The sequence below is a fragment of the Budorcas taxicolor genome, chromosome 11, assembly GCF_023091745.1.
Source record: "Budorcas taxicolor isolate Tak-1 chromosome 11, Takin1.1, whole genome shotgun sequence".
Lineage (NCBI taxonomy): Eukaryota > Metazoa > Chordata > Mammalia > Artiodactyla > Bovidae > Budorcas > Budorcas taxicolor.
The window spans coordinates 105,806,420-105,877,825 of NC_068920.1; the positions used below are offsets into that span (position 1 = coordinate 105,806,420).

At 44.7% G+C, this 71,406-nt stretch overlaps 1 protein-coding gene and 1 non-coding gene across 3 annotated transcripts; one reads left to right on the plus strand and one right to left on the minus strand.

Annotated features, from left to right (window-relative positions):
- Positions 1–20,073: 20,073 nt before the first annotated feature.
- SLC20A1 (solute carrier family 20 member 1) lies at positions 20,074–50,601 on the plus strand. 2 transcript variants are annotated; one of them, XM_052647712.1, is made up of 12 exons: positions 20,074–20,265; positions 20,761–21,376; positions 21,559–21,699; positions 21,890–21,975; positions 26,930–27,026; positions 29,532–29,651; positions 31,333–31,602; positions 31,725–32,283; positions 32,818–33,003; positions 33,384–33,468; positions 34,492–34,574; positions 50,471–50,601. In XM_052647712.1, exons 2-12 carry the CDS (start codon positions 21,031–21,033, stop codon positions 50,550–50,552), a joined length of 2,055 nt encoding a protein of 684 aa, XP_052503672.1. In that variant the 5' UTR covers positions 20,074–20,265; positions 20,761–21,030; the 3' UTR covers positions 50,553–50,601. The 2 variants fall into 2 exon arrangements, with proteins under 2 accessions (XP_052503672.1, XP_052503673.1); XM_052647713.1 differs by lacking the exon at positions 50,471–50,601 and having other exon boundaries at positions 34,492–35,439.
- A 14,440-nt stretch (positions 50,602–65,041) lies between these two features.
- LOC128057009 (U6 spliceosomal RNA) lies at positions 65,042–65,146 on the minus strand. The gene has a single exon (XR_008200207.1). It is a non-coding gene; the product is annotated as a U6 spliceosomal RNA (small nuclear RNA).
- Positions 65,147–71,406: the final 6,260 nt, after the last annotated feature.

Genomic DNA, 71,406 nt, shown 5'->3' on the forward strand with positions numbered 1-71,406 from the left:
CAGTTAGTGCTGGGTTTCCACCTCCCACTCCAAGGTACCAATATTCCCGGTAGAAAATGTTTTGGCAACTGTCGGAAATGACAGAGATCCTGAAACATAAATAGTACATAAATCACATGATGTCGGAAAATGTAAGTCATGGTTCTGCTGGTTCAGTGTTCCAGGTAACCACACAGCTTCCATGAAGACAGAAACCACAAACACAGAGCTCCACTACACAGAGGGTCTTCCACCTCCGAAAGGAAACTGGATCAAAACATTCCAGAACATTCCAGCAGGCCACTGCCTTCATCTGGGCTCCACTTGCTTTGTGTCTTTTGCTCTTTCAATGTCTTTCAGGGGGAGCAGCATCATGCAGCCTGTGATGCCAGGGTGGGGGGTGGGGTGGGGAGGAGTTCAATTTATTTTAAATGAATTTCAGCAACAAGATAGATTATAAGCAAACACAAAACTAATGAATGTTCCTCTTAACTGTCTACCTGGCTCTGCCCTCTAGTTGTTGTTGCATTATTTGTCACATGAAAAAGGGAACCTGCACCTCGTTCTCCAGGAGCTCATGGTGCTCATTTAAGGCAGGTCTGAGTGGGCAGGCCTCCAGGAAGGAGCATAGGAGGGTTAGCTGCTCATAAGCCCTGTAGTCTCAGGAATGGACTGCCACCTTCTGAACTCCAGTTTCTTCTTATTCGTGGGTTTAGAATTACTCCACTGTGCTCTTGGGCTTCCCAGGTGGCACTAGTGGTAAAGAACCTGCCTGCCAGTGCAGGTTGATGTAAGAGATGCAGGTTTGATCCCTGTGTTGGGACGATCCCCTGGAGGAGGGCATGGCAACCCACTCCAGTATTCTTGCCTGGAGAAACCCATGGACAGTAAACTACAGCCCATAGGGTTGCAAAGAGTTGGACATAACTGAAGCGACTTAGCATGCACGCACTACTGCACCGGGTAAAGAATTCGCCTGCCAATTCAGGAGACGAGGGTTCATGGGGTCAAAAAGAGTCAGATACGACAGAGTGACTGAACACACATGCTCAGGCACACATACATACATTACTGCACCCAGGCCTTCTGGGAAGAGGGAACTGATGGGATGTAGGTGGCAGCTAACATTTGTGAGGAAGTCAGTAACTTTCTCAAGTGACCTTTGAGGCTGCTGCCTTCAGAGCAGGGAAAGGAGGTGGTGGGAAACAGCCAGACTGGGCCGACTAGATTTTTCCCATGGTGACTCAATGGACGAGAAAGCAGGATGGACAGAGGAGAGTGCCAGGCAGCCAGAACCTTCTGGATTGTGCCCTACTGTAGGCAGCAGTCACTGAGGGAGTCTTCATGAAAGTCATGGTCTAGCTGATGACTCTGGGCACCTGTATAGCTTGGTTGGAAGAGGGGTGAGGCTAGGAGCTGGGGGTGAGTGGCTAGACTTAGGGAGGAGGGAGTGAGAAAGGAGTGGGTGTGACAGAGTGGCCACAGGAGGAGTCAAAATTGGGTGTCAGGACTTCCCTGGTCATCCAGTGGCTAAGACTGAGTTCCCAATGCAGGGTGCCAGGTTCAATCCCTGGTTGGGGAACTGAATCCCAGATGCCACAACTAAATACCCCGTGCGCCGCAACTCTAAGACCTGGTGCAGCCAAAGAAAAAAAAGTATTTTAGTTGGGTTTCTACACGTGCTTTGCCAAGCCCCCACCCTCACTGTGGCCCCTCCCACCCCATCTCCCACCACCTGTCTTCTTTCTGCCTTTGCCTTTCCCCTCCAGTCCTTCTGTCTCCACCCCACCCCCTCTCCCCACACCAGTCCTATATGTCCTGCCTCCTAAGTTGGGGCAGATAGGAGGCTCAGCCAAGGCTTCAGAGGATGTTCATGCCGCCTGGTAGGTGCTCCCAGGGTGCACTTGGTCAGGCTGGCTCTGATTGGGTCATGAGCAGCGGGAGGGGCAGGCGGCTCTTTCTTTAGTCTGTGAGTGAGAAAAGCTTCTGCTGCTTAGACCTCACAGGAAGCCGGAGCCAAGGGGTAGCACCTGACATCGGGTGCGGCACTATGGGCTGGGTGAGAAAGGGAGGTGACACCTCTGAGCTTTTGAGGCCGGCTGCGCCTTCTATGCCAGGCCAAGGAAATCAGGTCACCCTTCCCCTCTCTTTGCTAGATGCTGCTTCAGAGAAATAAAAGAAATATTCATAGGCTAGCTAGCTCAGGCAAGGCATCTAGGTGAGGGTCTCAAACCAGTGGCCCACAGGGCCATCCCCCTGCAGATGGGCTTTGCTTGGTCCACACTGGTGGTTTAGTCGCTAAGCTGTGTCCAGCTTTTGCGATGCCATGGATGGTAGCCTGCCAGGCTCCTCTGTCTATGGGATTCTCCAGGCAAGAATCCTGGAGTGAGTTGCCATTTCCTCCTTCAGGAGGTCTTTTTGACCCAGGGGTTGAACCCAGGTCTCCTGCATTGCAGGCAGAATCTTTACCGACTGAGCTAAGAGGGTCCACAGGCATCCTCCTAATCTTTTACACATGTCCTTCGTTCCCTTTCTGCCTTCTTTATTTGTCTTCCTTGTCTTGCTCCTGAGTTTATGAATTTACTGGCCTCATCCTAAGTAACACGAAGATGCTCCAGGAACTTCTGACATGGCTGGGAAAACAAGACTAACACACAGGCCAAGAGGGCTGAGTGTGCCAGATCCAGATATATGGGAGTTTAGATGAGCGATCTCCCATGGAGATCACCATAGAGGAATGTGTAGGGGAGAGTTGCATACTGAGCCTCGATGGAAGAGGAATGTCAGGATGGAGGGCAGGGAGGAATGTCCCAGGATTGGGAAAGACAGGAGGGGCAGCCTGGAGAAGTTTCGCTGGGTTGGGCTTCATTCCACACACAGCAGGGGGCACCTCTGACATGTTAGCATAAGGGATTGATGATGGAGGCACAGAAGAATCCAGGAAATGTGGGTGGGGCGGGGAGCTGAAAAGAGGTACCAATTTGTGAGAAAGTCTGAAGGAGGTAAAGACTGGGTGTTGTGGAAGCTGAAGGAGGATCCAAGAATACTAAGCTTGAGGCTTCAGAGCATCTCAGAAACAGCTGCATACTAAGTCGCTTCAGTTGTACCTGACTGTTGGCAACCCCATGGGCTGTAGCTCGCCAGGCTTCTCTGTCCCTGAGATTCTCCAGGCAAGAATACTGGTGTGGGTTGTCATTGCCTTCAGGAAATCTTGCCCACCCGGGATCGAACCCCAGTCTCTGTGTCTCCTGCATTGGCAGACAGGTTCTTTACCAGTGCCACCTGAGAAAGCTATTGAGTCATGAAGTCGTCAGAAGGCGGCTGCTTGGGATAGGGGTGAGAAGTTGAGAAATTGTAGTTGAAATTCATTTGATCGATGAAATGGGCAGCTGGCATTTAGATCTGTGGACCTGGAGATGGAGGTGGTGATTTAGGGGCTACACTGAGATTTTGAAGGGAGATGTTGGGAGAGAGAAGGGGGTGTGCAGAAAAGAGAGAGGCCCTGGAGAACAAGACCAATGTGGAATTGGAGAAGGAGAGGGCACACTGATGTCAGCGGAGAGGACAATCAAAGGAAAGAGGTCCACTGACATCATCAAGTACAGAGGATTCAGGGAGAGCAGAGCAGAGCAAAGGCTGGGGTTTTAGAGCTAGGGCATGGCAGAAATTTTGGCAGGCGTGGAGAAGATGACCGCATATTTCACAATCAAACAGACAGCATGGTGGAGAAGAGGCTCTTTATCTCTAGGAGCGCGTGGTAGATAGAAGTGATGTCACCGATCTGCTCGCCCACAGCACAGCAAAGCCAATTTACCCAGACACAGAGTTGTGATGAAGGAAGGTACAGCATTCATTTGCAGGGCCCCAGGTTCAGTGGGTAAAGAATCTGCCTGCCATGCAGGAGATGTAGGAGACACATGGGTTCAATCCATGGTTTAGGAAGATTCCCTAGAGGAGGGCATGGCAACCCACTCCCATATTCTTGGGAGAATCTCATGGACATAAGGACCTGGCAGACTACAGTCCATAGGAAGATTCAGACCTGACTGAAGTGACTGAGCACGCGCGCACACACACACACAGTAAGACCTGAACCCCACATGCCACTCTACCCCATACCTGTGAATTTCAGGGAAGGATTCTCAAAGGCAACATTTGGGGTGAGGGCTGCAGGGGACATGACTTTCTTCTGATTGGTTTGTGATGAAGTAACCAGGTGATGTTTCGGGAATCTTAGTCATCTACCTTCTGGTTCCAACCGGATCTGGGGATCTAGTGCCTACCCTCAGCTCAGCCTGTAGCTGTCATCCTCCACTTGGGTCGGGGGTGGGGGGCAGGGTCTTAGTTTCGGCAGAAAACTAAGATAGTGTCAGATTGTAATGCATATCCCTTGAGGAGGAACTAGGACCCTGTTCTTATCACTGAGCTATTGTTGTTACTTTTCTCCTCTAACTGCTTCTCCTTTGTTTCTGCATTTCCTCACTTCCCTGCTAAGTAATGACTTGTTCCTGTTCTGGAACTCAGGGATGTTCTAGTAGACTAAAACGTTTTTTCCTACAAACAAGAGAAAGAGGAGGAGATTTTGTACCCAGGAGGGCCCTGCAGGTCCTGCTTGGTGTCAGTGACAGTAAGAGCAAAAGGAGATTTACGGAAGTTTGAAGGCAGAGGGAGATGTGGTGAGAAAAGCACTGAATCTACTAAGGAGAGAGGATGAAATGAAGGAAGGACTCAGATGCGGTGGAGGGGGTGGAGATACCAAGCTTGGATTTCACAATAGGCTGCATTCCCCCATCCCTCATCTTGGGCCCTGTCCTGGGTCCCCTCCACTGTCCATGGTTCTCACTCTTGGGCTTAGGCAGCAGAGGGAAGTCAGGCGGCTGGTCAGGTGATGTTGCAAGTCCAGGCTCGCTCTGCTTGCTTCACAATAGGTCAATAAATCGGAAGGTGTTGAGGCAAGGAATAACAACTTTATTCAGAAAGTTGACAGACCGAGAAGATGGTGGACTAGGGTTCCCCAAGGGTCTCCCAAGGGCTTCCCTGGTGGCTCAGACTGTAAAGAATCTGCCTGCAATGCAGGAGAACCGTGTTCGATCCCTGGGCCGGGAAGATCCCCTGGAGAAGGAAATGGCAATCTACTCCAGTATTCTTGCCTGGAGAATCCCATGGACAGAGGAGCCTGGCTGACTACAGCCCATGGGGTCACGAAGAGTCGTACACAACTGAGCAACTAACACAAACAGGATCCCCCAAAACCATCTTATGATGTCTGAATGCCAGTTTCTTTTCTAGAACAGAGAAGGGGAGGAGGTGAGGAAGTAGAGTAAAAAGTAAAAAGGAAGTAGAGTAAAAGTCTTGCAAAATACCTCTTGGAATGGCTAGCCTCGGGGTAGGGATGTGTTCAATTCTTTTCTGCAGCCATTCACAGGTAGGCAGGGTCAGATTGCCTCTCTGTGAGCCGAACAAAGGCATTTTAATATTCAGGCAGAGGAACAGAGTTCCCTGTCACAGGCCATTCTATTTGCTTACAGGTAGTGATGATCAGAACAAAAGCATTTAGAAGCAAAGGTTAAAGTGAAAGAAACATATTCAACTTGGAGTCCGAATTTGTTCTTCCCTGTCACAGTGAGGCACTCTTGGGGATAGCAGTGTGTGTCAGTCGCTCAGCCATGTCCGATTCTTTGCGACCCCGTGGGCTGTAGCCCACCAGGCTCCTCTGTCCATGGGATGTCCCAGGAAAGACTACTAGAGTGGATTGCCATTTCCTCCTGCAGGGTACCTTTCCCACCCAGGGATCAAACACCCGTCTCCTGCATCACAGGCAGATTCTTCACCGTCTGAGCCACTAGGATAAGGGAGGGTGTTCTTAGTTCAGGACTGGGACCCAGAGCAGACCAGCAATGATTCCTTTTCCATCTTGCCCTGGATTCCTCCCTCCTTTCTCAGAAGCTCCCATCAAAAACAGTGCCTAGATATTGTCCAAAGGTTTGAAAACATCAGTAAAGCCCTCTGATTGGCCCCTGTTTTAGGCGCCCCAGGCGCAGACAAACAGGAAGTAAAAGTGGGTAACCGCGAGGAAGGTGGGGGCGAGGCCTGGGTTAATCATCAGAGTTCTTGGCAGCAAGTTCTCAGCCAGCCTGGGCTGAGGCAGCAAGTAGCTACAGTTCTAAAGTTTTCAGTGGCAGAATCTGTCTTTTCAGAGCCTGGTTACCCATACTGACCCCATAACAAGCACCATGCCAACAGGCCCCACAGTCATAGGAACATCAACAAGCAAGGCGGTGACTGCGAGGATGACCTCACTGGAAAAGCAAACACACATACCCTGAGGGGAAGGAGAAGTGTGTTCACAGCTGGGCTGGGCTGGGGATGCTGTTCTGGAGAGTGCAGGGAGGGAAGGAAGGACGGACAGATGGATGGAGAGTGGACTTGGTCTATATTGGAAGGGACAGTGTGAAGGAAAAGACAGATTTGTGCAGGAATTACAAGAGCCAGAAGGGGAAAAAAAATTTAACTGCTGAGGATGACAGTGCAGAGGTTTCATTCTTACTGCGAGTTCAGAGATGCTGAAGAGGGAGGTCGATATTGATGAAGGAGATGGAGATGGGCTATTAGGCCGCTGACCGCATGTAACCCGAAGGAGACCTGAAACATCCTGAACCTTGAAACTGGCATTTTCTCTTACAGGCTCACAGGTGGGTGTCTAAATGGTACAGTTTGGCAATACCATATAAATGAGAACATTCACATAGCCTATGACCCAGCTACTCCACCTGTGCTAGAATACACACACACACACACACACACACACACACATTATGATCAATTGTTCCTCAGCTTTTAAAAGAATCAAGGAGTTCCATATCTAGGTGGTGCTAGTAGTAAAGAACTCACCTGCCAAAGCAGGAGATGCAAGAAACACGGGTTCAATCCCTGGATCAGGAATATTCCCTGCAGTAGGAAATGGCAACCCACTCCAGTATTTCTGCCTGGAAAATCCCATGGACAGAGGAGCCTGGTGGGCTACAGTTCATAGGGTTGCAAAGAGTCGGACACATGTAGCTAAACATGTTAAGTGAAAAGAACCAATTGTGTAACTGTGTGTGGTAGGATTTCATTTGATGAAAAAGGGGAAAATGGGGGAATTCCCCAGCAGTTTAGTGGTTAGGACTCTGCATTTTCACTGTTTAGGGCCTGGGATCAAACCCTTGGTTGGAGAACTAAGATCCCACATGCTGCATGGAAAAAAAAAGAAAAGAAAAAGGTATATATTTTATATCACAGAAAAACACAAATACTTTCTGTGTTTGTATTACAAGGAATTTTTTAAGAAACCATCTGTTTGAGGTATGATTGACTTCCCTAGTGGTCCAGTGGCTAAGATGCCACCCTCCCAATGCAGGGGGCCCAGGTTCAATCCCTGGTCAGGGAACTAGATCCCATGTGCTACAACTAAGAGTTCAAATGACACAACTGAAGATTCCTCACGTTGCAACAAAGACCCTGGTACAGCCAGGTAAATAAATAGGTTTTTTTTTTTAGGCTGTACATATTTAATTATATTAAATAATGTCATGAGTTCACAAGGAACTCAATAGTAGTTACTTTGGGGGTTAGATTAGAAAACTGAGGTTTCAAGCAGAAGCACTTTTTAACTCAAAACTCTTCTGTAGGGTGTAGTGTTTTTAATTTAATTTTTAAATTTCATGTTGGAGTATAGTTGACTAACAATATTTTAGTACAGCAAAGTGATTGATTTACACATATAAATGTATCTATTCTTTTTCAAATTCTTTTCCTATTCAAGTTATTATAGAGTATTGAGCAGAGTTCCTTTTGCTATACAGTAGGTCCTTGTTGATTTTCCTTATAAAATAAAGCAGTGTGTACACGTCCATCCCAAACTCTGTAACTATCCTCCCTCTCTACCCTCCTCCTCCCACCATAAGTTCCTTCTCTAAGTCTGTGGGTCTGTTTCTATCATGTAAATAACTTCATTTGTATCATTGTTTTTAAGATTCCGCACATGAATGTCATATGATATTTGTCTTTCTCTGTGTGACTTCCTTCACTTGGTAGGATAATCTGCAGGTCCATCCACATTGCTGCAGATGGTCTTAGTTCATTCTTTCCAACGGCCGAGTAATATTCCATTGTATATATGCACCACATCTTCTTCATCCATCCCTCTGTTGATGGACATTAAGGTTGATTTCATGTCTTGGCTACTGTAAACAGTGATGCAATGAACATTGGGGTGCAGGTATCTTTTTGAGCTATGGTTTTCTTTGTATATATACCCAGGAGTGGAACTGCAGGGTCACATGGTAGCTCTATTTTTAGTTTTTTAAGGAATATCCATATTGTTCTCCATAGCAACTGTACCAATTTACATTCCCACCATGTACGGTATAGTTTTTAACATGTGTATGTATTATTTAGCCTGATCATTTCAGTGACCACAGTTTGATAATGAAAATCTGATAAACATGAATTCTCATGGGTACAGTGGAGAAGGAAATGGCAACCCATTCCAGTATTCTTGCCTGGAGAGAATCCCCATGGACAGAAGAGCCTGCTGGGCTGGAATACAGTCCATATAGTAGCAAAGAGTTAGATGACTGAAGCGATTTAGCATGCAAATGGGAACAATGGAACAGAGTATTTCCAACTGAGGTCTCTCTTTTTGGTCTCTGTCTATTGTCTGGCCTGAAAGCTGTACCCCTAAAAGTCACTCCTCTGGTTTACATTGGAGGCAAGCCTAAGTGGTGGGAAGAACACTGGGTCTGGAGTCATTCATTCATTCCCAGCCTGCCAGGGCTTCCTGTGCCAGCCAGCATTCCAGGTTCTGCTCTCCTACTCACTGTGTGGTCATGGGCTCTCAGGTTCTCATTTCCTTGTACAGTAAGGTATTAATACTGATTCTCAGGACTTCTCTGGTGGCCAAGTAGTTAAGAATCCTCCTTCCAATGCAGGGGACTCGGGCTTGATCCCTGGTCCAGGAACAAAAATATCACATACCGAGGGGCAATTAAGCTCTTACTCCGGAGCTTGAGAGCCGGTGCGCTGTAACTACTGAGCCAGCATTCCAGAGTATGTGAGCTGCAACTACTGAGCCCACACACCGAAACTTCTGAAGCCTGTGTGCCTAGGGCCCCAACTCTGCAACAAGGGAAGCCATGGGAATAAGAAGCCCGTGCACTGCAACTAGAGAGTAGTCCCGACTCACCACAACTAGGGAAACATCGCTGGCAGCAAGGAAGACCCAGAAAAACCAGAAATAAATCCAAAAGAAAGAAAGGCAGAAACAAAGTTTCTGAAGGTACCTGGAACCAGGAGGGTAAGAGCCCTATATACATATTCAGCTCAGTTCAGTTCAGTTCAGTCGCTGAGTCGTGTCCGACTCTTTGCGACCCCATGAACCGTAGGCCTCCCTGTCCACCAGCTTCTGGAGTTTACAGAAACTCATGTCCATTGAGTTGGAGATGCCATCCAACCATCTCATCCTCTGTCATCCCCTTCTCCTCCTGCCCTCAATCTTTCCCAGCATCAGGGTCTTTTCAAGTTAGTCAGCTCTTCGCGTCAGGTGGCCAAAGTATTGTAGTTTCAGCTTCAGCATCAGTCCTTCCAATGAACACCCAGGACTGATCTCCTTTAGGGTGGACTGGTTGGATCTCCTTACAGTCCAAGGGACTCTCAAGAGTCTTCTCCAACACCACAGTTCAAAAGCATCAGTTCTTCAGTGCTCACCTTTCTTTGTAGTCCAACTCTCACATCCATACATGACCACTGGAAAAATCATAGCCTTGACTAGACGGACCTTTGTTGACAAAGTAATGTCTCTGTTTTTGATATGCTGTCTAGGTTATTCATAACTTTCCTTCCAAGCAGTAAACGTCTTTTAATTTCATGGCTGCAATCACCATCTGCAGTGATTTTGGAGCCCCGAAAAGTAAAGTCAGCTACTGTTTCCACTGTTCTCCCATCTATTTGACATGAAGTGATGGGACCAGATGCCATGATCTTAGTTTTCTGAATGTTGAGCTTTAAGTCAACTTTTTCACTCTCCACTTTCACTTTCATCAAGAGGCTCTTTAGTTCTTCTTTACTTTCTGCCATAAGGGTGGTGTCATCTGCATATCTGAGGTTATTGATATTTCTCCTGGCAATCTTGATACCAGCTTGTGTTTCTTCCAGTCCAGCATTTCTCATGATGTATTCTGCATAGAAGTTAAATAAGCAGGGTGACATTATACAGCCTTGACGTACTCCTTTTCCTATTTGGAACCAGTCTGTTGTTCCATGTTCAGTTCTAACTGTGGCTGACCTGCATACAGGTTTCTCAAGAGGCAGGTGAGGTGGTCTGATATTCCCATCTCTTTCAGAATTTTCCACAGTTTGTTGTGATCCACACAGTCAAAGGCTTTGGCATAGTCAATAAAGCAGAAATAGATGGTTTTCTGAAACTCTCTTGCTTTTTCCATGATCCAGCAGATGTTGGCAATTTGATCTCTGGTTGCTCTGCTTTTTGTAGATCCAGCTTGAACATCTGGAAGTTCACGGTTCATGTATTGCTGAAGCCTGGCTTGGAGAATCTTGAGCATTACTTTACTAGCATGTGAGATGAGTGAAATTGTGCAGTAGTTTGAGCATTCTTTGGCACTGCCTTTCTTTGGGACTGGAATGAAAACTGACCTTTTCCAGTCCTGTGGCCACTGTTGAATTTTCCAAATTTGCTGACGTATTGAGTACAGCACTTTCACAACATGATCTTTTAGGATTTGAAAGAACTCAACTGGAATTCCATCATCTCCACTAGCTTTGTTCGTAGTGATACTTCCTAAGGCCCACTTGACTTCACATTCCAGGATGTCTGGCTCTAGGTGAGTGATCACACCATCGTGATTATCTGAGTCGTAAAGATATTTTTTGTATAGTATTTTCTGTGTATTCTTGCCACCTCTTCTTAATATCTTCTGCTTCAGTTAGGTCCATACCATTTCTGTCCTTTATTGAACTCATCTTTGCATGAAATGGTCCTTTGGTATCTCTAATTTTCTTGAAGAGATCTCTAGTCTTTCTCATTCTATTGTTTTCCTCTATTTCTTTGCACTCATCACTGAGGAAGGCTTTCTTATCTCTCCTTGCTATTCTTTGGAACTCTGCATTCAAATGGGTATATCTTTCCTTTTCTCCTTTGCTTTTGGCTTCTCTTCTTTTCACAGCTATTTGTAAGGCCTCCTCAGACAGCCACTTTGCTTTTTTGCATTTCTTTTTCTTGGGGATGGTCTTAATCCCTGTCTCCTATACAATGTCACGAACCTCCATCCATAGTTCATTAGGCACTCTATCAGATCTAGTCCCTTAAATCTATTTCTCACTTCCACTGTATAATCATAAGGGATTTGATTTAGGTCATACCTGAATGGTCTAGTGGTTTTCCCCACTTTCTTCAATTTAAGTCTGAGTTTGTCAATAAGGAGTTCATGATCTGAGACACAGTCAGCTCCTGGTCTTGGTTTTGCTGACTGTGTAGAGCTTCTCCATCTTTGGCTGCAAAGAACATAATCACTCTGATTTCGGTGTTGACCATCTGGTGATGTCCATGTGTAGAGTCTTCTCTTGTGTTGTTGGAAGAGGGTGTTTGCTATGACCAGTGCGTTCTCTTGGCAAAACTCTATTAGCCTTTGCCCTGCTTCATTCCATATTCCAAGGCCAAATTTGCCTGTTACTCCAGGTGTTTCTTGACTTCCTACTTTTGCATTCCAGTCCCCTATAATGAAAAGGACATCTTTTGGGGGTGTTAGTTCTAAAAGATCTTGTAGGTCTTCAACTTCAGCTTTTTCATACACATATTCAAAGTATTCATAAATTATCATCAGAGTCATTATCCAAAGTCACAGCAGAAAAGTTCAATTCCCTGCAGATCGTAGGGATGGAATAAATGAAATGGATAGTCCTGAAATGAATATATTTGGGGGAGGGGTACCAGTAGGTTGCCTCCAGAAATAAAGTCACTTATAGAAAACTGCGAAGCATCTTTGCATAATGGATGAGACCACCAAGTCCAGAAGCATTTCATCCTAACAGATGGTAAGTGGAGTGTATAGAAAACTGGGGGACACCCAAATCCAATTAGTATCCACGCATATTTCATGCTCGCTAAATGGCAGGTACACGCCGAGCACTTTATTTATTTAATCCTCTGTGTGTGTGTGTGTGTTTAGTTGCTAAATGGTATCTGAATTTTTTGTGACCCCATGGAGTGCAGTCTGCCATGGGATTCTCCAGGCAAGAATACTGGAGTAGGTTATAATTTTCTTCTCCAGGTGATCTTCCGGACGAAGGGATCGAGCCCGTGTCTTCTTCACTGTCAGGTAGATTCTTTACCACTGAGCCAGAATGGAAGCTCATTTAATCCTGAGAACAACTCTATTATCTCCACTGTAGAGAAAAGAAATGTGAGGCAGTGAGAAGTAAGGGAATTTGCCAAAGTTCACAGCATGAAAATGGTACAGTGGGATGCTCATTCCATATAGTGTGACCCCAGAGACTATGAAGTCCTCCTTAGCTAAAATGGTCTGAGTGCTTGCTGAGGAAAATCAGGCTTATGAAACAGTGGTGGCTTTTCAACATCTGACTGAAGAAGGTACTACCATATTGTTTCCTAAACTTTCCAGATAACAAGTCATTATTCTTGTTGTAAATGCTTCTTAAAATGTAACGTGCCTATGAGTCCCACAGGGACCTTGTTAAAATGCAGATTCTACATAGAGAACAGATTTGTGGTTGCCAAGGGGGGGGTGTGGGTGAGGGAAGGAATGGGAGTTTGGAATTAACAGATGCATACTATTATATATAGAATGGATAAATAAGAAGGTTCTACTGTATAGCACAGGGAACTATATTCAATAACCTGTGGTAAACCATTATAGAAAATAATATGAAACATACACACATATATAACTGAATCACTTTGCTATACAGCAGAAATCAACATATTGTAAATCAACTATTCTTTCATAAATTTCTTTTTAATATTTATTTATTTGGCTGTACCAGGTCTTAGTTGTGGCATGTGGATCTAGTTCCCTGATCAGGGATTGAACAGGCCCCCTGAATTGGGAGCATGACGTCTGGATGAGTAGACCACCAGGGGATAAAATTAAAAAAAAAAAAAAAAGCAGATTATGATTCTACAGGTCTGGGAGGGTCTGAGATTCTGCCAGCTCCCTTGTTACTGGTCTGAGGACCACACTTTGAGGAGCAAGGCTCTAGCCAGAGGCCAAGAGAAATGGATTTCCCCATTGAAAAATGAACAAACTGGACTCTGTTAGAACTTCAGTCTCCTACGAAGCCGTTCCCAACCGCTGAAGCCCCTTGGAGCCCCCAGACACAGGCCCAGGCTCTTGGTTGCTCTTCCAACAGACAGCTTTTTCTCCAGCTTCACCCATGGAGCCCTGGGAGTAGAGGGGAGGGTGGGGCGGTGCTCTTCCTGGAGCAGTTTCTCTTGCTGAGCGGATCAGGTGAGTGAGGGTCCCTGAGTCGGTTTAGGGGGCACCCATGGAGGGCAGGGGACAGCCTCCTGTGCCCTGTAAATGTTTGCTTTCGAGCAGAATGATGAATGAGAGTGACCTGGATGATGAACTAACTGTGTGGGTCAGTACAGCCGCTGAGGTGGGTGGAAGGTCGACTTTGACTGTCGTTTTCAGGGCCGGTCCTCAGTATAAAATTCTGGGTGTGAGAAGCAGTTTGTGTTTTGTGAGGGCGAAAGCTCTAGTCAGTCTTGTTGCTCTGCCAGACCCTCGCTAGACTATTTGTTGCCTGAGTGAAGCGATGAAAAGCTGGGGGAGCAACGGAGCGACTGAGACCATTACCAGCTACCCGGTCTGTGGCATGGCACTGCCCTGTGGATGACTCACATCCTGCTGCCCACTCACCCTCTCAGACTGAAGGCACATCTGTCTGGCAGCGGTGGCGAGGGGCTGACCCCTTTCCCCTTCTGCCATGTGAGCATCATTACACACAGTTCCTGAGTTTCCAGCAAGTTGCCTTTCTTCCCTGCTTTCCTGGCAAGAGCTGAGAAAGTTGGGTCTTGGGGAAAACGGAGTCCTGGTTGCGGTCTCCAGACAGGCCTTGCTGAAGAAGTGTGCAGGCACACCTGGCTATCCAGAAGTTTGTTTCGGGACCATTTCAAGCTTTGAGAACTGTGTTTTTCTGCCCTCTCTGTCTGGGTTGTATGCTGCATCTTGCCCAAGTGCAAAGATCTTCCCTTTCAAAACCAAAGGGAAGAGACCAGGGGTGGGAGCAGTCAGGAAGGAGACATATAAAAATCTAGAGTGGGTGGACCAGTCCCCCACCCCTTGTGTTGGCAGAGGAACAGACTGACCTGTTTTCCCAACACGACCAAAATCCAGCTCTTTATTGCTGTGAGTTGCTGGTTTGAGGCCACTCTCAACCAATGAGTCTCCACATCAGAGCCTGGCTGTGCGGGTGCTTGAAAGCACTCTTCCCCTACCTCCCCTTTCTGTCTGGAAGTTTCCCTGGAACTTGTCAGGGCAGAGCCGAGGATACTGGGTGGTCAGTGCTGTTGGGTGGGGAATGAGGAAATGTTTGAAGACAGAGGCCAGCCACACGCAGAGCAGGTGGGAGAGTAGTGGTGAGGATGGTGATGTGTGGTCTGTACTTGAATTGTTGTTTTGAACCTATTTCTGGAGGAAGTGACTAGGTCCACAGCAGTGAAAGCCTGGAATCCTAACAACTAGGCCATCAGGGAACTGCCTGGTTTTCTTTCTTGAGAAGTCTGAAGAGAACAGGGTTTTCAGTAACTCTAAGATAAGGTCAGGCCACTGTATCAACTTTATTTCTGGGAAGAACATGTGCTCTGATTTCCTGCCTCTTCTTACTCTGGGGAAAGGGCGGGGCCAATCTTTTTTCAAAATTTATTTTATTTTTAAATTTATTTTTTAATTGGAGTATAATTACTTTACAATGTTGTGTTGGTTTCAGCTGTACAGCAATGTGACTCAGCGATAAGTATACATATATCCTCTCTCTCTTGAGCCCCCCTCCCACCACCCCCATCCCACCCCTTTAGGTCATCACAGAGCATGGAGCTGAGCTCCCTGTACTATACAGGAGCTTCCTACTAAAGGGGAGCAATCTTGAAGTCAGGTCTCCTAAAAGTGCCTTGTTCTCTTCTAACAGGGTTAGAAGAGGCTTAAAATACAGGCTGTAAAAGCAACAGACTTAATGAAAAGAAAAGGGAAGTAGATACATTAACTTAAGTGCAAAGAAGAGTTACCACATCAGGGTATCCTATTTGCCTCTGCACTTACTGACAGCCAGGGAAAACGCACTTAGACTCCAAGTTTGTGGAGTTCTTCTGGTTTAACTGTTGCTTCATTCTCTGTGCCTCAGATTCTTTGTAAAATAAAGTAAAAGGGGGCTTCCCTGTTGGTCCAGTGCCTAAGACTCTGTCCTCCCAGTGCAGGGGGCCCAGGGTTCCATCCTTGGTCAGGGAACTAGATCCCACATGCTGCAACTAAGAGGTTCGAATGCCACAACCAAGATCTGATGCAGCCAAATAAATAAATAAAAATAAGTATTACCAAAAAAAGGATAAGAGTGATCAAGATGGTGGAGTAGTAGGAGGTGAAGATTCCTCTCTCAAAAATGAAAGAAGTTTAAAAAAAAGAGAAATTAAGGTAAAAGTACATCAAGAGAGGTTTACTGGAGCGTCATATGAGATAATGCATGCAGAGCTCTCGATAGGGTGCCTGGCTTTGAGTAAACAGGGTAGGTACTACAACTTCACTCATCTGTGACTGCAGCCAAGCCCAGGGGAGTGGTGGGTAGGGAGGGGGTGGTTTTCCTTTACCCTAAGGCTCCCACCTTCTCTTTCCTGGATATCTCCCCCCTACCCCCCTGCCCATGTCCCATCCAAGTCCGAATGAATGGAATGAATGGTCTCTGAAACTTCCTTGGACTGGGGCCTGGCTCCACAGTGCTCCCATCCTCCACTACAGATCCCCCCTCCTCTGAGCAGATCATTTCCTAGATGCTTCCTTCCTGCCCAGAGAATGGTGACCTCAGACTGCAAGTCTCTCTGAGCTCAGAGAGTACACAAGGGGCCTTGCCTCTTCCTTTTGTCTGTCCCTCTGCACATCTGGTGAGGCTGGTGAGTCAGATTTCCCAGCTCTCAACAGTTCAGCTCCACTCATGTGGAGTCAGTGAGAGAGGGAATCATCTCCAAGAAAACTCCTAGCCCACAGTGCCCAGGCTGGTGTTCATTGGCACTCGGCAGGCTGCCTTATGCAATTCTTTTGGAAGTGAGGGTGAGTGATGGATCCTTAGCTCCTGGGCGATGTGGCAGGGATTCACCAGAGATCCCGGGGGTGGTCAGAGCCTGGGCCAGGCCTAGGCTTCTTATTCCTAAGCCAGCAAGCCCATTCACCTGCCCTGAGCCACATACCATACCCCATCTTGCCGTCCCTAGGTTCCTGGCAGTGGGCCCGTTTCTTATGGGTCCCATTTTTTTTTTACCTTTAAGTTCTTTTAATCTCTTTAAAAAATTATTTATCTTTAATTGGAAGATAGTCAAAGTGTTAGTCGATCAGTCGTGTTCGACTCTTTGCAACCCCATGGACTGTAGCCCATCACGCTCCTATCCATGGAATTCTCCAGGCAAGAATACTGGAGTGGGTTGCCATGCCCTCCTCTGGGGATCTTCTGGACCCAGGGATTGAACCTGTATCTCCTACATTGCAGGCAAATTCTTTACCATCTGAGCCACCAGGGAAGCCCAATCTGAGGAAAACTGCTCCACAATATTGTGCCGGTTTCTGCCATATATCAACAGAAATCAATCATAGGTATACGTGTCTCCTTCTTCTTGAAGCTCCCTCCATCTCACCCTCCAGGTTGTCATAGAACACTCGGTTTGTGCCCCTGCGTCATACAGCAAATTCCCACTGGCTATCTATTTTAAAGATGGCAATGTATATGTTTCCATGCTACTCTCTCAATTCATCCCACCCTCTCCTTCCCCTACTGTGTCCACAAGACTGTTTCCCTTCCACCCCCATTCTTTATCAGCAGCGGGAGAAGTCTGAAAGAGCTTGGCTTGGATGGCAGCTCTGACACATGACACACACATCTCTTTAAATATGAGCTCTGCACAGTAGGCCTTCAGCTAGTTGTTGAATTTTTTAAATATTTACTTTTATTTATTTATTTGGTTGCTCCAAGTCTTAGTTATAGCACTCAGGATTTTCTAGTTGTGGCGTGTAGGATCTAGTTCTCTGATCATGGATTGAACCCAGGCCCCCTGCCTTGGGAGTGCAGAGACTTAGCTACTGGACCATCAGGGAAATCCCTATTTGTTATATTAAGAGTTCGGAGATTGAACCAGCCATGGATTAGACATCCTTTCTAAGGACTTTACATACGTTGATTGAGTCCTCACAACAACCCTACAAAGTAGCAACTCTCAAACTCTCCACTGTGCAACCCTATGGACGGTAGCCCGTCAGGCTCCTCTCTCCATGGGATTCTTCAAGCAACAATTCTGGAGTGAGTTGCCATGCCCTCTTCCAGAGGATCTTCCCAAACCAGGGACTGAAGCCACATCTCTTATGTCTCCTGCATTAGTAGGCAGTTTCTTTACCACTAGTGCCACCTGGAAGCCCTAAACAGATAAGGAAACAGAGATGGAGAAGGTGCTTGTCCCTGGTCAAGTGAGCAGCAGAGCAGGTAGCTCGGGTTAACTGTCTACACATTTAACCACTAGACCAAATGGCCTTGCTAGGGTTCAAGAGAGCATGTCCAACACCTTGATTCTAACAGAAACATTATCCTTGGGATCTCTGCCCTCTTTCCTGTGTTCAGCCATAAGGTCAGAACCAGTGCCATTTGTTTGTGAACTGGTGATGCTCACACCTCCTCTATTTTTCCATTTCAAGGCCCTGAAACTCTTCTCCACAGAACCCTACCTCTCCTCCCCATGAGAGGATGAGGCGTTCCAGCCAAGAGAAGTCCAAGCCTCTAAGGGCCACACCCTACTGATCCTCCCCCCAGATGAGATGGCCAGGACCCACCCCAACCCTCGCCTCTCCTGACAGCCCCATTGGCGGAGGCGCTACGAATATTGTCCTGAGGAGGAAGGGTATAGCCCTTCTACAGCCTGAAGATGCTCAGAATTCACATGTATCGCAAGGGGAATTGCCTGAATCTTTGCCCCAGCACTCTCCTCAAATCCCACCAAGGGGCTTGGCCTGTGCTCTCAGCTTGCTGGATATTCACCATGGCTGCCCCGCCACCTTCAACAGGGGTTGTCCAGCAAGTGTTTGCCAACTTAAAGGGCTAGTAGCACAGACTGGGTACTAGCAGTCCATGGGCAGAATGAAAAAACAAACAAACACAAACCAGGGAAAGTTCTAGGTAATTGCCTTAATAACTTGCTTTGGAAATTATTGTTTTAAAATGGCAGAACAGTAAAGACCTGTAACATGTCAGTCCTTTATTTTTTCATAGCCTTGCAACGGAGTAAAGGCGGAGGGAGGTGTACAATTTAAGGGGCCAGAATTACATCAGATTTGCACTCCAGGGTCAGTGTTCCTGGACATTGCCCACTTCCTTTTTTTGGCCACGACCTTGGGACTCAGAACTTTGTAAGTTACTCATATAACTCCACCAGATTTTCTAGGTAGGTCAGAGGAAACTCAGGTGGAGTTTTAAGCCTCCATAGATGAGCCAGACTTAGCAATGATTTACGTCTTTGTTCCTGCTATTCAGTGCCCAGCTGCTAGAGATGGCTAAAGGCCAGGAGGGCTCCAGAACATTCTAAGCCTGGTAAATATTTTTGTTGGGAATTCTTTAATCTCACTACAAACCCCGACAAGAGACCACGACCATAATCTCCCCCTGCATGAGTGATTAGTCTTGATCTTAGGCCGAATAATGAAATGCCCCCAAATGTGCAAGGCAAATCTTATTATAATGTCAACACTACATTATATATGCCACGTAGGGGCACCAGAAATCAATTTACCTAAAAATAGGAAAGTTTCCGGGGGTCCGAAGAGAACACCACAGACACCCTTTTCTACATCAGAAAACAGGAATATTCACGGAAACCACAAAACGGAAATTAGCATTCACTGAACATCTACTGAGTTCTAGTTCCATTCACACTCGTTAACTCGTTTAATTCCCGCCACTAGGTAGGTATAATTGTTAACAATTTACATTCCCGATTACGCAAGAGCTCTGAAAGTCGCTCAAGGTGACACACTGCAGCAAGCAAGAATCAGTATTTGAATCCGGAGGAGTCCTTCCCCAGGCACCTCAGCCCCGGCGCAGAAAACGGTCTGCCGCGGGAAATTAATGACCCACAGCCACCCTGTGGCTCTGCGCCATAACTGGGAGACAACCTGGTTCTCGTGACTCCGCAGCAGTACTGTTTTCACCCAAGTGCATGACTGCGGGAGTAAAGCGGCCACGTGAGCCCTCTCCCTCCCCGGGCGAGGGACAGTGCTTGTCTGGCCAAGGGCAAGTCACAGGTGCGACAACGTGCCGGGACCGGATCCGGAGCCCCAAGGCGCGAGCTCCCCTGCAGCGTCACCGGGATGACGGGAGGGAGGGAACCTGGCCAGGTGTGGCCTCCCGATGCAGCAAGTCACAAGTGCGCTGAAGTGCGGCTCGAGGCTCGGACAGCTCCGTAATACTGCGATCGCGAGGGAGGAACTATGACCTTGGTCGTGGCCTCCAATAACCCCCGCTTGATGACCTCCAGGGACCGGGTGAGGGTCCCCAGCGGCCTCCTCCGCTGACTCCAGGCAGTGCCAAGACGCAGAGGCAAGGCCGCAGGGAAGGGGCTGGCCCTCCCCACGTGGACAAGCTCCCCTCTGGGGGCGTGACCACAGTGCGGGGCGGGCCAATGAGCGCCGCTGTCTGGCTCATCCGGCCGAGCTGGCGGGGTCTGCGTCATCCCGGGGGTGGGACTCCTTGGCCGGCGCGAGGCGCGGCGGGTCACGCGGGGCGCGGCGCCGGCTATAAGTAGGGGCCGGCGGCGTGCGCTGCCAGAGTGATGGCTGCCGGCGCGCGCTGCGTGCTTTCTCTTCGCTGTTGAGGCGTCAGCGGCTGCTTCCAGGTTCTGTCGTCAGCCCAGCGGAGCCATCCCCAGAGCCTCCGCCCCAGGTCGTGTGGTCTTCGATAAAAGGTGCGTGCGTCCGTGGTTCTAGCCCGCCGCCTGGACCTCGCCTCCCGTTCAGCTCCTCGTTTTCTTTGGTGAGTGGAGGCGCCACCTTGGAAAGGCTCTTTCTTCTCCCCGGGGCCCAGTGTGGGCGCGGCGGCGCTGGGGATGGCCGGCTGGGCAGTGGGGTTCTGCTTTCGTCGCTGCCCGCCTCCCTACCCCGCCCCACCCCACCCCGCCCGCCCGCCCGTCCGTCCGTCCGTCCGTCCGTTCGTTCGCCCGCCCGCGGGCCTTTTTGGCGGTCCGCTGGTGGCGCGCGCGCGGGAACGGCCCTTTTCCGGTTTTCGCGGGGAGGGCGCGCGGGGGCCGGCTGCTCCGGGGCCCGCTGCTCTGGGGCCGGGCCGGGCTGGGCGCGCGCGGGCGGAGGTGGTCCCCGGCGCCACGTGCCCGGCGCGTTCTCTCCGGGTCGGGGGACTGCGGATCGCGGATGGCGGGCCCGGCAGGGGCCCCCGGTCCCAGTGGTTCGGCGCGGAGTGCGGGACCGGCCCCCAAGGGCGCACTACTATTGTTACTCCTCTCCCTTCTTCCAGGATGAACTTGCGTCCTTTCTCTTCTCCGCCATGGAATTCTGCTCCGTGTTGCTAGCCCTCCAGAGCCAAAGAAACCCCAGACAACAGATGCCCATACGCAGCGTATAGCAGTAACTCCCCAGCTCGGTTTCTGTGCCGTAGTTTACAGTATTTAATTTTATATAATATATATTATTTATTATAGCATTTTTGATACCTCATATTCTGTTTACACATCTTGAACGCCGCTCAGTAATTCTCTGATTCATTCAAGAACCACTACTCTAGAGAATGGCAACGACCGTGGCACCGCTCATTACCACTGCTATTGCTGCTACTGCCGCTTCTGGTCCGTTGGTGGACTACCTATGGATGCTCATCCTGGGTTTTATTATTGCGTTCGTCCTGGCATTCTCCGTGGGAGCCAATGATGTAGCAAATTCGTTTGGTACAGCCGTGGGATCAGGTGTAGTGACCCTCAAGCAAGCCTGCATCTTAGCTAGTATCTTTGAAACAGTGGGCTCTGTCCTCCTGGGGGCCAAAGTGAGCGAGACGATCAGGAAGGGCTTGATTGACGTGGAGATGTACAACTCGACCCAAAAGCTGTTGATGGCCGGCTCCGTCAGTGCGATGTTTGGTGAGTTCTCCACCACCACCGCCCCCGCCCTGATTGTCCTCTTGGAGGGTTAGTGAATTCCTGTCATGGGTAGTTCCATTCTTGTGTTCCGAAGCTTTTCAGATGGTTACCGTCAGTAATATGCGCTGCGTACATTACTGGAATTCTGCCTTTTGTCTTAATCGAACTTGACGTGTTTTCAGGTTCTGCGGTGTGGCAACTAGTGGCTTCCTTCTTGAAGCTGCCCATTTCTGGAACCCATTGTATCGTCGGTGCAACCATTGGTTTCTCCTTGGTGGCAAAGGGGCAGGAAGGTGTCAAGTGGTCTGAACTGATAAAAATCGGTACGTTTCATTCTAAATGTCTTTTTATTGTCGTGTTACCACAAGGAGGAGGCATTGTGTGTGGGAGTAAGTAGATGGTGTCAAGTTGGAGGGATGGATTAAAGTTTTGAAAAGGGAGGACTGAGAGGGAGGAGCATTTGGGTTTCTGATTTTCATTAGTTGACGTTTCTTTTAATGTGTTTTATTCCAGTGTTGTCTTGGTTCGTCTCTCCTCTGCTTTCTGGTATTATGTCTGGGATTTTATTCTTCCTGGTTCGTGCATTCATCCTCCGTAAGGTAATCTTTCTTCCCCCACCTCCACCCCTCACATGACCTGGAGTAGGTCACATTCAGTGGTATTCAAACCGATAGCGTTTTTACAAGTGTGATGGGTGTGTAGGAGTGTGACCTTGGAGAGTTAGAAACATTGTTTTGTACCTAACTTCTTGGAAAGAAGAAAGTTCTCAATACCCAAGAAGGCATTTGGAAAGGAGAAATTAAATGAACAGTAAGGGGTGCCAAGAAATTGAAGAGATTGAAAGCAGGAAAAAATTAATGTATTTGGCATGACTTTGTGTAGTTGTATGCAGGTTAAAACCGCCATCATAGGGAGACCCACCCTTTTTTTTAAATTGGAGTATAATTGCTTTACAATATTATGTTGGTTTCAGCTGTACAACAACTTGAATCAGCCATAAGTTGTTACTTATGTCTCTTCCTTAAGCCTGAATCGCACCTCCCCACCCCCAGGTCATCACAAAGCCCTGGCCTAGGGCTATTCAGCAGCATCCCACTAGCTATTTTATACATGGTAGTTTATATATGTCAATGCTACTTTCTCAATTAGTCCCAACTTCCCATTTTCCCCCTGCTGTGTCCACAAGTCCATCTGCTTCTCTATCTCAGGCCAGTTTGAATTGTAAGCTTGAGTGCCCTGGATGGCTTTTTCTTAACTGCCAGTTAAAATGGAATAGTTTGGGTCCTTACCTAATTATCTGTGTAGTGTTGATTATTGAAACCAGTTGATGAACATCATGGTGAGGACTCATACCTCTCACAATGACTTGACTTTAATATCTCAGAATAGGTAAAAAGGAACCAGTGAAGGTAAAAATCACAAAAGTCTGTTTAGTTTTTCTTGGCAGAAAAATTCCAGATAGCCATTTAATTTCCTGTCCCTTTGAAAATCCCTTTTGAGGGACCCGATAGCATTTCTTTTATCATGAAGTCTGATGCTGCCTCCAGAATAAATGTAGACAACAAGGGATGTTGTTGGACTGAGTTACAGTAAAAATAAATGCATTTTTTTCTCCGTAAACAAAGTTGTCCTTTTCTTGAGGTGAATGACTCTTTCAACAGTCCATTGTAAGTGCTTAAATTCTTCTAAACTGAAGAAATCTGAGTGAAGGGAGACAGGTAGTTTAATCTCCAGTGGTAAGAATGTACTGAGCCATTTGTTTGGTCTAGTTCTAAGCTTCTCTTGGGAGGATTTGTACTTTCTATAGAAATTCTATGATTGGTATAAAGTGACTCACTAATCTGTTTACCATGGCCTGAGTCTGGCAAAAGATAGCAATGTAGTACTTTGAAAACTTGAAACCTCTATAGCTTAGTATAATTTGAGAGTAAAAATTGTCTTATTAAAGAAGCAGGTAATGATTTGCACCTACCCCTCCCACTCCCCACTGCTGTAGAATATAATAGGATGCTTCAGTTTGAGGGCAACTTAGCCAGGGATCAGAATGCAGAATTCATAGAACCCCGTTAGGAATTCTTGCACATAAAAGTTTTTTTTCCATAATTTTATTTATCTTTGGCTGTGCAGGGTTTTGCAGGTGCGAGAGCCTTTCTCCAGTTGGAGTGTGAGGGCCCCTCTTTTCTGCCATTGGGGCTCCTGGGCTCTAGAGCACAAGCTGTTGTGGTGCTCAGGCCCAGTTGCTCCTTCTGGCATGTGGGATCTTCCCAGACCAGGGATTGAACCTGTGTCTCCTGCATTGGCATACCACTGAGCCACCAGGGAAGGCTTTGCGCATAAAGGTTTTACACAGGGGTCTGATTCTTTTGATTCTGCAGAGGCTTTGTATGTCTCAAACCAAAATAGACTTCTTTTCTGGAGGGGGAATGGTCATGCTCTCAGGTACAGAGTGAGATTTTCAGCTGCTCAGACCTCTCATTTGGGTAACACATGCCAGGTATTTTTACCCTAAGTTCCTGAGAGCTTAAGTTAGCTATATTAACTTCTATATATTCCTCATGGGGTATGAGGATGTACATGATCAAGAATGACTGGAATTGTGTTTAAAACTATTCAAGGTGAACTTGGAGAATTGCCACTGGCCCTCCCTCCCCCTCCCAGGGGCAGGCGCATGCCCTTGTTTCTAATCTACCAATGAGTTTTTAGGTGATGAGACTGAATATTTCTGGTTACTGTTAGACTTTAACATCTCTGAATGATAACCTTTGGTGGTCCTGGCTGTTAAAATCTAAATATTTGACCATTAAGATACTTTTCAACTAAAAATTCTGTTTTGGAAATTAATAACATTACAAGGGCTTTTAGACGTTTTCAGTCTTCTGAATGTTCCAAGGGTATTGGTTAGGGTGTTGGTAGGGAAGAGCAGAGCAAAAGTTAAGGACTGGGACAGTAAACAAGGGATGGGGCAAAGAAGCTTTCCTAATGAGTGTTTGAATTCCAGTCAAAGAAGATGGGTCTTTCAGTATTCCTCCCTTCTGTCAGAAATCATGTTAAATCTATCTAGGGCATCTTTTCAGACATGTCCAGTGTATAAAAAAAGAACTGTCCTGGTTGAAAATGAGTTAGGAAGACGCTCCCCTTTCCCATCCCATATAGCGAGGTGATGAGATGTTTACTTCGAGGTAAAGTTTTAGGTGTGTGTTTAAATGAGTCAAATGTTGGTAAACATTCTCATAAAACAGCCCTGGTTACCTCGGGGGAGTGGTTGAGTGGAGTTGGGAGGTAACAGAAGGGAGGGAGGAAGAGAAGCCTCTACATAATTTCTGGAACCCTCATGGATTTTGATGTGGGTGTGGAGCAGGGGGAATCTTAAGTTCCTTGAAGAATTTCTTAAAACCACAGATTATTCTTAGAAGAAAAAGGTATATACAGCTCAGGTTCATAACCTTACTACCCTTGGGGTGGGGCCCACATCATTGAATGGCTCAGGGATGCTTAGGTTTTACTGGCTCATGTTTTGTCAGGTCCCTTATCTGTAGCATTCTTGCAGGCTGCAGACTGGGGAAGACTGGGGAGCTGATGTTCAGGTGGTTTTCATCCAGGGCCCATCATCTCTGCTGATTGGGAATGGCACCTCTGCTTTCTGGTTACTTAATCTTAAGCCATTAACTCAGTCTTCCCATTAATTATTGATGAGTCTTTACCTTGTCACTACCTCTCCAAGATTTTCCATTGGCTCTAAGATAGCATTAAACCTTTAGGCTGACAACATCTTTGAGGTTTAGCCTTCCCATGTGTTAAGATCTGTGCCCCCTTTTTTTTTCCCTTAGAATTTATTTTTGGCTGTGCTGGGTCTTTGTTGCTGTGCGTGGACCTCTCATTGGGGGTGACTTCTCACGGCAGAGCACACAGGGTCTAGGCACTCGGGCTTCAGTAGTTGTGGCACATGGGCTCGGTAGTTGTTGCTCCCAGGCTCTAGAGCACAGGCTTAGTAGTTGTGGTGCACATACTTACTTGCTCCTAGGCCTATGGGATCTTCTAGGAACCAGGGATTGAACCCGTGTCCCTTGTATTGACAGCTGGATTCTTAACCATCTGCGCCACCAGGGATTCCCTGATGGCTAAGCGAGTAAAGAATCTGCCTGCAATGCAGGAGATGCAGGTTCAGACTCTGGGTTGGGAAGATCCCCTGGAGGAGGAAATGGCAACTCACTCGAGTATTCTTGCCTGAAAAATCCAATGGACAGAGGAGCCTGGCAGGTTACAGTCCAGGGGTTTGCAAAGAGTTGGACTTAGAGGTGCCTGCCCCCAGGGAACCCCTGTGCTCTTGTTTTTAACTCTTGTTTCCAGTCACACTGGTCTCCTTGCTGTTCCTCAAGACAATTCAAGCGTTTGCCTCAGGGTCTCTATATTTGCTGATGTCTTTGGGACATTCTGCCTTCCAGATAGCTTGTCCTGTAGCTGCTGTTTCTCCACCTGGGTGTGTGCCTGGCTACATGGCTTTATGGCTTGTTGACGTAACACATCTGTGTCTTGGCTCCAATAATAGTCTTTGGACTACCCCCTCCCCCCCAAATTAAAGTGTGCCCCTCCTTCCATCACTGCTTCCTTCCCCTTTTTCTTCAGAGCATCATTCTGTATTAGAATGTCAATGTCAGCTCTGTGAGAGTAGAGACTTTATCTCATTCACTCCCATATTTTCGTGCCCTAAATGGTGCTTGGCACACAGTCTGTTGAATGAGGAGATGACCTCATATACGATTGATTTTTATCTTAGCACTTTGGTAAATCATTAGTTGTGGCTTATTTATCGAATGTCTAGATAAGATGGTTGTCGCTAGTATATTCTACATGTTTTATATTTGAGAAATCATTGCAGGTATAAAGTCGGGTAAGAGATGTTGTAATAACTTATAGTCTGTTTCTTGACCTCTCAAAAATGTAGAATACATCTTCAGGTGTGTGCTCAGATTTTTATCTGGACATGAGGTACCTTAGAGCTTGGGTCCCCACTCCCCTGTTACGAACTGGGTCACACATCAGGAGGTGAGCGGTTGTCTTCCATGAAACCCATCCCTGGTGCCAAAAAAGTTGGGGACCACTGCCTTAGAGCGCTGGGGGTTAAAACTGACCGTCCAGGACATCACTAGTCATCCGTAATAGGTAGCCTTGTTAATGTGATCAGTCGCTCAGTCCTGTCCAACTCTTTTCAACCCCATGGACTGTAGCCCGCTAGGTTCCTCTGTCCATGGGGTTTCCAGGCAAGAGTACTGGAGTGGGTTGCCATTCCCTTCTTCAGGGGATATAGTAACAGCAACAAGAAAAACCCCAACTAACCCCCCGAACATAAATTCAAACACAAACTTAAATTCAGATAGATGTAGATCAGCCTTGGTAGGGGGACTTCCAGGAGCAATGTAGGAAAAGACCATTTGTCCTCAGACTACCACGGAGAGAGTTACTGGCTGGTACCGTAATTCCTGGAGCTGCCCTTTGATAAGGTTCAGTGGAAATGGGTTGACTTTTATCATCTTTACAATAATGATAATTTTACAGGCAGATCCCGTTCCAAATGGGTTGCGAGCTTTGCCAGTGTTCTATGCCTGCACGATTGGAATCAACCTCTTTTCCATCATGTACACTGGAGCACCATGTAAGTACACATCAGAATATTTAAATGTGAATTTAAAATTGTTTCTAAAACTTGCATTAAATGCCCAATTTACCCCTTTTTGCTTTACAGGGCTGAAATCTACTAGAAGGTGACTGGCCTGCGCCCATTTCAGAAGGCTGCAGGCTAGTGTACGCTGAGTTTAACCTAGATAGTTTTTCAACCAAAGAGACCTGCTCAGATTCTAAATCACTACAGACCTTTACTCTTTAGTCTTCACAGGATCCACCGATAATTTGATCTTATCCCTCCCTCTCTCCTACCTGTGCTAAAAATACCTGGAATTGATGTTAACCTCAACTTCTGACTGCCGAAGAGTCATTAGTTATATGTTGTCTTCGAAATATCAGTCATTTATGACTGGTTTGCTGGATATTCTCATTTTTCTCTCCCAATTGGAGCTGCTTTGTTTTCTCAGTCCTAAATTTACTCCCCTGAATCTGCTTGAATAAGAAGAGTTGGGATATTTAACACCTCCTCTAAGTGCACTTGGAAGAAGAATTCATGCAGCTAAGAGGAAAAGTCTTTGTGAGAATATAAAGCTTGAAATGTTACTTTTATGTTGGGACAAAGGCAAAGCATGGATTAAATTAGGATAATACATGTTCAATTTAGCCACTGAAAAAGATGGATAACCTGTAACTTGTCAGACAGGAGAGTATTATGCCTTGATCAGTCAGTTTCACTCTTAGGTTCATTTGGTTGTATAGCCTCTGACTCATTGGGTTGTGACTCCTTGGGAGAAAGACATTGTGCATTGCTGCCTAGGACAGAGTGTGCTTATAGAGATGAGTTGGGGGGAGAGGGAAAGATAACTGGAATAGTGTCTTGAAGCTACTTATCCTTACTCTGTATTGTGTGCTCACAATTGCAAATACTCTTCTTTAAAAATGCTCATTATGGCCCACTAAGTTGATTTCATTTCTGACTAATGGAGTGTAACTTGTTTCATAAATCTCACTGAAGTAATAAGTCACTGACCAAAAATGGAATGAAGTATTTTTTCTTTTTTTAACTTTTTAAAATATTTATTTTTAATTGAAGGATAATTGCTTTACAAAGTTGGTTTGATTTAGTGAAGTATTTTTAACCTTGTATTCTTGGAATAATCAGGAAAGAAATTGGATGACTTTATGAGACGATTGATCTTATTAGGGGTTACTACACTCCTTAACAAATGATTGAGGCAAAGAAAAGCTTGCATTCTACATTTCCAATCTGCTTTAAATTGGGCTCTTCATGTCAAACTAAAAAATTCTCCATGAGGCTCTAAGCAGTCATGTTGCATGTGGTAGCAGCGCAGCTTTTAGTTCAATGAAATTAGAAACTCAAGTTTCCAATCATTCTTTAAAAAGGGAACATGGATATTTTTGCCTTGTCCTTTGGTGGATCATTTACAAGAAAAACCAGTCTCATTTCCACTTTTTGACTTGGAACATAGGCAAATTTAAATTGTGATAGATTGATTAATTTTCATGTATATTTTAGCTTGTGTGACTAACTGCATAATTCAAATTGATAAGAATTAAAATGGAAAGATTGTCACTACAGAACTTTAGTTTTGAAGGGGCCTCCATTTATATCTGATTTTTAAATATGAATTCCTTTGAGGGAAAATAGAGTTTCTATTTTATAAGTAATATTTAATAAACAAAACAGTCACAAGTACCTAAGATATTCTTGTATAAACCACAGATCATTATAGCATCTTTTTAGGCTTAAATAATGATCTCTGGTGCTTTACCCTTATCATTAATATAGGCTAGTGGCTTGGAACCTGTTGGCACTTAAGTGATAACCAGGTGACTAGTTAATGATCTCTGAGCCATGTGAGAAGTAGGCAAGTCTGATTTAAGATGTGGCTTGTTTCCTTTTGTGAAAGACAGCCCTTTGAACCTTTCTTATCTTTTGATAGATAATGTCCCAGTTTTCTGTATCTTAGTTTGATAAAGCATCCTAAGAGATAATCTTGCTCTAGCTAGTTTACAATGGATGTGATAACTTCCACAGAGAACTGATGATATCAGCATGAGAAAAGTGAAGACTGAGGTACTTGCCTTTTTTAATGTTAAAATCCATGTGCAAACATAACACATGGATTTGGTGTGTGCAGCCGTTCCAGCTGGAAGCTGGGCAGTGGAATGCATCCATTTGCTTTGCTGGTTGCAGATCCTCAGTGTTAACGATCCTTCACTCCTCAAACCAAAGAAAGGAAAAAGCCTAGTATGTGAAGGAGCTTGGGAGTTGGGTAGGCTAGCAGGTGTTGAAAGTAGGCCAGACGGTTGTGGCTTTCAGATGCTATGGGATTTTCCTCCCAAATTCCTCTAGCCAGGAGCACAGTGAAGCCTGTGAGCCTCAGGCTTGGCAGCAGCAGTGAAGGGTGATGGGCTGGCATGGGAACCCCGGAATCCCCAGAGGAGGGTTTACACGTCGTTACAGGGGGGCCATTGCCCTGGGGTTTTCAAGATGCACCGTTTTATCTCCTAGTGCTGGGCTTTGACAAACTTCCTCTGTGGGGTACCATCCTCATCTCGGTGGGCTGTGCAGTTTTCTGTGCCCTTATCGTCTGGTTCTTTGTATGTCCCAGGATGAAGAGAAAAATCGAACGTAAGTAACAAATCATAGCAAAAAAATTGTTACAGTGTGCTTGCCTTTTTTTTGTTTGTTTGGCCATCTGTAAAAATGTTCTACTTGGATAGATTGGTAAAGCCAGAAACATTTAAATGGAAATTTGGGGATATAGGTTTATTGTCCAGACGATGTTCTTATTAACATAATATGACCTGAGACCTAGTCATGAGGCACATTTGACCTTATTTGGGCTGCCAGACAGGCTAGGCACTTCATCTATTGTTCCTTTTTTTTTTTAAACTGTACCTTGATCACTTGCCAGTGATATGCTAGATAAATACAGAGAGGCTGTAGTCTGCATTAATAGAGAGGATGAGGATTCACTGATGAAAAATAAGAGGTATGAGATAGCTTCACAGGAAACATTTACCAAAACAACTACCATGTATAGCTTAAGTCAGGTTCAGGTATTCAGAGCTAGGCTCATAGATAGCTCTGACTTTAGATTTGGTCAATTCTCAGCACTGGAGCACACATGAAGGGCCTCTTTAGACAATTACTGTACAGAATATTCTGGTAGAATCAAATACGGAATGTTTTGATTGGTATCAGTCTCTATACCTTGTGTTTCTGTCCTCACTGTCTGAGCTCTCCTGAAGTCATGTTTTTCTGCCCTTCTCATCTGCGGATGCTGGGGTGGTGATTTAGTTGCTTCTTGGAAGCAGTGGAAAGCTGCATGGACTGCAGTGGCAGCAGCAGGGTGCTGCGTCATACAGCTGGGCTGCGGAGCCTCTGAGAGGCTCTGCGCTCAGTCTGGCGGCCTTCAGGACTTTGTGACCTCGTTTTTCCCTCAGGCTGGGAGATATCCTGGTCTGTTGCCTTACTGGGATGCCTAAATGCCCCAGGGGCATTGGTACGGAAGCAGAAAAACATTCCCACCTCATCATGGGATCCAGCACCACAAGGCACTTCTCTTTGTTTTATAGGGGCAGAAATTCAAGTCACCTTGAGTTGCCTGCATTGAGCTGAGTCATGTTGCTTGAACTCATGGACTGAAATTGAGGGCCATTCCTTTTTTTTTTTTTCTTTGGCCATTCCTTTTTTAAAGGAACACGCAAGAACTTCCCTGGTGGTCCAGTGACTAAGACTCCACACTCCCAAGCGCAGGAGGCTTGAGTTTGATGCCTGGTCAGGGAACTAGATCACCTACTGCAACTTGGGCCCAATGCAGCCAGATTCATTATTAATTTTGAAAAACATGCATGAAATTCAGGCAATTTTCAGTTGCCAGTCAGCCCTCTCTCTACTGTACTTTCTACTACAGAAAGGATCAGCAGGAGGCTCAGTTTTTTTTTTTTTTAATTTGACTGCACCGAGTCTTAGTGATGGCACATGTATCAGGTTCCCTGAGCAAGGTTCGAATCCAGGACTCCTGCATTGGAGGCTCAGAGTCTCAGACACGGGACCACCAGAGTTTACTGTCTGGGCCTTCACCAAATAAAGTTTACAACCCCTGATACTAGGATGTTTTGCATTTGAGAAATGAGATGTGGCAAATAAAGCAGACAGGAACATTATCCTGAATTTTCACCTAAGTTTACATGTGGCCTTACTTTGAGATGGATTCTTTTTTTTTTTTTTGGAGGAGGGAAAGGGGAAATGAGCAAGTTAGTTTGGTCACAACCAAAGGAAAACATTCTTTATCCTTCTTTTCTAGGAGAAATCAAGTCTAGTCCTTCTGAAAGCCCCTTAATGGAGAAAAAGAATAGCTTGAAAGAAGACCATGAAGAAACAAAGTTGTCACTCAGTGACATCGAAACAAGGAATCCTGTGTCGGAGGTGGGCTCAGCCACCGTGCCCCTCAGGGCTGTGGTGGAGGAGAGAACAGTCTCATTCAAACTTGGAGACCTGGAAGAAGCTCCCGAGCGAGAGAGGCTTCCCAGCGTGGACCTGAAAGAGGAGACCAGCATCGAAGGCTCTATGAACGGTGCGTGGACTCTCCTTGGTGGGGACAGGCGAGTTTCCCGCTGTTTCCTATACCACTGCGGGGCTCACTGTTTGGATCTGATGCTCTTGGTATTGAGTGTTCATGCCTTTTGGTCTTGGCAGGTGCTGTGCAGTTGCCAAATGGGAACCTCGTTCAGTTCAGTCAAGCTGTCAGTAACCAGATTAACTCCAGCGGCCATTACCAGTATCACACCGTGCACAAAGACTCCGGCTTGTACAAAGAGCTCCTCCATAAGTTACATCTCGCCAAGGTGGGGGACTGCATGGGAGACTCTGCTGACAAGCCCTTGAGGCGCAATAATAGCTACACTTCCTATACCATGGCAATCTGCGGCATGCCTCTGGATTCCTTCCGCGCCAAAGAAGGCGAACAGAAGGGTGAAGAGATGGAGAAGCTGACGTGGCCTAACGCAGACAGCAAGAAGCGAATTCGAATGGACAGCTACACCAGTTACTGCAATGCTGTGTCTGACATTCACTCGGCGTCGGAAGTGGACATGAGTGTCAAGGCAGAGATGGGTCTGGGCGACAGGAAAGGGAGCACTAGCTCCCTGGAAGAATGGTGCGACCAGGACAAGCCAGAAGTGTCTCTCCTCTTCCAGTTCCTGCAGATCCTCACAGCCTGCTTTGGGTCCTTCGCCCATGGTGGCAATGACGTCAGGTCAGTCAGTCAGGATTCTTGGCACCGCTCATTCTGTTTTTATACTGCATCATCCTTTTATGTAAGGCTCGGTTTGTGGAACATTGAATAATGCAGATAGAATGAGATAATAGCAATTGATGTACAAACAGGAAGAAAAATTTCTTCAGAGAGATTACAAAGAATGCTTGTTTCCATTTCTGTAGGTGATAAACACATCTTTCACAGAGAAGCTGTTTATCAAGATGGGATCTCGTTCTTTGATAAGAGTTACTGCCCCTAGAATGAATCTGTAGGCTGTTAATCCTAGTTCTGTGGTTTGTGAAATTCAAATTTGCTTCAGATGGGCCTGTAGAAAGACAGGCCACCAAATGTGGGGTGTTCCCTCTGAGAAGAACTCTCGTGGTCCCCTGCTGTGTATGTTGGGTGCGGGGTTCCATTTGTTTCCCTGGAAAGACAGTTTGCAAATGAAAGCTTTGCTTTAGAAAACTTACTAAAGCATTTAACAGATTGGATCTTGCCTGCAAAGTCATCTTTGCTCTCGTTTTCTTCCAGCAATGCCATTGGTCCTCTGGTTGCTTTGTATCTGGTTTATGACACCGGTGATGTTTCCTCAAAAGTAGCAACGCCAATATGGCTTCTGCTCTATGGTGGTGTTGGTATCTGTATTGGTCTCTGGGTGTGGGGAAGGAGAGTCATCCAGACCATGGGGAAGGATCTGACACCCATCACGCCCTCTAGGTAAGTTGGTAAAGCAGGTCTCAGGCTTTTTGTTCTTAAGGTAACGTAACATATGAGAAAGATGTGTGAGCTGAGATTTAATGACTATGTATATTTGGCTTTTATCTGTATTTATGGAGCCAATACTGATGTTACTAAGTTTACTAAGTTCTTCAAAGTAGAAGTACAAGCCTTAATAGTGGGCTTACAGAAAACCTTAAAACCTTAAACATTGGAAAACAGAAGAGGAATCTCATGGCCTGATTTAAAGTAGATTTCAGAAGTTTAGAGCAAATTGAAGTTGTCATAGGTAGATAGAGCACTGCAGGATTGTATGAACTTTTGCTAACTTATCACAGTTTAAATTCCATTCTTGACTAATGATCTGTCTGTGTCCACAGCGGCTTCAGTATTGAGCTGGCATCTGCCCTCACTGTAGTAATTGCGTCGAATATTGGTCTTCCCATCAGCACGACACATTGTAAAGTAAGTGATAAAAGGGTACTGTGCCTTTTGAATGGTTTTAGTAGATATGTGGAGAGGTGTTTTTTGTTCTCTATTTCCTTTGATACTTTGGTTTAGAAAGTTTTACGCTGTGGGAGTGTCTAAGTTCACAAGTGTAGGACAAGTGACTGTAAGAATGTAAAGACCCATTTTGCAATTCCTTGTGTCTGTTTTATTTAAGCAGATAATATATTTTATATCCCCCAAAATGTGAAAGCCCTTTAGAGGTAGCAAGCCTGTGAGGCTTGTTGGTCTGTCGAAGGGCAGTATAAAGCAAGCATGTACTCAGAGCATCCGAGAAACTTACTGAGTCCTAAGGTTGCTTGATGACTGAGAACTATAGGATATCTATAGAGAAACAAAGAATCTGGCTTTCTTAAGGGAATTTAAGTTGGTTCATCATGGTGCCTTTGAGTCATTTTTCTTCTAGCGAGATATGCAGATGATTTAGTTATTAGGTCTAATAGCAGCCTTCCTCTAGAATCTTTGGGAAACCTAACAGTAAGAAAGAATCTGTTACTAAAGCAGTTTTTATTATTAGTGAAAGTATCAGTTGCTCAGTTGTGTCCGACTCTGCAGCCCCGTGGACTGTAGCCTATCAGGCTCCTCTGTCCATGGGATTCTCCAGGCAAGACTACTAGAGCGGGTAGCCATTCCCTTCTGCAGGGGATCTTCCCATCCCAGGGATCAAACCTAGGTCTTCCGCTTTGCAGGCAGATTCTTTACCATCTGAGCCACCAGGGAACCCCCGTTATTAATATAGTTCATTAAATTCCAGCAACTCAGAAGGAAAAAGAGGATTTTCTTTTGCTACTCTGTTTTACCCCAGTTAGCACAGATTCAGTGCTTGGATTTCATGCGGCCTGCTTTTTGTTCCTAATACAAACCAGTTCTCATGGATCAGTCTGGTAGTCCGGGGCTCTCACGTGTATAAGGTCACAAGTCTTATTTAGCACAGTACCCTGGCACGACAGTAACTAGTTCCTTGGTGGTTTCCTCCCACAGGTGGGCTCTGTTGTATCCGTTGGCTGGCTCCGATCCAAAAAGGCTGTCGATTGGCGACTCTTCCGCAACATTTTTATGGCCTGGTTCGTCACAGTCCCCATTTCGGGTGTTATCAGTGCTGCCATCATGGCAGTCTTCAAATACATCATCCTCTGAGCGTGAGGCTGTGTGTGATGGAAATTCAGGTCAATGTTTGGGACCACCTGACATATTTCCTGCTCCTTTGAAGAGGGACTGCAGTGTTACCGAAGACTGACAAAAGAATCTCTTTCAAGATCGGGAGCTGTGGGAGGGAAGCTCTACTTGTGCTGTAACTGCTTTCGTGCTAAATGCGATTTGTCTCAAAATTAGCTGTGTAAAATAGCCAGGTTTCCACTGATTCCTCTTGAGGTCCCTTTTCCCTCTGGGCTGTGAATTCCTGTATATATTTCTCTACTTTTTTGTATCAGGCTTCAGTTCCATTATGTTTTAATGTTGTCTCTGAAGATAACGTGATTTCTTTCTTTTTTTTTAAACAACCATCCAGAGCCATTTGACAGAGTGTGCTCTGCTTTATTGGTTTCACCAGCTTCTGCCCTAACATGCACAGGGACTTAACAAGAATCACCGTAACCCAAGCTTCCCTAGTAGTCTTAGAGAAATAGTTACTTGTACCCTGCCCACCAGTTGGCAGTGGCGGATTCTCTTGGCATCTGTGGGAACTTCTCATAGGGTCTTTGGACATGGTGAAAATTTAGGTTAGTAGTTCCTTCTTTGCAAGCAGTTCATTGGCTATTCTTGCTAAGAAGAAGTAGGAAGAAAAACCCTTCTGGCAGTCTTGGGTATTTCTGTTAAGATTTCTGACAGTGCAGGATGGATGAATGCTGTGGAATATGAACTTCGGGCAAGTTAGAATGGGCCAGCCTTCCATGTTCATCTGTCTACCTCTTAATAAATAAAAAGCCTACCGTTTTTAGAAAACTTGTCTTGCTGGTTTTGTTCATACACATTTGTTCCTGGATCAGTTAGCCTCCTGCATTCTTAGGAGAAGGTGATACCTTAGCAGGTGAGAACTGCTAGCCGCAGTTTCCCCACTCCTCCCTGAAGCATTTCTTAAGATCTCAGAATATACATGACATTACTCCACGCGGGCTGTTCTAACAGACTAGCTTTTTTTTTTTTTAATACTAGCGCATCTTGGATGTTTTGTTAGCACGATGGATTATCTTGTTTTATCAGATCCTTATTTAGATTGTTTTAGCATCGCTGTTAGAAGGCTAAAATGAGGGTTGTGTGTAGCTCAGCTTCATTACAAAATTCTCTGTTGGGGAAGTTCCCTGGTCGGTCAGGAAAGCACACATGCTTCTGGTGTGATGGGCGGCCGGGGGAGGAGGGTGTGTGCATTGATGTGACCCCTGGCTGTGGAAGTAAGATCGCACATGCTGTTGCAATGTGGCCAAACAAAAAACCCTTAAATTCCCAGTGTTGGGTTTTTCAATCTTAACACATCTGTTTTCATGCTTGATCAAAATGGTTAAGCAAAAGTACATGGCTTAAAAAAGTCAACAAAACTAGGTTGGTGTGTCCTGTTCTCAGAATTTTAGATGTTTTTTGGGAAGCCAGATAGTAACAAGAATAAGGCTCTGTCTACCTGGCCTGTACCTGAGAAGGGAGATCAGTGGTTAAGTACTTAGCATGGAGTCACTTAAAAATGCTCAACCACTGCATGTCAGGCCCTGCACTAAGCTTTTTATATACGTTCCATTCTCAAGACCTCTTGCAGTAGGTTTTATAGTTGCTTTACAGGTCATGGAACTGGTCTAGAGAACTGTATTTGTACCAATGTTAGCAGAGAATGGAGAGTCCCAGGCCGACTGAAAGTACCCATGTAACCATTTGAGGAAGGAGGTGGGAGCTGCGGTAGTAATGGGAACCTAGCATTAAGCTCAGAATTGAGAGTTCTGCAGGAGACCCTCTTGAGTTTTGGTTCTGGCTTCCTCTCCTGGTACTGTCCTCAGAAACCCAGAAACTATGTTTTTAATAACATTAAATGGAGAATAGTAACCCTCAAGATTTTTTCCCTTGGCCCAGGAGAGGACAACTGAGGAAGTCCTTGAACCAAGAACAAAAGAGCAGCTAGGTCTGGGGAAGAGGAACCCCAACAGCCAATAAGAGGTCAAAGGGGATCTGTATTTCCATATAAAGCAACACATGTGACTTCCTTTGTGGTCTAGTGGTTAATAACACATCCTTTGCCAATGCAGGGGACGTGGATTCGATCCCCTGGTTAGGGAAGTAAGTTCCCACATGCTTCGAAGCAACTTAGCCCATGTGCTGCAACAAAGACCCAGGGCAGTCAATTTTTATAACTTCTCTGGGCCAGGGACACAGGCTAGTGTGAACTCGGGGCTGTTTGTCTCAGGTCTAAATGTTGCCTTTTAAAAAAAACTTCAATAAGCTATTTTCATCAAGGTTACATGTATCCATGATAAAGTAGTCAAGTGATTGAACAAGGCTTGTTAAGTACAGGGTTCTCCGCATCTCCTTTCCAGAGGCAGCCACTTTTAGTATTTGTAGTACTACTAGGCTCTCTCAGTTTGGGGCCCTTGACACCCCATAATGTTTCAGTCTTCAACTGTTATACACAGACCCTAACTTCCCTCCCCTGCATAATTTGGTCTTAATTTTGGGGAGATCAAAATTGAGAGTATTTGAAAAAATATCACGGAGCTGCTGAGTCATAGTGTATCTATTGTGATCATTGTGTTTTCCCTAGAATAAGCTCCCCTCCCTTTTTTATTAAGTGCTGGTCATCAGTCATTCCGGAACTTTCCACGGGTTAATTTCCTTTTAGGACTATGAGAAACAACAGGGAAGCTCCCAGTATTTTAGGATATCCTCACTCAGAGCTTCAGATCTGTTCCAGTCTAGACAAAAGTTTCAGGTCTGCATCCTAAAATTTCCCTCTACTATTCTGGGGATGTCTTTTATCTCCTTTGTTGGATTTCCTACAGCCAATGTTTGTTTTCTTTTTATAATTTGTTTTAAAAAGCTATTTTATTTCTCTGGCTGTGGTGGGTCTTCATTGCTGCACTCAGACTTTCTCTGGCTGCGGTGAGTGAAGGCTACTCTAGTTGCCATGCCCAGGCTTCTCGTCGTGGTGGCTTCTCTCGTTGCAGAACTCGGGCTCTAGAGCGCAGTCTCAGTAGTTGTGACACACAGGTTTAGTTGCTCCAGGGCATGTGAAATCTTCCTGGACCAGGGATTGAATCAGTGTCCCTTGCCTTACAAGGTGGATTCCTAAACACTGGACCACCAGGAAAGCCCCCAAGAGCCCATGTTTTTGTTTTTCTTGCTTTAGTCCCTTGTCTGTGGGGAGAACACCATACAGCAGCTTCCTGAGAAAGAATCTCAAGGAGTAAAGGCCTAACTGCTCAAGAGTTCTTGGGCTCAGTGGGGGCGCGGTCACTATGTATTTTAGTTTTCTGTTTTCAGTACCTTGCTTTTTTGCAAGACTCCAAATGCATGCATCCATTACCATGGTTTTCAGGTAAATGACACCAGTTCCCCTGGTAATGGTTCAGATTTCAGTGCCTGGCATGTTAACTGAGTAATTGCATACAGTGCAAACTGTAATGTGAGCTCTTTTGTCCACAAATCTCATTTATAACGGAGCAGATGCACACTGACCTGATGAATGACCTCTTGGGTTGCTACTTTCAAAGTCTTTCTGGTGTCTGGTTGCTGTGCAGCATTTATTCAGTCCACTCACAGAAAACAGCTTTTTAGTAGTGATCCCAGCAGTAGAGAGATGCTCTAGGCTTTTTAGCACTGCCGTTGGCTTATGTTCCAGATTCTTCTGGGGGCTTGAGTGAAAGTGTGAAAACTTGCCTTTGACCATCAAACACAGCTTTCATTGATCCAGCCAATGGACCAAGAGGTTATTTCAGCTTTTAACAGATTTGGACAGACTATAGATGCTACATCTGGAGATTTTGTGATTGCTTAAGCCAAGGTTTGGAAGCTATTGAAAGCTTCATGGAAGAAAGCAGCAGTAATTTGTAGTGTGGCAGAAACTTACTACACCACACTACACTTTGCAGGATTCAAAGTGGATGTGAATTGATTATCTAAACTTGGGAGAGTTGATACTGCTACTGTTGGGGAGATTCTAAATAGGCAGTCAGAGGCACTTAGTGAAGGTGAGCTTGTCAGCATAAATGAGGAAGGTGGTTGTGATGAAAAAGATGGAGACGTCCCAGAGGAAGTGATTCTGGCCTGGCCTCATATGTAGGGACTTCCCAGAGCTATTTCTCAACAATGAAGAGAAAGTAAGACTTCCCTGGTGGTTCAGTGGTTGAGTTTGCCTGCTAGTGCAGGGGACATGGGTTTGATCCCTGCTCCGGGAAGATCCCACATATGCAACTAAGCAACTAAACCTGCAACTACTGAGCCCATGAGCTGAAACGAGAGAAACCACCACACTGAGAAGCCCATGCATGGTAACTAGAGAATAGTCCCCACTGGCTGCAGCTAGAGAAAAGCCCTCGCAGCAATGAAGACCCAGTCAGGACAGCCAAGAATTAAAACAAAAACTTTAGAGCTCCCCTGGTGGCTCAGTGGTAAAGAATCCACCTGCCAATGCTGAAGACATGGGTTTGATCCCTGGGTCGGGAAGATCCCACATGCCACAGAGCAGCTAAGCCCGTGTGCTGCAACCACTGAGCACTTGTGCTACAACTACTGAAGCCAGCAGGCCCTAGGGCCCATGCTCAGCTACAAGAGAAGCTTGAGCACCACAGCTAGAGAAAAACCTGAGCAGCAATGAGGACCCAGCACTGCCAAAAGTAAATAAATAAAATGAAAAAAAAAAAGTTAAATTGTTGGAAGCTGATCCCCACTTTAATTTTTTGCTGATAAAATTTAGATTTTTTTAAAAATTGAAATGATATTGTACACAGTTGTGTAACTTGCTGACTTTTGGCACAGTGGACAAATCCATGAAACCTGTAACCAGAACAGGAAAAGAACAGTATCATTGAGAGAGAAACAGGTCAATGTTAAGTCACCTGGTTAAACTACAATATAGCAACTGAGAGCTAGATAAATGTTACACAATCATGTTTACTCAAAAGTTGCCATCACTTTTGCAAGCTGGGCTCAGCTCTAGGTAGGCTAAGCTAGAGTTTTCAACAGTTTGTTTCCTGACTGGCAGGAAATAAAAGGATTTGTTTTCAACCGCCCTCACCCTTTCACCTTCAAGCAGCATCAAGCTGCTTAGAGACCAAAGGTGACAAATTTAAGACACTCGCTCATTAAAAGCTGGGTTGTGGTGTTTCATCTACAGTCTAGTGGTATTAGCTATCTGGTCCATTAAACCCGTTCTCCACTGTGTTTGTGCAGTAGGTATGATTTGCAAATATCTTAATTGTCAATGGTTTTCTCTTGCCTCACGCAAAATTCTTGTGTAGAGCTCCAAAATTTCAAAAAAGTTACAGAACTCATAACCCATGGTGTGAAAGTCATTTTTCTCTCTCTTTAAAAAAAAAATTAACAGCCAAATAATGAGCAGAATCTTAGCTGTGGCATGCAGCATTTTTATTTTTATTTATTTGGCTAGCCAGGTCTTAGTTGCGGCTTGCAAACTGTTAGTTATGGCATGTGGGATCTCGTTCCCTGATTAGGGATTGAACCCCTGGGCCCCCCGCATTGGCAGTTTGGAGTCTTAGCCACTGGACCACCAGAGAAGTCCCTGAAAGTTGTTTCTCTTTAACTGTTTTCTACCTTTGTCTTTGCCTCTGCTTGAGAGATTTGAATTCTTTAACCATCCATTGTTTCACTGAGACACAGTGAGATCTTTGAAATCTGAGCAGTGCCTGCTAACTGGAGATGGCTGAAGTGCTGTCTGCTTTTGTGACAGAGGAAGACTTAGAAGACTTCATTAACAGATTTTTAAAATACTAAAATAAAACACTGGACCTCCCTGGTGGTACAGCGAATAACAATCCACCTGCCAATGCAAGGGTCATGGATTCAATCCCTGATCCGGGAAGATTCCACACGCCACGGAGCAACTAAGGCGCAGGTACCACAGCTGCTGACGCCTGTGCTCTAGAGCCAGGTTGCTGAAACTACTGAGCCTGAAGGCTGCAACTACTGAAGCCCCTGTGCCTCGAGCCTATGCTCTGTAAGAAGAGAAGCCACTGGAACAAGAAGCCTGTGCACCGCAACAAAGAGTAACGCCGCCCCTGCCCCCAGCCCCCACAAACTAGAGAAAGCCAGTGTGCAGCAATGAAGACCCAGTGCGGCCCAAAATAAATACATAATAAAAAATTAAAAAGATTAAAAAAAAAAATAGAGCTGCTAAAAAAAAAAAAATAGAGCTGCTCATTGGCAGCAGTCTTTGCCTTTCTAACGACCGGGCTCTTGTGGAAGCCCTTATTCTTACATTCAGAGATGATGCTAGGTTTCATCTCAGCTGAACACACTGTGATGCAGTGCCGACTGCTATTTAGGAAAAGGAGCAAGATGTTTATTTTCTGGGGACTGCTAACATTGGTGCAAGGTCTCCCTTCCCAGAGGATTTTTGCTGAAGACCTAGATAGCAGGTTTCTACTTCCCATTCATTCTATTTCTAGAAGCAAGCAAATGTTCTCTAATTACAGGCTTGGGCTGAATGCCTCCGTCGTGTTTCCCACTGTGCTAATTGGAAAAATATAATTTTCAAGTAACTGTGTCCTGCTTTGCAAAATAATCGTTGGCAGCTGAGTTGCTGGTTTGGTTCCTAAAGTAAAATAGTACTTTTTTAGTACAGCACGAAGGATAATGGAGCTTTGGAAATCCCAGGGCAAGTCTATGCTATGTACAAGGACCATTAGAGATCCAGTTTCAGCCCATAAGAACCAACTGTCTATTGATTTGATGTCTTTTTCTAGAAGCCTTTATTAAATTGAATCTCAATTAAAAAACTGGAGGGGGGCACATTCTGAGAATATTAGTCAATATTGCCCATTAGTTGAACAGTCATATAATGGGCCTTAGGTGGACATTACTGATTTAGAAAGGAGATAATTTTCTTGTAGTGGAGATCTTGGCTCCTGGTAAGCTCTCCATCAGTCTAAATGTGGTTGATCTTGCCAGCTTTTTGGAAACACTGTCAGCTTGTGAGTATAGAGTTAATACGACACTTCGGTTTAAGATCTTTGGTTTTTCTGAGTGGTTCTGTCATGGTCCAAGTAGAGTCATTGTCTACCACAGAGAAGGACTTTAAATTCGAAGTTGCCATTGGAATCAGAGATTATAAAGGCAGTGATGACCTCGTGTGTGGTATGGTGTGGTGGCTACAAGCATAAGCTTTGGAGCCAGAGCTATCGAGCTTCGAATTCCAGCTCTACTGCTTTCATATCCTGGAAATGATTTCATCTTTCTAAGCCTCAGGTCCTTGTCTAAAGACTGGTGGTATAGTAATGCTACTTATGTCACAGGATTAAATAAAATAATGCATGTAAAGTGTGCTGTGTCTGACCCTTCATAAGCACTTCTTAAAAAGTGTTTATTATTAATAACTGGTCTCATCCTCCAGATAAATATAAGTATTTTTATATATTTTCTTGACATGGTAGTGTTTAACTTGACATTGATCCCCTAGACACATTTTTGAGTATGGCATGACTACTAAGTAATTTTTTTTAACTCTACCTTTATGTATTTTTAAAATCTGAAGTGAAGGATTTAATTTTGGTGGTTTGCCTTTAAAGAAAAGTGTATTAAGTGTATTTGTACCTTGTACAAATTGGGATTAGGTTAAACTGTGAGTGAGGGAAAATCTCAAGAACAGGGAAGAAAGTTGACTTCTTCCCCAAGTCAATGATGGGCTGTTGCTGGTGTCTCAGCTTGGAAGAGTCCCATGGACCTGGGACTCAAAGCCCTGAGAGGGGCATACTGGCAGTTAGTGACTTTAAGAAGTGTTTGAAAACAGGGCCATCCCTAGCAGTCAGTAGTTGACTCCTCCCTTCCAATGCATCCGGCATGGGTTCGATCCCTGGTTGGGGAACTGGTTCCCCGGTTGATCCTGGTCACATGACACACCACCAAAAAAAAAAAAGTATGTGAAGAGGCTGATTCTTGTGAGGGCTGTAAAAACTGCGAACAGAATTCAGCTGGTGGGGCGAGGGAGAACTACTGCTGTGGGAGACAAGAAATGTGATGAAATGTGTGGAACAAGAAGCAAAACAAGTAGTTTCTTTCCCCCGCGGGCTCCTCACAGCTCCCCTTACTGGCAGCTGGCAAACACAGGTGGTTGGAAGAGTTCCAGCCCAGAGGCACGGCAGAGTTGGGAGGGCTGGGTTTGTCGAGATGTGATTGCTTAGCAACCAACACAGCGGGAGGTGTCTTCCAGACTTCTCCGTCTTCAAAGTTGTTGTGGTTGGTGTTCAGTCGCTTAGTCCTGTCTGACTGTTGCAGCACACCAGGCTTCCCTGTCCTTCACTATCTCCTGGAGTTTGCTCAAACTCATGTCCATTGAGTCAGTGATGCCATCCAGCCAGCTCATCCTCTGTTGTCCCCTTCTCCTCGTATGTTTGGAATGAATACCTCATCTGTGGCATGAAACTTTGAGATTGCGTGACTGTTTTGTGCCCCACCCCCCACCCCCCGCAGCTGTCTTTCACTCAATGGCCTCAGTATTCATTGATGAATCTTGCCTGAATCCGTTACTACTAAAGTGTGAAAGTGTTGGTCACTAAATCGTGTCCGACTCTTCGTGACCCCATGGACTGTAGCCCGCCAGGCTCCTCTCCCATGGGATTTCCCAGGCAAGAATACTGGAGTAAATTGCCATTTCCTTCTCCAGGGGATCTTCCTAATCCAGGGATAAAACCTGGGTCTAAACTAGTTATAAAATGATGATTTTCTATTTTTCTTACTTCTTCAATATTTATTAGTTTGTAGTTTTGGTAAAGGAGTGCTGCAGCCAGCACAGCAGGAAGGGATCAAACACACAGTTTGGGAAAAAGAAACTAGAGACAGAACTAAAGTTTTAAAGATGGGACGAGGGGACTCAAGACCTCTTGGTCAAGAGCCCTGTTTCTCAGAGCCACATCACTTTTATTTAGTGTCTTGGTAAGCAGAAAGTATCTGTTGTGCTATGGTGAAGTCAGCCTCCTGTGTCCCTGGTAATGTCTCCCATTTTATTGATTACTTTAAACTTTGTTATTTTCTTGTGCGAGGGCTATAACCTCGCTGGAGGTCATAGACCTGCTTATGCCTTGGGAAAACATCTTAGTGTGTGCATGAGCAGCGTTCTGAACTTGCACTGACCCGATGTTCCAAGGTCCACACTATGTTTTTCCTTAGCTTAGCAGGGCATGACAACCCCAACTGATCAACCTGATGTACTTTTATTTGGGTTATGCTATATTGCTATATTTTGCATTTATTCTTTTCCGATGGTGATTTTCTCATGGCTTAGCCAGAGCAACAGGTGGCTGACTATTAAGCCCTGCAAAGGAGAGAGTTCTTTTCTCTCTCATCCTTTGGGAAATGTGACTTTCAGTGGGGTGACCACAGCTTAGGTAAGAGTCAGAGTTGTATTATTAAGAGCTGGGTAGAAGAGACGTGGTGTAGGCAGCTGGCACTTTGTCACAGGCCCAACCTTAAGCACTCTTATTTCTGTAATTGGATCTATGATTGACTTGAATGATAAAAGCTTTGGAAGGAATAAAAACGAATTAATGAATGTTTTACATATGAAAGAACGAGGGAAAGCAACCTGAATTCACAGGTGGTGTCTGATGTTTCAGGGTATCATTTTCCTGAAAGGACCAAATAAGCCAGTGATTCTCTTCCTTGGCTGCCCATTGGACTCACTTGAAGACCTGAGGCCTGGGTGCCTTCCAGGGGCACTGGGATTTTTAAAAAGATATTACTTCTTTTATAATTTAAAAATTTAGTATTTATTTATTTTTGGCTGTGCTGGGTCTTTGTTGCTGGGCGTGGACTTTTTCTAGTTGCAGCGCAACTTCTGATTGCGGTGGCTTCTCTTGTTGTGGAGCACAGGCTCTAGGGTGCAAGGGCTCAGTAGTTGTGGCACATGGGCTTAGCTGTCCTGCAGCATGTGGACTCTTTCTGGACCAGGGATCGAACCGGTGTCCCCTGCACTGGCAGGTGGCTTCTTAACCACTTGGCCATCAGACAAGTCAGACACTAGGATTTAATTGGTATAGGTGGGACCTGGGCATAGGATTTTTATTTTTATGATTTTTTCTTCTTTTTTTTCATTCTTCTTTTCAACATTTTTATTTCATATATTAATTTCATATTTTTGACTGTACCATGTGGCATGTGGGATCTTCATTCCAGGGACTGAGCTCACACACCCTGCACTGGAAGTCATCTTAACCACTGTACCACCAGGGAAGTTCCATGGCAGCAGGATTTTTTAAAGTTCTCTTGGGAATTCCAATATTCTTCCAGAGTTCAGAACTTGAAAACAGATGGCCTATGTTGGTCACCTGGGGTAAATGACTGCTCTCTGTTACAGTCTGTTGAATGGGAGTGAAGGAACTGAACTAGGTACACAGGCATGCCTTGTTTTCAAATCAGGACTTTTGAAAAATCTTTCCACTGTTAGTGTTTGATCACATAGCCTATTTGTCAACTTCATTTCTTTCCCTTGGTGAAAAAAAAAGTTGACTCTTCTCAAAATCCAATCAGATTCAGGCAACCAGATAAATGTGTTTTCTCATGACTTTAGGGGGCTTCCTAGGTGGCTCAGTGGTAGAGAATCTGTCTGTAATGCAGGAGACATGAGTTTGATCCCTGGGTTGGGAAATGGTGACTCACTCCCGTTTTCTTGCCTGGGAAATCCCATGGACAGAGGAGCCTGCAGGGCTATAGTCCATGGGGTTGCAAAGATTTGGACACGGCTGAGCACACACACAGGTATGACCTTAGTCACACATTCATTTAAACTCTTGTAAAAATGAAAACACCTTTTTCTAGTTTCAGGGTGGAGTGAGAGTCCCAAGGTTGAGTAAATAACAAGGGGTGGGATGTCAGAGTGAAAATGATGGCAATTCCTACTGCATATTGAGCCTTTGCCTCATCCCCAGTGTTGTGCACATACTCACTATAAATAGGTCCTTATTTATTTATTTTTGATCATGCCTTGGGCATGTGGGATCTTATTCCCTGACCAGGGATTGAACCCATGTCCCCCCTGCAGTGGAACCACAGAATCTTAACCACTGGACTTCCAGGAAAATCCCTATAAATAAGTCTTTAAGACTTTCAAAAATTAGATATGAAATATTTCAGACATAAAAAAGATTATAAAAATAATAAAATAATGAAAACTCTTATACCCCGTGAGTAGTTTAAGATTCCAGGGTCTGGACTGCTTTCCCTCCTTTTCATTCAGGGTTGAATTTAGTCTTTTCTATTTCATTTTACTTTTGCTACCCATGCCTGTTTCCCTAAATGAGACATAACATTGCTTTGCATGTTTCAAGCTAATTGTAAATGATTTCTAACCATACGCATTTTCATATAATTTACTTTTTATATATTGTAGTAATGGGATTCCTCTGTGTTTGTATATTTAACTCTGGCTCATGTGTGATCATGCTACAGTTTATTATCTCTTTTCTTGGTCGACATTGAGGTGGTTTCCAATCTTTGGCAATTAAAAACAGGGCTACCATTAGTAGTCTTTTTTTCTCTTTTTATTAGTCTTCTTATATAGGTTTCCTTGGGTACCTGGCAGGAGTTTCTCAGGGTCTAAATCTAGACATAGAATCGCTGCATTGTAGCATATATTCCTCTTTAATCTTATCATATATTGCCAAAATTCGTCTCCAAAATTGAAGCAGTATATGACCTTGTGAGCATTATATAAGAGTTCTAGTGGACTTCTCTGTGGTCCAGTGGTTAAGAAGCCCCCTGTCAATGCAGGGGGACACAGGTTCAACCCCTGGTCCAAGAAGATTTCACATGCCATGGGGCAGCTAAGCCCGTGTGCCACAACTACTGGAGCCCACGAGTCCTAGAGCCCTCGCACCATAACTGGACAGTAGCCCCCACTCACTACAACTAGAGAAAACCAGCGTGCAGCAACAAAGACCCAGGGCAGCCAAAATAAAAATAAATGAACGAAATTAAAAAAGAGTTCAGCTTCGTGCTATGCCCTTGTCAACACTTGGCATTGTCAGATTTTACAATTTTTGCCGCACACATTGTTTATTAATCCTCCCAGTAATCTTATGAGATAGGTTTCTTATTTCAGGTGAGGAAATCGAGTGTCAGCTATTAAGTAATTTGTCCAGTCACAGCAAGTCATTAATAGAGTTGATTCTCACTCAAGTCTGCATGCATGCTTGTGGACTAAGTCATTTCAGTCATGTCTGACACTTTGCTACCCTATAGATCGTAGCCCGCCAGGCTCCTCTGGCCATGGAGTTCTCCAGACAAGGATACTGGAGTGGGTGGCCATGTCCTCCTCCAGGGGATCTTTCCAACCCAGGGATTGAACCCTCGTCTCTTACATCTCCTGCATTGGCAGGTGGGTTCTTTCCCATCTGGGAAGCCCCACCCAGGTCTACCAGATGCCAAAGCTCTTGACTGACATTAAGTTGCAGTGTAGTAGAGCTTCTGAATCTGTAACTGGCGATGTACATCAGCAGGTGTGAGAGATGACAGATGGGCAAAGGACCAGGATTTTGGAAGGAATAGGAGAGGCTGAGGTGAGAGAGGCAGTATATGAGCTATGAAATGGTAATGCCTTGTCTGTTGCACTGCATGCAAGCTGACATAAGGAAAGGGCAGCCGTGGCAGTATAAGAAAGGCCACAGCACATCGGGTCGGGGGTGGGGGGAGGGAAGGAGAGGGTGGGGCGAGTTGACAGAGTGGCACTGAAACGTGTTCATTACCATATATAAAATAAAGAGCTAATGGGAAATTGCTGTATGACACAGGGAGCGCAACCTAGTGCTCTATGACAACCAAGAGAGGTGGGATGGGGGCTGGTGAGAGGGAGGCTCAAGAGGGAGAAGATTTTTGTACACTTGTGGCCGAGTCCCATTGTTGTGCAGCAGAAACCAACAGAACATCATAGAGGAATTATTCTCCAATTAAAAATAAATTTAAAAAAGGAATGGTCACAGATCCTTTGACCCTCTTCCCACAGACATCGACTCTCAGCATCCCTTCTCCTTAAGTTTGGGTGGGCTATCTCTGCTTTGAGTCATAGAATTTGGCAGAAGTGACTGCCAATTTCCAGACACAGTCCCTTAGAACCTGGCAGCTTCCACCTCCCATCTCTTAGAGTATTTGATCTGGGGACAAGGTACTCTGACTACCTTGGGGCTACTGTGTTGTGACATAGCCCAGGCAAATGTATGGAGAGGAGCCAAGGTTCCCAGTCCCAATAGCCAGCCCCAACTTGCCAGTCATGTGGGTGAGCCACGTTGGAAGTTGATTCTCTTTCCTTGCCTGTTACTGAGTGGAGCAGGGAAGAGCGAATCAGCCACCTCCAAATTCCTGATCCTCCAAATTATGGACAAAATAAAATGCTTCTTTTGAGCTATTAAGTTTTGGAATAGCTTTGTTATGTGGCAATAGAGAGCCCGAGCTGTAGTGAAAACAGAAACTGAAAGGAAGATTTTTAAAAACAAAATTTTAGTTTAAAACATTTTATTGGAGTATACCTGATTTACAGTGTAGTGTTAGTTCCAGTGTACAGCAAAGTGAATCAATTATACACATACGTGCGTCCACTCTCTTAGATTCTATTTCTATGTTGGTCATTACAGAGTGTTGAGTAGATTTCCCTGTGTTGTACAGTGGGTTCTTATTAGTTATCTCTTTTATACATTTGGCCACCTGATTCAAAGAGCCGACTCATTGGAAAAGATCCTGATGCTGGGAAAGATTGAAGGCAAAAGGAAAAGGGGGTGGCAGAGGATGAGATGTTTGGATAGTTATTCTGTGGTCTTTCTGTGAGATAGTTACTGCAGAGAAAAGAGACCTGACCATGAGATCTGTGACCTGGACTATTGGGGTCTTTAAAGCCATTGAAGATAAGTGGCAACTGAAGGAGAAGGAAAATAAAGAACAGGGTGATTCTTGTTGGCTTTAGAGATGGTAGAGATGCCTCTGTTACCCATTTCTGGGGTTTTGTCTTCTTTATTTATTGGCTATTCTCGGTCTTTGTTGCTGTACAGGCTTTTCTCTAGTTGTGGCAAATGGGGTCTATTCTCTTGTTGTGGGGTACGGCTTCTAGAGTGCTCAGGCTTCAGTAGTGGCAGCATGTGGGATCAGTATCTGCTGTTCCTGGGCTTTAACGCACAGGCTCAAGAGTTGTTGTTCACAGGCTTAGTTGCTCCAAGGCGCATGGAATCTTCTCGGACCAGGGATAGAACCCCCGTCTCCTGCATTGGCAGGAGGATTTTTTACTGCTGAGCCACCAGGGAAGCCTCATTTCTGGGGTTTTATTGTGGGGATCTTGTACTCTTGGAAAGAGTGCTCATATCAAAGAACCATAGTTCAGTTAAACTAAACACAGTCTGATTGGCAGGCATAACTGTAAGGGCATTGACAATACTGCCATTCTCTGAAACCCTGGCATGCAACTCTGGCATTATCTATGCAACCCCATGGTCTGTGGCAGCTTGGTTGCCCCTGACTGCAGTAGGAACCTTGAGGCATCATGTTGCCAGAACAGGCTAAGTGTTGACTTGCCCTCCCACCTCCCGCCACTGCCATCTTTCAGAACTTTCTGTTAAACAGAGCAGAGTTCATGGGTAAGAGCCAGGGATCTATTTGATGACGCCAAAGTGCTGGGACCAGCAGATGAGAAACATGTTTGGAGAAGATAGACAGGCTGTTACAGGCATTGCTTTTGCAAAGCCACTGGGCTGACAGGCCAGGGCTTGTTCTTTGCCTGCTTCCTCCCCAGCAGCCCTCCTGGCATCAAGAAGAAGCTGAGCGTTTCAGGAAGGACAGTGGTTATGACAGACCAGCCTGCAGCACCAGGGCGCTTTTTGCTATGATAGTTGCAAAGTGTTTCCTAGACAAAACACTGTGACATGGTCCCTATCACTTAAAACTTGTAAGTGCCCTTTATGGAGAGGCTGGACTGAACAGGCAGAGAGATGCTGGTTTTGTCTGGGGCTCTAGATCCTGATATAGGTCACATGCATTTTTCTGGGTACATTTATTTTTCTTTTTAGAAAAATTATTTATGGCTGTGCTGGGTCTTCATTGTTGTGTGTGGGCTTTCTCTAGCTGTGGCGAGTGGGGGCTATTCTCTAGTTCTGTGAACAGGCTTCTCATTGCAGTAGCTTCTCTGATTGCAAAGCGTGGGCTTTGCAGCGAGGTTGGGCTCAGTGTTTGTGTCCCACAGGCTTAGTTGCTCCGTGGCATGTGAGATCTTCCTGGACAAGGGATCCAACCAGTGTTCCCTGCATTGCAAGGCAGATTCTTAACCACCCGATCAGCAGAGAAGCCCTCTATTTCTTTTATTTATTTGTTTTTAGCCACACTGAGTGGCATGTGGGATCTTAGTTCCCCAATCAGGGCTCAAACCCACACCCCTCTGCATTGGAAGCATGCAATCTTAACCACTGGGCCACCAGGGAAGTCCCTGGGTCTACATTTTTTTTAGGGGCTGACAGGGTTTTTGAATCCTGCACTTGGGAAGAAATGATACAGCAAAAGTCACTCACACGTGTCTGACTCTTTGCAACCCCATTGACTATAGCCCGCCAGGCTCCTTGGTCTGTGGAATTCTCCCAGTTAAGAATACTAGAGTGGGTATCCATTCTGTTCTCCTAGGGATCTTTCTGAGGTCTCCTGCATTGCAGACAGATTCTTTTCCATCTGAGCCACCAGAAAAGCCCTTGGGAAGAAATGATAAGGATGTTATAAGGAAAATGATGCTATGACTCTAAGACGTAAGAGACAAATTTCTCTGATAACAGAACTTTTTCTTTCCAAATTTCAGGCTTCAGACTTCTCATCCAGGATGCCTGGTGCAGTGGACACATAGCAGCTCTTCCCTCTTCCTTCTTCCCCTTCCCAGCTAGCCCAGATTTCCAATGAGGACTTTAGTGATCCCAGCTCTAAGCTGATTAAGAGAAGCCAATTCTACCCTTCTCTGGGGTGGCTCAGATGGTAAAGAATCGGCTTGCAAAGTAGGAGATTTGGGTTCAATCCCTGGGTCAGGAAGATCCCCTGGAGAAGAGAATGGCTATCCACTCTAGTATTCTTGCCTGCAAAATCCCATGGGCAGAGACCTGGTGGGCTACAGTTCATGGGGTCACAAAGAATCAGACACAACTGAGAGACTAAAACACACCCTTCTCCCAGATGGACCTGTGAACAAGTATGGTCTAATCAAAGTGAGCATCAGGACTTTTGCTGGGAATTCTAGGGCAAAGAGTTTTCTGCTGTGTGATTATCAGCACAGTGCAATGGGAACCAGGCAGCCCTGGGTATCCATCTGGGAGTTCCAACCCTTTAACCAAGTATGCCACTAACAGCGCAGGAAAGAAGCAGGTCCTTGAAATGTCATTGATCTGCTGGAGGAAGCCTCCCTATGGACTTTCTGTCACTGGGGCCTAGAAATTTCTTTTATTGTTTGAGTCAAGTTTCCTGTTTCTTGCCACAGAAACCATTCTCAGTGGTACCCTTGGGATACCTGTCATTCGAGTCATTGATCTGAGCTTTTTGTCTCTGATGTAGAGGGAGACAGAATTCTAGAACCCCTGGGCTGTTGGCTCCAGGGAGGAGGCAGCCCTGACCTATTTATCCCAACAATAGTCCTGGCAGACAGAGGTGGACCCGTCCTTCCCAGTGGTGTTCACGCTCAGTCCCTCAGTCATGTCTGACTCTTTGAGACTTCATGAACTGTAGCCCACCAGGCTCCTCTGTCCACAGGGTTCTCCAGGCAAGAATACCAGAGTGGGTTGCCATTCCCTTCTCCAGGACATCTTTCCGATCCAGGGATCGAACCCAGGTCTCCTGCATTGTAGACAGATTCTTTTCCGTCTGAGCGACCAGGGGAAGCCCTTAAAGAGAAGCCTAGATACCCTGTGCTGTACTTGGTCACTCAGTCGTGCCTGACTCTTTGTGACCCCATGGACTGTAGCCTGCCAGGCTCCTTTGTCCATGGGGATTCTCCAGGCAAGAATACTGGAGGGGGTTGCCATGGCCTCCTCCAAAGGATCTTCCTATCCCAGGGATCAAACCCATGTCTCCCATATTGCAGGTGGATTCTTTACCATTTAAGCCCCCAGGGAAACCCAGATACTCTGTAAATAATCATAATTGTCCTGTTCCCTCACTGCCTTCCCCCAGCCCCACTTCGGAATACAGCAGATCAAAGGGCTGCCTTCTCTTCCTGATTTTATCTTCTGTAGCTCCTTCCCTTTGGGTCTCAACAGATGATCCTGGGATTGAGACTTCCAGATCCTATTAGGCGCCTTTCCTCTTATCAGTCTCAGACAGACCCATGCCTGCCTGTTCCATCCAGTGTGGGCCTCTTTGACATGACGGAGGCGGCAGGGTCGGGGCGGCGGTGGGGGGGGGGGGGGGGGGCGGTGCCTCCCATGTCCTGGATTCCACTTGGGTCTCTTTTGTTCCTTTCCATTCAATCACTCAATAAGATAAAGTATCCTCTGTAAAGAATAGAAAAGAAACTGAAAAAACAAGAGTGTAAACAGATTAAAGGTTCATTCAAAACTGCAATAATGAAAACAGTTTGGGACTCTTTTTTTATATAGTATAAAAATAGACATCAAATAATTGGAACTGAATAGAAAGTTCTGAAATGTCACCAAGTGTATATGATATATAAGAATGTATTTTGTGGTTGAGATAGTATTTCAAATCATTTCAGGGGAAGGATAAATCAGTGATTGTCAATTTGGGGTGATTTTGTATCCCAGGGGACCCTGGGCAACGTCTAGAGGCATTTTTGGTTGTCACAACTGGTGTAATGCTACTAGAATTTGATAGTGATCAGAAATGTTGCTAAATATCCTGCAATGTACAGGACAACCCCCAAACGAAGAATTACCTGGCCCCAAGTATCAGAAGTGCCACTGGTGAGAAACCTTGGGATAAATGAGATATTTGGAAGAATCATTCAGGAGGAAAAGAAAAATGAAATTAGATTCTGAATCATAACAACATTAATTTCAAGTTAGGTAAAATATACATTTTTATAAGTAAGCTCTTTAATAAAATTTATAAGAAAACACAGAAAAATTTTTATCCTTATTGTGTAAAGACTTTTTAAAATCACACAAACAAATCTGAAACAATAAAGGAAATGCTGGTAGACTTCACCCTATAATCACGAAAAACACCGTAAGACCATAAAGGCACTATAAAAAATACCAACTAGAGTTGCAAAAAATGTGACAAAAATTAATGCTTTTCCCTACACTTTTTCCTTCTTTTTCAGATTCTTTTCCATTATGTGTTTTAAAATTTAATTTTTATTCATATTGGAATATAGTTGATTTACAATATTGTGTTAGTTTCAGTTGTACGGCAAAGTGATTCAGTTACACATAAACATACATCCATTCTTTTTTGAATTCTTTTCCCATACAGGTTATTACAGAATATTGAGTAGAGTTCCCTGTGCTATACAGTAGGTCCTTATTGATTATTCCCACACTTTTATCAGCATTGGAAGAAATTAAACATCATTTTACAATGATTTTTCCCCCAACTTTATTGAGGTATGACTGAAAAAAAAATTGGACATATTTAAGGCTTACAGTGTGGTGTTTTGATATATGTATACCTTGTATGGGCTTCCCAGGTGGCGCAGTGGTAAAGAATTTGCCTGCCGATGCAAGAAATGTAAAAGACACACTGGTTCGATCTCCAGGTCGGGAAGATGCCCTGGAAAAGGAAACGGCAACCTGCTCCAGTATTCTTGACTGGAGAATTCTCTGGACAGGGGAGCCTGCCGAGCTACTATCTATGGGGTCACAAAGAGTTGGACATGACGTAGCGACTGAGCACACACACACGCCTTGTGTAATAATCACTGCAGTCAAGCTAATTAACATATCCAACGCCTTTTTGTGTGCAGGAGGTGGTGAGGGGAGAGCCCTGAAGACCTACTCTCAGGAATTCCCTGGTAGTCCAGTGGTTAGGACTCCACGCTTTCACTGCCCAAGTTCAGTCCCTAGTTGGGGAATTAATATCCCACAAGGTGTGGGGCATGGCCAAAAAACAAAAAATTCTACTCTCAGCACATTTTAAGTTTGTGATCTATTATTAATTATAGTTGTCATGCTTTATATTAGCTCTATAGAACTTATTCATCTTATAATTGAAAGTCTGTACCTTATGACCAACATCTTCCCATTTCCTTCGCTCCCAAGTCCCTAGAAAACACCATTTCTTGTTTCTGTTTTCCTAAGTTCGAATTTTCAAGATTTTACTTATAACTGATGGCATGCAATATTTGTCTTTCTGTGTCGGGTTTATTTCACCTTGCATGCTGCCGCTGCCAAGTCGATTCAGTTGTGTCCAAGTCTGTGCGACCCCAGAGACGGCAGCCCACCAGGCTCCCCCGTCCCTGGGGTTCTCCAGGCAAGAACACTGGAGTGGGGTGGCATTTCCTTCTCCAATGCATGAAAGTGAAAAGTGAAAGTGAAGTCGCTCAGTCGTGTCTGACTCTTCGTGACCCCATGGACTGCAGCCCACCAGGCTCCTCCGTCCATGGGATTTTCCAGGCAAGAGTACTGGAGTAGGGTGCCATTGCCTTCTCCATTCACCTTGCATAACACCCTCTAAATTCATCCATATGATTGCAAATTACAAGATTTCCTGTTTTTTACAATTAATTTTTATTGGAGCATACTTGATTTAAAATGTTGTGTTAGTTTCAAGTGTACAGCAAAGTGAATAGTTATACATATTTATATATCCACTCTTTTTTAGATTCCTTTCCCATATAGGTCATTGAGTAGAGTTCCCTGTGCTATTCAGTAGGTCCTTATTAGTTATCTATTTTATATATAGTAGTTCAGTTCAGTTGCTCAGTCGTGTCTGATTCTTTGTGACCCCATGAACCACAGCACGCCAGTCCTCCCTGTCCATCACCAACCCCCAGAGTTCACTCAAACTCAAGTGCATCGAGTCAGTGATGCCATCCAGCCATCTCATCCTCGGTCATCCCCTTTTCCTCCAGCCTCCAATCTTTCCCAACATCAGGGTCTTTTCAAATGAGTCAGCTCTTCACATCAGGTGGCCAAAGTATTGGAATTTCAGCTTTAACGTCAGTCCTTCCAGTTTACACCCAGGACTGATCTCCTTTAGGATGGAGTGGTTGGATCTCCTTGCAGTCCAAGGGACTCTCAAGAGTCTTCTCCAACACCACAGTTCAAAAGCATCAATTCTTCCACACTCAGCTTTCTTTATAGTCCAACTCTCACATCCATACATGACTTTTCAAAAAACCATAGCCTTGAGTAGACTGACCTTTGTTGACAAAGTAATGTCTCTGCTTTTTAATATGCTGTCTAGGTTGGTCATAACTTTCCTTCCAAGGAGTAAGAGTCTTTTAATTTCCTGGCTGCAGTCACCATCTGCAGTGATTTTGGAGCCCCGAAAAGTAAAGTCAGTCACTGTTTCCATGGTTTCCCCATCTATTTGCCATGAAGTGATGGGACAAGATGCCATGATCTTAGTCTTCTGAGTGTTGAGCTTTAAGCCAACTTTTTCACTCTCCTCTTTCACTTTCTTTCTTTCTTTTTTTAAAAAAATTATTTATTTATTTATTTGGCTGTTCTGGGTCTTAGTTGTAGCATGTGGGATCTAGCTCCCTGACCAGGGATCGAACCTGGGCCCCCTGCACTGGGATCTCAGAGTCTTAGCCACTGGACCACCTGGGAAGTCCCTCTTCTTTCACTTTCATCAAGAAGCTCTTTAGTTTTCTTCGCTTTCTGCCATAAGGGTGGTGTCATTTGCATATCTGAGGTTACTGATATTTCTCCCAGCAATCTTGATTTCAGCTTGTGCTTCATCCAGCCCAGCGTTTCTCATGATGTATTCTGTATATAAGTTAAATAAGCAGGGTGACAATACACAGCCTTGACATACTCCTTTTCCTACTTGGAACCAGTCTGTTGTTCCATGTCCAGTTCTAACTGTTGCTTCCTGACCTGCATATAGATTTCTCAAGAGGCAGGTCAGGTGGTCTGGTAGTCCCATCTCTTTAAAAATTTTCCACAGTTTATTGTGATCCACACAGTCAAAGGCTTTGGAATAGTCAGTAAAGCAGAAATAGATGTTTTTCTGGAACTCTCTTGCTTTTTCAATGATCCAGCAGATGTTGGCAATTTGATCTCTGGTTCCTCTGCCTTTTCTAAAGCCAGCTTGAACATCTGGAAGTTCACGGTTCACATATTGCTGAAGCCTGGCTTGGAGAATTTTGAACATTACTTTGCTAGTGTGTGAGATGAGTGCAATTGTGCGGTAGTTTGAGCATTCTTTGGCATTGCCTTTCTTTGGGACTGGAATGAAAACTGACCTTTTCCAGTCCTGTGGCCACTGCTGAGTTTCCAAATTTGCTGGCATATTGAGTGCAGCACTTTCACAGCATCATCTTTCAGGATTTGAAACAGCTCAACTGGAATTCCATTACCTCCACTAGCTTTGTTTGTAGTGATGCTTCCTAAGGCCCACTTGACTTCACATTCCAGGATGTCTGGCTCTAGGTGAGTGATCACACCATCGTGATTATCTGGGTCATGAAGATTTTTTTACACAGTTCTTCTGTGTATTCTTGCCACCTCTTCTTAATATCTTCTGCTTCAGTTAGGTCCATACCATTTTTGCCCTTTATTGGGCCCATCTTTGCGTGAAATATTCCCTTGGTATCTCTAATTTTCTTGAAGAGGTGTCTCGTCTTTCCCATTCTGTTGTTTTCCTCTATTTCTTTGCACCCATCACTGAGGAAGACTTTCTTATCTCTCCTTGCTATGCTTTGGAACTCTGCATTCAAATGGGTATATTTTTCCTTTTCTCCTTTACTTTTGGCTTCTCTTCTTTTCACAGCTATTTGTAAGGCCTCCCCAGATAGCCATTTTGCTTTTTTGCATTTCTTTTTCTTGGGGATAGTCTTGATCCCTGTCTCCTATACAATGTCACAAACCTCCATCCATAGTTCATCAGGCACTCTGCCTATCAGATCTAGTCCCTTAAATCTATTTCTCACTTTCACTGTATAATCATAAGGGATTTGATTTAGGTCATACCTGAATGGTCTAGTGGTTTTCCCCACTTTCTTCAATTTAAGTCTGAATTTGGCAATAAGGAGTTCATGATCTGAGCCACAGTCAGCTCCTGGTCTTGGTTTTGCTGACTGTGTAGAGCTTCTCCATCTTTGGCTGCAAAGAATATAATCAATCTGATTTTGGTGTTGACCATCTGGTGATGTCCATGTGTAGAGTCTTCTCTTGTGTTGTTGGAAGAGGGTGTTTGCTATGACCAGTGCGTTCTCTTGACAAAACTCTATTAGCCTTTGCCCTGCTTCATTCCATATTCCAAGGCCAAATTTGCCTGTTACTCCAGGTGTTTCTTGACTTCCTACTTTTGCATTCCAGTCCCCTATAATGAAAAGGACATCTTTTGGGGGTGTTAGTTCTAAAAGATCTTGTAGGTCTTCATAGAACCATTCAAATTCAGCTTCTTCAGTGTGACTGGTCAGGGCATAGACTTGGATTATTGTGATATTGAATGGTTTACTTTGGAAATGAACAGAGATCATTCTGTCATTTTTGAGATAGCATCCAAGTACTGCGTTGTGGACTCTTTCATTGACTATGATGGCTACTCCATTTCCTTTAAGGGATTCCTGCCCGCAGTAGTAGATATAATAGTCATCTGAGTTAAATTCACCCATTCCAGTCCATTTTAGTTTGCTGATTCCTAAAATGTCAACGTTCACTCTTGCCATCTCCTGTTTGACCACTTCCAATTTGCCTTGAATCATGGACCTAACACTCCAGGTTCCTATGCAATATTGCTCTTTACAGCATCGGACCTTGCTTCTATCACCAGTCACATTCACAACTGGGTGTTGTTTTTGCTTTGGTTCCATCCCTTCATTCTTTCTGGAGTTATTTCTTCACTGATCTCCAGTAGCATAATGGGCACCTACCAACTTGGGGAATTCATATATCAGCGTCCTATCTTTTTGCCTTTTCATACTGTTCATGGGGTTCTCAAGGCAAGAATACTGAAGTTGTTTGCCATTCCCTTCTTCAGTGGACCACATTCTGTCAGATCCTCCACTATGACCCGACCATCTTGGGTGGCCCCACACGACATGGCTTAGTTTCATTGAGTTAGACAAGGCTGTGGTCCATGTGATCAGATTGGCTAGTTGTCTGTGATTGTGGTTTCAGTCTGTCTGCCCTCTGATGCCCTCTCTCCGTGTCTACCATCTTCGTTGGGTTTCTCTTACCTTGGACATGGGGTATCTCTTCATGGCTGCTCCAGCAAAGCGCAGCCACTGCTTTTACCTTGGTTGCAGGGTACCTTCTCTTGGCCGCTGCTCCTGACCTTGGACATGGTGTAGCTCCTCTTGGCCGCTGCTCCTGACCTTGGACATGGGGTAGCTCCTCTTGGCCACTGCTCCTGACCTTGGACATGGGGTAGCTCCTCTTGGCCGCTGCTTCTGACCTTGGACATGGGTTAGCTCCTCTCGGCTGCTGCTCCTGACCTTGGACATGGGGTAGCTCCTCTTGGCCGCTGCTTCTGACCTTGGACATGGGGTAACTCCTCTTGGCCGCTGCTTCTGACCTTGGACATGGGGTAGCTCCTCTTGGCCACCACTCCTGGCCTTGAATGTGGGGTAGCTTGCCACGCAGCTGCCGCTTGTGTATTGCTGATTCCAATCTCCCAATTTGTCCCTCCCTCTACTTTTCCCCTTGGTACCTGGTCAGTTTGTTTTCTACGTCTTGACTCTATTTCTGTTTTGTGAATAAGTTCTCTTTTGTGTACCGTTTTTCCAGATTCCACCTATAAACTATAACATATGACATTTATTTTTCTCTACCTGACTTCCTTCACTCAGTATAACAAGGATTTCCTTTAAGGCTGAAAAAGATTTTATCGTATATGTATATTTACCCATTTTATTAGTGTTGATAAAATATCTCACAATTTCTTTATCTGTTCATCCACGGACAGACACTTTTGTTGTTTCCAATATCTTGGCTATTGTGAATAATATTGCAATAAACATGAGAGTGGACATATTGCTTTAAGATACTGATTTATTTCCTTTGGATATATACTAAGAAGTAGGATTACTGGATCTTATGGCAGTTTCATTTTTAGGGAGTTTCTCTACTCTTTTCCGTGGTGGCTTTACCAATTTACCTTCCCACCAAAAGTGTAGAAATGTTCTCATTTCTTTAAAACCTCATCAACACTTGTTATCTCTTGTCTTTTTGATAATAGCCATTTTAACAGATGTGAGATATCTCACTGTGGTTTTGATTTGCATTTCCCTGATGGTTAGGGACATTGAACAAGTTTTCATATACTTGTTAGTCATTCATAAGTCTTCTTTACAGAAACATCTGTTCAGTTCCTTTGCCCATAAAAAAAATAATTTTATGTATTTTTGGTTGAGCTGGGTTTTCATTGCTTTGCACGGGCTTTCTCTAGTTGTGGTGAGTGAGGGCCCCTTCTAGGTTCGTGCACGGGTGTTGGTTGTTGCGGCACCCAAGCCCAGTAGTTGCGGCCTGTGGGCCCTGGAGTGTGGGAGCAGTAGTTGTGGCACACAGGCTTTGTTGCTCTGCAACATGTGGAATCTTCTCAGACCAGGGATTGAACCCGAGTCCCTGCATTGGCAGGCAGATTCCTATCCACTGCACCACCCTGGTGAACCCGAGTCCCTGCATTGGCAGGCAGATTCCTATCCACTGCACCACCCTGGTGAACCCGAGTCCCTGCATTGGCAGGCAGATTCCTATCCACTGCACCACCCTGGAAGCCCCCTTTGCCCATTTTTAAATTGGATTATTACTGTTTCCGGTTGAGTTGTATGATTTCTTTATACATTTTGGATATTAACCCCTTATCTGATACATGGTTTGCAGTTTTTCTCTCATTCTAGAGGTTGCCTTTTCATTTTGTTATTTGTGTCCTTGCTGTGCAGAAACTTTTTAGTTTGATGTTATCCCCCTTGTTTATTTTTGCTTTTGTTGTAGGTGTTTTTGGTGTCATCAAATAAATCATTGCCAAGATCTATGTGGGGGGACTCGTTCCATATATTTTGTTCTAGAATTTTCATTGTAGCATTTTTAAAATTCTTTATTGAATTTGTTACAATATTTCTTCTGTTGTTTATATTCTGCCTTGTTGGCCTGGAGGATGTGGGATCTTAGCTCCCCCACCAGGGATCTAACCCATATCCCCTGCACTAGAAGGAGAAATCTCAACCACTAGATCACCAGGCAAGTCTCTGTAGTATTGTTATAACGGAGAAAAACTAGAGGAAGCCTCAATGCCCAATAGTCAGGAATCAGTTTATTCAATGGAATACCATGTTGCCATTAAAGATAGTGTAATAATAGTGTAAAAGGATATTTCACTTGGAAAAATGTTTACTCTTTATTTAGAGAGAAAATATTTAAAATGTTGTATTAGGGGACTTCCCTGGTAGTCCAGTGGCTAAGATTCTGCACTCCGAATGCACAGAGTGAGGTTTCATCCTTGGTCAGGGAACTAGATCCCACATCACAGCAACTAACAGTTTGCATGCCACAGCTATGACCTGGTGCAGCCAAATAAATATTTTAAAAAGTTGTAGTAGTATCATATTTCTGTAAAAGAAAAAGTACATAGATATTTGTGCTCAGTCGCTCAATCATGTCCAACGCTTTGTGACTCCAGCCCACCAGACTCCTCCGTCCATGGGATTTCCCAGGCAAGAATACTGGAGTGAGTTGCCATTTCCTTCTCCAGGGGATCTTCCTAACCCAGGGGTGATACCTGTGTCTCTTGCGTCTTCTGCATTGGCAGGTGGGTTCTTTACCACTAGTACCACCTGGGAAGCTGCTATAGATATGTTTACATGAGTAGAAAAAAGGATATTTAAAGACACTAAACAGTTGATGGGATCATTTCTGGTTGGGGGAATTGGGTGATGGGATTTTTTTCTGTGTGTTTTCAAAAATTCTAAAAACATCTGAATAATAAATGTTATTTCAAAACTTCTAAGCAACGTGGTTGTAAAACACTCACCAGGGATGGACTGAGTGTGCTCCTACGTGTCTGCAAACTTTCCTCTGGGATTGGGCAGCCCCTTCCCCTCCTTCTCTGTGGCCTCCATTTTCCCACCTCCTAAATGTGGGTGGATGAGCTTAGAGTCTCAGATGGCTACGGTTTGCAGTTGCTGTTGTTGGCTGACAAGCCCTGTGAGGATTTGTGCCAAAGCATTCACTCATTCTTGTTATCCATTAATAGCATGTGGGACACACATGTCTCTGACAGATAACTTACTTTCAAATGACTTACATATATGTCTATTCCCTCACTGGGCCTCTGCTCCAAAGTAAACATGAGGTAAAGGCTTCTGGTGTGTGGGTGCTCAGTCGTGTCTGATACTTTGTGACCTCATGGACTGTAGCCCCCTGCCAAGGCTCCTCTATCCGTGAAATTTCCCAGGCAAGAATACTGGAGTGGGTTGCCATTTCCTTCTGCAGGGGATCTTCCCAACCCAGCGACTGAACCCTTGTCTCCTGTATTGACAGGCGGATTCTTTGCCCCTAGTGTCACTTGGGTGGTTCAGCGGTAAAGAGTCTGCCTAGGTTGGGAAGATCCCCTGCAGAAGGAAATGGCAACCCACTCCAGTATTCTTGCCCGGAAAATTTCATGGACAGAGGAACTTGGCGGGCTACAGTCCATGGGTTTGCACAAAAGTTAGGCACGACTGAGTGACTAAACCACCACTACCACCAAATATAAAGTAAAGAGGGGACAGGGCCCATTTTATGTTTTGTTTTTTTTTTAAATCTGTTACAATTTATTTATTATTTTTATTTTCATTTTATTTTGGGCCATGCTGTTTGGCATGTGGGATCTTAGTTCCCCAACCAGGAACTGAACCCACACCCCCTGCATTGGAAGCATGGAGTCTTTACCACTGGATCACCAGAGAAGTCCCAGGGCCCATTTTAGAGCCCAGCAAGTTGAAGTCCAGGCAGACGAACGTTACCTGTGTGTGGTGTTTTTTTGTCCAGGGCCACTTGAAGTGGCCTTTGCTAACCCCAGAGCCTTTGTATGTACAGGGGACCAGAGCTCCTATTTATTTATGTACTATTTTTATCAAGTGAAGTTGTTAACAGTTTTTCTTTTTTTGATTAATGTATCGTTGATTTACAACGTTGTGTTAATTACTGCTGTATGGCAAAGTGACTCAGTTGTACATATACATACGTTCTTTTTTATGTCCTTTTCCATTATGATTTATTACAGGATCTTGAACATAGTTCACTGTGCTCTGCAGTAGGACCTTGTTATTCATCCATTCTATATATACTACTTTGCATCTGCTAAATGCAAATTCCCAGTCCATCTGTCTCCCACTTCGCCTCCTCCCCCTTGGCAACCACAAGTCTGTTCCCAGAGCTCCTTTATATTATTAGGTCACTGAAGAAAACCAGGCATAGACTGACACGGAGAAAGAATCTATGGGTGACAGAAACAAAAGCAGTTTCTGGGACAGAAAAGTCCCCCAAACTCCTGGGGAGAAGATTTTCTTGCTGGTTGATCATCAGGGGTTATCTAATAGTTTGCTCCAAATCTCAGATTCTTTATCTGCATTGGGTGGGTTGGGGAGGTTTGGATTCCATGGCCTTTTCAGCTGAAAAACTCCAAGACTGTTAGGTTTGATGGGGATTTTTCAAGTCCACAGTCTTTGAGGTGAGAAGACAGGGAGAAGAAGGGAAGAGAAGAAACAGGGTAATGACTTTGTCAATCCAGACAGCTGTCTACTGTGCCTTCTTGGTTTTCTAAACTAGCGCTCTCCAATAGAAGTATTATAATGCAAACTCATATGTAATTGCAATTTTTCTTTCTTTTTTAAAAGTGGTGTCTGGAAACCCAGGCTTGAGAGGGGGTGCCATATTTTTATTATGATTATTTTACAAATATTTATTTGGCCATGCTGGGTCTTAGTTGCAGTGTGCGGGATCTGGAATCTTCAGCTATGGCACGTGGGATCTAGCTCCCTGACCAGAGACTGAACCTGGGTGCCCTGTGTTGGGAGAGCAGAGTCTTAGCTACTGCACCACCAGGGAAGTCCCAATTTTAATTTTTCTAGTAGCCACATTTTAAGAAGTAAAAAGAAATGGTGAAATTAATTTTAATAATATAATTGATTTAGCCCAATATATCAAAAATATGGGGGCTTCTCAGGTGGCTGGCACAGTGGTAAAGAACCCATCCTACCTGCCTATGTAGGAGGCGAAGGAGACGAGGGTTCTATCCCTAGGTCAGGAAGATGCCTTGGAGTAGGAAACGGCCACCGACACCAGTATTCTTGCCTGAGAAATCCCATGGACAGAGGAGCCTGGCGGCCTACAGTCCTTGGAGTCATAAAGAGTCAAACACGACCGAGAGACTGAGCACACACATCAGAAATATTGTGTGATGAATATAAAAATCATGGAGAGATCCTATGTTTATTTTTTTATACGAAGTCTTTACTATCTGGTGTGCATTTTATACTTAGGGCACATGTCCATTTGGACTAGCTATGCTTCAGATTCTCAGTAGCCACACGTGGCTAGGGGCTACCATATTGGACAGTGCAGCTTTAATCCATATGAGGTAAGTAGGGCTTATTTCTCCCCTTATATAGATGGGAAAAGAGAGGCTTAGAGGATCTACAGTGTACCTAGCGGAGCAGAGAAAGGGCCCCATGCCTTCCCTCTGCCCCTCAGCTGATTCTCCAATTCTACCCAACCCTCCTCCACAGCCTGAGGCACAGTCCATCCTCCTTGGAACTCAAAGGCAAGTGGGGAGAGAGAACCAATTCGCTTCTAGTGCAATGACGTGCCAGATAGTACAGTGGGGTTCAGAGCAGGGAGAGGGCTGTGAGGCCTGGAGGAGACAGGTCAAGTTATCTTTCACCAACCGAATGGCCTGGGCTGGGAGTCGTGGCTGGGTAGGTCTCCCTGATAAGCTGCCCAGACAAATAGATTCCCAGAGACCCATCTCAAGGACCCATGGGCCAGTCTTCCATGACCTGCGACTTTCTTATCTGTACACAGAATTTCAAGTTTCACTGAGGCTTGACCCCGCCAGAGAGGTTTCAAATGCCCAGTAGCAAGAAGAGAAGGCATCCATAAAAATAGCAATGATAATATGAACGCTAATAGTGATGTGTGAAACCACCCAGGGAAAAGTGGTTCTGCCCTTGGCAGTGCAGTATTTCCCCCAGCATCCCTGGGAGGCACACCGTTCCCATATCGGAGGCCCTCCCCTCACTGTTCCCAGGTCCAGTGCTGACATTCAGGGAGACCACCCCCACGCCAGGTTTCTGCTGATCTGCTGGGGCCGGGGGAGAGTCTCAGAATGTCTTTTCTTGAGTGTAGCCAACCCAGAGACCGCTCCATGTGATCCATGAATTTAGGTGATTTTTTTTTTTTTCTACTGAAGACTCTATAATGAAAGCAACTATCTATCAAACACAAACTGTTCATCTTATGGACAAAATTGTAAGGGGACAGAGTAGGGTGTGGGTTACACAGGGAGGGACTGTGTGGCTGAACCAAGGAGGGCAGGATTGAGAACAGATGTCCATCTACAGAAGAATGGGTAAAGAAGGTGTGGTACATATACGCAAAGGCATAGTACTCAGCCATAAAAAGGAATGAAACTGTATCATTTGTAGAGATGTGGATGGACCTAGAAAGTATCATATAGAGTGAAGCAGTCAGGAAGAAAAAACAAATATCTTATATCAACACATATGTGTGGAAATTAAAAACATGGTATAGATGATCTTATTTGCAAAGCAGAACTAGAAACACAGACGTAGAGAACAAATTTATGGATACCAAGGGGGAAAGGAGTGGGCGAGAGGAATCAGGAGGTTGGGATTGACATATATACACTATTAACACTATGATAAAATAGATGACTAATGAGAACCTACTGTATTGCCCCGGGAACTCTACTTAATGCACTGCAGTGATCTGAATAGGAAGGAAATCCAAAAGGTAGGAAATATATATATAGATGTATGGGTGATTCATTTTGCCGTACAGTTGAAACTAACACATTGTAAAGCAACTATACTTCAATAAAAATTAATTTAAAAAAATAAAACAATTTTAAAAAGATTCTCTCCCATATAGGCGATTAGAGTATTGAGTATACAGTAAGTCCTTATTAGTTATCTATTTAATGTATAGTAGTGAGTGTATGTTGATCCCAATCTCACAATTTGTCCACAGCCTCTACCTCCAGTCCTCTGGTAACCGTAAGTGGTTTCCTACATCTGTGACTACATTTGTTTGGTAAAAATATGGAAAGCTTCACGAATTTGCATATCATCTTTGTGCAGGGTCCATGCTCATCTTCTCTGTATGGTTCCAATTTTAGTGTATGTACTGCTGAAGCGATCAATCTTTTTCATTTAGAAAAGTCCCTTTAACATTTCTCTTAAAGATGGTTTGATGGCTTTACAGGCTCTGAAATTTTTGATCGCTTCATCGAATCTGAACCAAAGCCTTGCAGATAAAGTATCCTTGGTTGTAATTTTTTCCCTTTTATCACATTAAATATATCATGCCTTTCCCTTCTGGCCTGCAGACTTTCCACTGAAAAGTCAGTTGACAGACTTATGGGAGTTTCCTTGTATGTCACTTGTTGCTTTTTCCTTCCAGCTTTAATATTCTCTTTATCTGTGTGTGTGTTCAGTTGCTAAGTCGTGTCCAACTCTTTGCGACCCCATGGACTGCAGCATGCCAGGCTTCTCAGTCCTTCATCACCTCCCGGAGTTTGCTCAAACTCATGTTCATTGAGCTGGTGATGCCATCCAACCATCTAATCCTCCCTCTGTCATCCCCTTCTCCTCCTGCCCTCAATCTTTCCCAGCATCAAGGTCTTTTCCAATGAGTTGGCTCTTCACATCGGGTGGCCAAAGTATTGGAGCTTCTGCTTCAGCGTCAGTCCTTCCAATGAATATTCAGGGCTGATTTCCTCTAGGACTGACTGGTTCTTTATCTTTATTCTTTGCCATTTTAATTATAATATGTTTTGGTGTTTTCCTCTTTGAGTTGATCTCTTTTCTCCTCCTGGGACCCCCATAATGTAAATGTTAGTTATCTGATTTTGTCTCAGAGTTCTCTTAAACTGTCCCCGTTTTATATATTATTTTCTTCCTTTTCTGTTCTGTTTGGTTGATTTCCACTACTCTGATTCTAGTTTGCTGATTTGTTCCTTTGTGTCATTGAATCTACTGTTGATTCCTTCTAGTGTATTTTTCATTTCCATTATTTATTTATTTTTAAAAATTAATCAATCATTTTTTGGCTGAGCTGGGTCTTTGCTGCTTTTGTGTGGGTTTTCTCTAGTTGCGGTGAGCAGAGGGCTACTTTTGATGTGGTTCGTGGACTTCTCACTATGGAGGCTTCTTTATTGCAGAGCACGTGCTCTCGGCTGTAGGCTTCAGTAATTGCAGCACAGGGTCTTAGGTGCTCTGGGGTATGTGGAATCTTCCCAGACCAGGGATCAAACCTGGGTCCCCTGCATTGGCAGGCAGATTTTTTTTTTAATCACTTGACCATCAGGAAAGTCCATCATTATCTTCTTGAGTCTGCTTTCCCCTTGATGTTGCTCGTCTATTTTCCCACAGAGGGATAAATGCCAAATCTTGAAACTGAAATGGAGGCTGTGGCCAACTCACACATCTGGTGCTTTGCTGATGAAGATGTCCTGGGCTTGGGGTTGGCCAAGGCCCTGGGCTGGGCAGTTGGCCCTGCTCAGAGTGATGCTCTGTCTCACTCTCCTTTCCTGTAGGGAGAGTGGTGAGAGGAGAGTTACTCCAACTGCTCACTTTTGCCTGGCATCCGTTGGCACCAGGCCAAGGATGTGGATGGATGGATAGAGGCCTGGTTTACTCTTCTCTGACACTTGGAAACTTGGCTTCTGATTAGTCATGGCCTGTATCCAAACAGGCAACAGCAGGTTCATCCTCTTCCATTGTTCACTCATAAATACCATCAAACACACATACTAGAGTAAATATAACCCAGCGTATAAGACCCTCACTCAAAACCTCCTCCTCTGTTTTTTAAAAAATCAACTTTATGGACTTCCCTGGTGGTCTGCTGGTTAAGACTCTGAGCTCCCAGTGCAGGGGCCCAGGTTCGATCCCTGAGTAAGGAACTAGATCCCACATGCCACAACAAAAAAAAATCACATATGCTGCAACTAAGACCTAACACAGCCAAATAAATAAATATTTTAAAAAATCAACTTTATTGAACCCAAACCCACATCCTAACCCTAAATTTGCACACAATAAAGTGCACCCATTTTAAGTATACAGTAGGATGAGTTTTGGCAAATGTATACACCAGTGTGAACATCAGCATAATCAAGTTAGAGAATATTTCCATCACCCCCCGACCATCACCAAATTTCCTCTTGCCCATCTGCAGTCAATCTCCCCCACTTCTGTTTTGTCACCATAGTTTTGCCTTTTCTAGAATTTCATATAAATTTCATCAAGCAGTGTGTACTCTTTTGTGTCTGACTTTTGCAGTAAGATAATGTCTGAAAGATTCTTGTACATTGCTGGATATATCAGTAACACTTTAATTTTTGTTGCTGAGTACTACTTCATTATACGGGTATATCACAATTTTAAATTTCCCTCCTTTTGACTTTGGTTTATTCAATGTCCCCTTCTAGTGCAGGTGACCCTCTGGGCCACTTTTATGTGTGAACTAAATTTTTTTTAATTAAAAAAATTTATGTATTTGACTGCACAGGGTCTCAGTTGCAGCATCTGGGATCTTTAGTTGTGGCACTTGAACTCTTAATTGTGGCATGTGTAATCTAGTTCCCTGACCAGGGATGGAACCTGGCCCCCTTTATTGGGAACGTAGAGTCTTAGCCATTGGACCATCAGGGAACTCCCTGTATGTACTACACTTTTATCTCCCACCTCTTCCTGCAAACCTGGGCCCTTTCTCTCCATCCCTGTCCCCTCTGCCTTAAGTTTGCTGCAGAGCAGAGCAACACTTGAGAGGCTTAAGACTGTGTTAAAATAACCATTTCCCACACAAGTAATATAAAGTAACATAAAGAGATGCCAAATTAAAAAGCTAAAAAAAAAAATGTGCAGTTCTGACAGCCTACCACATTAAGACTCTAGCAGACTACCCAGCCCTCACCACCTGCTTCTTCAAAAGGCTATGCTTTTTGCCAGACTGAATATTTCACTTTATCTTTTCCCTTATGCAGACACTGCAATATATTTGAGGATATATCACATTTCTTTCTTAAGTAATTATTTTAAATGTTAAAAACATTTAAAAATAATATATGAACATGGTTTTAAAAGATTCAAATAATACAGAAGAATGTCAAGTGAGAAGGGAAAAGTCTTCCTCCCCACATCATTCTCATTGCTCAGGGCAGCCAACGGGAACAGTTTGGTGAGACTCTCTGGTGACATTTACAGTGTCTGATGTGCATGTTGTATGTAACCCAAATAAAGCTGGGCCTCCAATTTGTGCAACATGGATGGACCTAGGAAGTATCATACTGAGTGAAGTAGGTCAGAGAAGGAGAAATATCGTATGACAGTGCTAACATGTGGAATATAAAAAGAAATGATACAAATGAACTTACAAAACAGAAAGAGACTCACAGACTTAGAAAATGAATGCATGGTTGGTGGTGGGAAGGGAGAGTGAAGGACTTTGGGAAGGTCATATACACACTGCTATATTTAAAATGGATAACCAACAAAAGTCTATAGTATAGCAAATGAACTCTGCTCAGTGTTATGAGCGAGCCTGGATGGGAGGTGAGTTTGGGGGAGAATGGATACATGTATATGTATGGCTGAGTCCCTTCACTGTTCACCTGACACTATCACCACATTGTTAATCAGCTATACCTCAATACAAACTTTTTGGTGTTAAAAAAAAAAAAATTGGGCCTCCATGTTCTTGCCTTAGAACAGTGATATGTCCATAAGAAACACAAATTGGCTTTATTTTTTTTTTAATATTTATTTATTTGGCTGTGCTGGGTCTTAGTTGTGGCAGGCAGGATCTTTGATCTTCATTGTGAGTCTTTGATCTTTGATCTTCATCAGAGTCTTTAGCTGTGGCATGTGAACTTTCAGCTGTGGCATGTGGGACCTAGTACCCCTACCAGGGATTGAACCCAGGCACCTAGCATTGAGAGGGCAGAGTCTTAGCCATTGGGTCACCAGAGAAGTCCTTGGTTTCACTTTTCAGAATTGTCTAGGTCTTTGCTAGGCTTTACTGAAGCTCTCTTGAGAGCACTACAGAGAGAGCCTCACAGCATCCACACAAGCAAGCATCTCAGTCAGGATTCTTAACTAGAAGCAACAGAAATCATTGTTTTCTATCATACTAGACAATAGTGGGGGCTCATGTCACCTCTGGATAGCTCACAGCTGGGAGGTTTTGCAGGTGAGACCAATCCCCAGGCCATGTCCCAGAACTGCTCTGGTTATAACACCATGACGACGGACGAGGACTATGGCTGGCAACGTTGGCTATGGCTGACAACATCACCAATGCCCACTCTGGACCCTGTTGCAACTGCCACCCTGGAGAGTGAATGTCTGCTACCTCGGCTGCCTTATTTTCCTAAGTTCTGATTCAAACTCTGGATGAGTCTGTCTGTTTGGTGGAGCCATGGGTTCATACCCTACCTGCAAGATAAATTGGGAGAGTGAGATTCTGGCCTCTCCTACTTTTGTTATATAGAGGATTTTGCCTTCTACTTAAAAAAAAAATTTCTTTCTTCATTTATTTGACCTCACTGCAAAGTTTGTGGGATTTTAGTTCCCTGACCAGGGGACTGAACACAGGCCCTCAGCAGTGAGAGCACAGAGTTCTAACCACTGGACTGCCAGGGAATTCCTGGGATTCTGCCTTTTAAAGAGGGGGTTCTTGGGACTTCTCTGGTGATCCAATGATTAAGACTCTGCACTCCCAATGAAGGGGGGCCTGGGTTCGACCCCTGGTCAGGGAACTAGACACCACATGCTGTAACTAAGACCCAGTGAAGCCAAATGAATAAATAAACAAATAAGCTCCTGTCTCACAGACAGAAGTTTAGATGCTGAATGGACCAAAGAAATGAATTTTGCCTTCTACAATAACACCCCGTGAAGGTGAAAAGTGTTAGCCGATCAGTCATGTCCCCACAGACTGTAGCCCGCCAGGTTCCTCTGTCCATGGGATTCTCTGGGCAAGAATACTGGAGTGGGTAGCCATTCATTCCCTTCTCCAGAGGTTCTTCCCGACCTGGGAATCGAACCCAGGTCTCTTGTACTTCAGGCAGATTCTTTACTGTCTGAACCACCAGAGAAGCCCCTCAGTACCACCCTGAGAAACTCCTTAAGAATGGGGTGCAACATTATTGCAGGTAATCCAGACTATCTCCTTGACTCTCCAGCTTGTTCATCCCTCTTCTGCTGCCTTTGTGGGGCTCTCTTCTTCCTTACGGTGTACTGGGGAAGCTCTGAATGCTTATACTTTTATAATTCTGTTCCTGCCACATACACATGTGAGAGGAAACAAAGCAGTGTGCATTTTTTACACAAAGCAGTGTCCTACTCTGTACCACATTTGCCACCTTGCTTCTAATAGCATAGTTTTAGATCATTCTGTTTCAATACAAATAGAGAACTACTTGTTGCCTTTTGGTGGCCAAATATTCAATGTGCTGGGGCTTGGTTGCTCCGTCATGTCCAACTCTGCGACTTCATGGATTGTAGCCTGCCAGGCTCCTCTCTCCGTGGGATTCTCCAGGCAAAATACTGACGTGCGTTGCCATGCCCTTCTCCAGGAAATAGTCAACAAACCACGAATAATTTCATACATTGTCTCCTGATGGACATTTAGTTGTTGTCAGTCTTTCAGAATTCAAATGATGTTGCAGCCTGCACTTGCTCATTACCCCGCTGTGTAAGGAGGGACATGGCTTGGTCCAGCTGGGCAAGAATTCTGGCCTTTCACACCCTGGGGTGTGAAGTGGTAGTGAGCTGGGTGGGCCTCCCAAGGGCTGCTTTCAGCGAGGGTGCCATATGCTTTGTGGGTGGATATGGAAACCTGAGTGAGACTTGGCAGGAAATCTAGTGAGAAATGTCGCAACCTAAACAGTAATTATATGCACAGAGCTTTCTCTGGTGGCTTAGTGGTAAAGAATCTGTCTGCCAGTGTAGGAGACATGGGTTCCATCCCTGGGTCAGGGAAGATCTCTTGGAGTAGGAAATGGCAACCCACTCTAGTATTCTTGTCTGGAGAATCTCATAAACAGAGGAGCTTGGAGGGCTACAGTCCATGGGGGTCACAAAGAGTCGGACTCAACTAAATAAACAACAACAACAGAGCTTTACATTTCTTATTCCATTGTGACTGGCTGCCATTACCTGGAGCTACAGGGCTTGATGAAACTGCCAAATTAGAGGAAGTGGTTGGGACTCGTTTGGCAATTTGACACAATACCGTTTGGACATTTGGATAATGACCGAGCAATTCAAATTCTTAATTTTAGGGATAGATTTGGAGGCTGGTCCTTCCACTATCAGACTGACATGAAGATTTTTGGTTGCCTGACCTCTCAGCATTCACTTCTTATTCTGGATGTGGCAGCCCCATCTCCTTC

Bases quoted from the DNA above. Each gene is read 5' to 3' on its own strand.
- SLC20A1 (XM_052647712.1), top strand. From the start codon at position 21,031: ATGGCAACGACCGTGGCACCGCTCATTACCACTGCTATTGCTGCTACT. The intron at 27,027-29,531 runs GTAAGTACACAT...TTTATCTCCTAG, and splicing joins CATGTACACTGGAGCACCAT to TGCTGGGCTTTGACAAACTT. The intron at 33,469-34,491 runs GTAAGTGATAAA...TTCCTCCCACAG, and splicing joins TCAGCACGACACATTGTAAA to GTGGGCTCTGTTGTATCCGT.